Genomic DNA, 72,089 nt, shown 5'->3' on the forward strand with positions numbered 1-72,089 from the left:
AAAAGGAAGTGTAGGCAAAGAAATTCGCATTTAAATTTTAATTTCACAAAGTAAAATATAATGCTAATATGAAGCTGCATTTTAGGAAAAGATTAAACATAGCTTTCTCAGCTAAGAACTACGTTATTTATAGTTTAACAGCACATGTAAAGCATGTGTCAGAGCTTGAAAAAATACTTTTTCTTCAAGAAAATAGATCAATAAAATCGCATTATATTTCAAAATTTAAAAGAATAATATAAATGCTTTAAATTACAAAATTGCTTATTTGAGAAATTTTTTCACATCTATGAACTTTCATGTTTAAATATTAATAATTAAATAAGGACATCGCATTTAATTTTCAGTTTGAAAAAGTATAAATAAATGCAAATATAAAGCTGGAAACATTGAAATGAACGCACTTTTGGGAAAGATTAAACATAGCTTTCTCATCTAAGAACTACGTTGTTTATAGTTTAACAGCACATGTTAAACGTTTGTCAGAGGTTGTAAATGTACTTTTCTTCAAGAAAACAAATTGTAGATCAGTAAATTCACATTAACATTTCAATATTTAAAAGATAATATAAATGCTTAAAATGAAATTACAAACATAAAATAAAATGCTTTTTTGAGAAATGTTTAAGCATTTCTTCACATCTATGAACTTTCATGTTTAATATTCATAGCCTTTGTTAAACGTTTAAAGCAGTTTAAAAATATACTATGCAACCAGAAAAGGAAGTGTAGGCAAAGAAATTCGCATTTAAATTACAATTTCAAAATGTAAAATATAATGCTAATATGAAGCTGCATTTTAGGAAAAGATTAAACAATCTTTCTCTGCTAAGAACTACGTTGTTTATAGTTTAACAGCACGTGTGAAACGTTTGTTAGAGGTTTAAAATATACTTTTCTTCAAGAAACCCAATTGTGGATGAGTAAATTTACATTTACACATCAACATTTAAAAGAAGAATATAAATGCTTATAATGAAATTACAAACATAGAATAAAAAGCTTTTTAGTGAAATCTTTAAATATTTTTTCACATCCATGAACTTTCATGTTTCATATTAATAACCTAAGTAAAACGTTTAAAGAATTTTAAAAATACACTATACAACCAGAAAACAAAATGCAGATTAATTCGCATTTAAATTTCGATCAAAACGTAATAAATGCTAATATGAAGCTGCAACCATTGAAATGAATTCATTTTTTGAAAAAATTAAACATAGCTTTCTCATCTATGAATTACGTTGTTTATAGTTTAACAGCACATGTTAAACGTTTGTCAGAGGTTGTAAATGTACTTTTCTTCAAGAAAACAAATTGTAGATCAGTAAATTCACATTAACATTTCAATATTTAAAAGATAATATAAATGATTAAAATGAAATTACAAACATAAAATAAAATGCTTTTTTGAGAAATGTTTAAGCATTTCTTTACATCTATGAACTTCATGTTTAAATATTCATAGCCTTTGTAAAAAGTTTAAAGCAGTTTAAAAATATACTATAGATCCAGAAAACAAAATGTAGATAAGGAGATTCGCATTTAATTTTCAGGTTGAAAATGTATAAATAAAAGCTAAATGAAGCTGCATTTTATCAAAAGATTAAACAATCTTTCTCTGCTAAGAACTACGTCGTTTATAGTTTAACAGCACGTGTAAAACGTTTTTTAGAGGTTTAAAACATACTTTTCTTCAAGAAACCCAATTGTGGATGAGTAAATTTACATTTACACATCAATATTTAAAAGAATAATACAAATGGTTATAATAAAATTACAAACATAGAATAAAATGCTTTTTTGAGAAATCTTTAAATATTTTTTCACATCTATGAACTTTCATATTTAAATATTAATAGCCTTTGTAAAACGTTTAGTTTTAAAATATACTATCGAACCAGAAAACGAAATGTAGGCAAAGAAATTCGCATTTAACTTTCAATTTCAAAATGTAAAATATAATGCTAATATGAAGCTGCATTTTAGGAAAAGTTTAAACAATCTTTCTCTGCTAAGAACTACGTTGTTTATAGTTTAACAGCACGTGTAAAACGTTTGTTAGAGGTTTAAAACCCAATTGTGGATGAGTAAATTTACATTTACACGTTAATATTTAAATGAATAATATAAATGCTTATAATGAAATTACAAACATAGAATAAAATGCTTTTTTGAGAAATGTTTAAGCATTTCTTCACATCTATGAACTTTCATGTTTAATATTCATAGCCTTTGTTAAACGTTTAAAGCAGTTTAAAAATATACTATGCAACCAGAAAAGGAAGTGTAGGCAAAGAAATTCGCATTTAAATTTTAATTTCACAAAGTAAAATATAATGCTAATATGAAGCTGCATTTTAGGAAAAGATTAAACATAGCTTTCTCAGCTAAGAACTACGTTATTTATAGTTTAACAGCACATGTAAAACATGTGTCAGAGCTTGAAAAAATACTTTTTCTTCAAGAAAATAGATCAATAAAATCGCATTATATTTCAAAATTTAAAAGAATAATATAAATGCTTTAAATTACAAAATTGCTTATTTGAGAAATTTTTTCACATCTATGAACTTTCATGTTTAAATATTAATAATTAAATAAGGAAATCGCATTTAATTTTCAGTTTGAAAAAGTATAAATAAATGCAAATATAAAGCTGGAAACATTGAATTGAATGCATTTTATGAAAGATTAAACATTGCTCTCTCATCTATGAACTACGTTGTTTAAAGTTGAACAGAACATGTAAAATTTTGTCAGAGGTTGTAAAAGTACTTTTCTTTAAGAAACCAAAGGTAGAACAGTAAATTCACATTAACATTTCAATATTTAAAAGATAATATAAATGCTTAAAATGAAATTACAAACATAAAATAAAATGCTTTTTTGAGAAATGTTTAAGCATTTCTTCACATCTATGAACTTTCATGTTTAATATTCATAGCCTTTGTAAAACGTTTAAAGCAGTTTAAAAATATACTATGCAACCAGAAAACGAAGTGTAGGCAAAGAAATTCGCATTTAAATTTCAATTTCAAAATGTAAAATATAATGCTAATATGAAGCTGCATTTTAGGAAAAGATTAAACAATCTTTCTCTGCTAAGAACTACCTTGTTTATAGTTTAACAGCACATGTTAAACGTTTGTCAGAGGTTGTAAATGTACTTTTCTTCAAGAAAACAAATTGTAGATCAGTATATTCACGTTAACATTTCAATATTTAAAAGATAACATAAATGCTTAAAATGAAATTACAAACATAAAATAAAATGCTTTTTTGAGAAGTGTTTAAGCATTTCTTCACATCTATGAATTCTCATGTTTAAATATTTATAGCCTTTGTAAAGCGTTTAAAGCAGTTTAAAAATATACTATGCAACCAGAAAAGGAAGTGTAGGCAAAGAAATTCGCATTTAAATTTCAATTTCAAAAAGTATAAATAAATGCTAACATGAAGGTGCGAACATTGAATTGAATGCATTTTATGAAAGATTAAACATTGCTCTCTCATCTATGAACTCTGTTTGTTTCCCCTCTGTCCTGCAGTGTCCTCCACGGTTCCCCACTTTTTTGAATCCTTTCCCCCTGCTCCCTTTGGTTCCCCACTGTTCCTCAGTGTTTCCCAATTCTCCACTTTTTTCCTATCCTTTCGCTCTGCTCCCTTTGGTTCCCCTCTGTCCTGCAGTGTTCCCCATGTTTCCCCACTTTTTACAATCCGTTCCCCCAGCTCGCTTTGCTTTCCCACTGTTCTGCAGTGTTCCCCATGTTTCCCCACTGTTTTCCAATCTGTTCGCCCTGGTCCCTTTGGTTCCCCTCTGTCCTGCAGTGTCCTCCACTGTTCCCAACTTTTTGCAATCCATTCCCCCTGCTCTATTTGTTTCCCCTCTGTCCTGCAGTGTCCTCCACGGTTCCCAACTTTTTGCAATCCATTCCCCCTGCTCTGTTTGTTTCCCCTCTGTCCTGCAGTGTCCTCCACGGTTCCCAACTTTTTGCAATCCATTCCCCCTGCTCTATTTGTTTCCCCTCTGTCCTGAACTACGTTGTTTATAGTTGAACAGAACATGTAAAATTTTGTCAGAAGTTGTAAAAGTACTTTTCTTCAAGAAACCAAATGTAGATCAGTAAATTCACATTTACATTTCAATATTTAAAAGATAATATAAATGCTTAAAATGAAATTACAAACATAAAATAAAATGCTTTTTTGAGAAGTGTTTAAGCATTTCTTCACATCTATGAACTCTCATGTTTAAATATTCATAGCCTTTGTAAAGCGTTTAAAGCAGTTTAAAAATATACTATGCAACCAGAAAAGGAAGTGTAGGCAAAGAAATTCGCATTTAAATTTTAATTTCACAAAGTAAAATATAATGCTAATATGAAGCTGCATTTTAGGAAAAGATTAAACATAGCTTTCTCAGCTAAGAACTACGTTATTTATAGTTTAACAGCACATGTAAAACATGTGTCAGAGCTTGAAAAAATACTTTTTCTTCAAGAAAATAGATCAATAAAATCGCATTATATTTCAAAATTTAAAAGAATAATATAAATGCTTTAAATTACAAAATTGCTTATTTGAGAAATTTTTTCACATCTATGAACTTTCATGTTTAAATATTAATAATTAAATAAGGACATCGCATTTAATTTTCAGTTTGAAAAAGTATAAATAAATGCAAATATAAAGCTGGAAACATTGAAATGAACGCACTTTTGGGAAAGATTAAACATAGCTTTCTCATCTAAGAACTACGTTGTTTATAGTTTAACAGCACATGTTAAACGTTTGTCAGAGGTTGTAAATGTACTTTTCTTCAAGAAAACAAATTGTAGATCAGTAAATTCACATTAACATTTCAATATTTAAAAGATAATATAAATGCTTAAAATGAAATTACAAACATAAAATAAAATGCTTTTTTGAGAAATGTTTAAGCATTTCTTCACATCTATGAACTTTCATGTTTAATATTCATAGCCTTTGTTAAACGTTTAAAGCAGTTTAAAAATATACTATGCAACCAGAAAACGAAGTGTAGGCAAAGAAATTCGCATTTAAATTACAATTTCAAAATGTAAAATATAATGCTAATATGAAGCTGCATTTTAGGAAAAGATTAAACAATCTTTCTCTGCTAAGAACTACGTTGTTTATAGTTTAACAGCACGTGTAAAACGTTTGTTAGAGGTTTAAAATATACTTTTCTTCAAGAAACCCAATTGTGGATGAGTAAATTTACATTTACACATCAACATTTAAAAGAAGAATATAAATGCTTATAATGAAATTACAAACATAGAATAAAAAGCTTTTTAGTGAAATCTTTAAATATTTTTTCACATCCATGAACTTTCATGTTTCATATTAATAACCTATGTAAAACGTTTAAAGAAGTTTAAAAATACACTATACAACCAGAAAACAAAATGCAGATTAATTCGCATTTAAATTTCGATCAAAACGTAATAAATGCGAATATGAAGCTGCAACCATTGAAATGAATTCATTTTTTGAAAAAATTAAACATAGCTTTCTCATCTATGAATTACGTTGTTTATAGTTTAACAGCACATGTTAAACGTTTGTCAGAGGTTGTAAATGTACTTTTCTTCAAGAAAAAAAATTGTAGATCAGTAAATTCACATTAACATTTCAATATTTAAAAGATAATATAAATGATTAAAATGAAATTACAAACATAAAATAAAATGCTTTTTTGAGAAATGTTTAAGCATTTCTTTACATCTATGAACTTCATGTTTAAATATTCATAGCCTTTGTAAAAAGTTTAAAGCAGTTTAAAAATATACTATAGATCCAGAAAACAAAATGTAGATAAGGAGATTCGCATTTAATTTTCAGGTTGAAAATGTATAAATAAAAGCTAAATGAAGCTGCATTTTATCAAAAGATTAAACAATCTTTCTCTGCTAAGAACTACGTCGTTTATAGTTTAACAGCACGTGTAAAACGTTTGTTAGAGGTTTAAAACATACTTTTCTTCAAGAAACCCAATTGTGGATGAGTAAATTTACATTTACACATCAATATTTAAAAGAATAATACAAATGGTTATAATAAAATTACAAACATAGAATAAAATGCTTTTTTGAGAAATCTTTAAATATTTTTTCACATCTATGAACTTTCATATTTAAATATTAATAGCCTTTGTAAAACGTTTAGTTTTAAAATATACTATCGAACCAGAAAACGAAAAGTAGGCAAAGAAATTCGCATTTAACTTTCAATTTCAAAATGTAAAATATAATGCTAATATGAAGCTGCATTTTAGGAAAAGATTAAACAATCTTTCTCTGCTAAGAACTACGTTGTTTATAGTTTAACAGCACGTGTAAAACGTTTGTTAGAGGTTTAAAACCCAATTGTGGATGAGTAAATTTACATTTACACGTTAATATTTAAATGAATAATATAAATGCTTATAATGAAATTACAAACATAGAATAAAATGCTTTTTTGAGAAATGTTTAAGCATTTCTTCACATCTATGAACTTTCATGTTTAATATTCATAGCCTTTGTTAAACGTTTAAAGCAGTTTAAAAATATACTATGCAACCAGAAAAGGAAGTGTAGGCAAAGAAATTCGCATTTAAATTTTAATTTCACAAAGTAAAATATAATGCTAATATGAAGCTGCATTTTAGGAAAAGATTAAACATAGCTTTCTCAGCTAAGAACTACGTTATTTATAGTTTAACAGCACATGTAAAACATGTGTCAGAGCTTGAAAAAATACTTTTTCTTCAAGAAAATAGATCAATAAAATCGCATTATATTTCAAAATTTAAAAGAATAATATAAATGCTTTAAATTACAAAATTGCTTATTTGAGAAATTTTTTCACATCTATGAACTTTCATGTTTAAATATTAATAATTAAATAAGGAAATCGCATTTAATTTTCAGTTTGAAAAAGTATAAATAAATGCAAATATAAAGCTGGAAACATTGAAATTAACGCACTTTTGGGAAAGATTAAACATAGCTTTCTCATCTAAGAACTACGTTGTTTATAGTTTAACAGCACATGTTAAACGTTTGTCAGAGGTTGTAAATGTACTTTTCTTCAAGAAAACAAATTGTAGATCAGTAAATTCACATTAACATTTCAATATTTAAAAGATAATATAAATGCTTAAAATGAAATTACAAACATAAAATAAAATGCTTTTTTGAGAAATGTTTAAGCATTTCTTCACATCTATGAACTTTCATGTTTAATATTCATAGCCTTTGTTAAACGTTTAAAGCAGTTTAAAAATATACTATGCAACCAGAAAACGAAGTGTAGGCAAAGAAATTCGCATTTAAATTACAATTACAAAATGTAAAATATAATGCTAATATGAAGCTGCATTTTAGGAAAAGATTAAACAATCTTTCTCTGCTAAGAACTACGTTGTTTATAGTTTAACAGCACGTGTAAAACGTTTGTTAGAGGTTTAAAATATACTTTTCTTCAAGAAACCCAATTGTGGATGAGTAAATTTACATTTACACATCAACATTTAAAAGAAGAATATAAATGCTTATAATGAAATTACAAACATAGAATAAAAAGCTTTTTAGTGAAATCTTTAAATATTTTTTCACATCCATGAACTTTCATGTTTCATATTAATAACCTATGTAAAACGTTTAAAGAAGTTTAAAAATACACTATACAACCAGAAAACAAAATGCAGATAAATTCGCATTTAAATTTCGATCAGATCGTAATAAATGCTAATATGAAGCTGCAACCATTGAAATGAATTCATTTTTTGAAAAAATTAAACATAGCTTTCTCATCTATGAATTACGTTGTTTATAGTTTAACAGCACATGTTAAACGTTTGTCAGAGGTTGTAAATGTACTTTTCTTCAAGAAAAAAAATTGTAGATCAGTAAATTCACATTAACATTTCAATATTTAAAAGATAATATAAATGATTAAAATGAAATTACAAACATAAAATAAAATGCTTTTTTGAGAAATGTTTAAGCATTTCTTTACATCTATGAACTTCATGTTTAAATATTCATAGCCTTTGTAAAAAGTTTAAAGCAGTTTAAAAATATACTATAGATCCAGAAAACAAAATGTAGATAAGGAGATTCGCATTTAATTTTCAGGTTGAAAATGTATAAATAAATGCTAAATGAAGCTGCATTTTAGGAAAAGATTAAACAATCTTTCTCTGCTAAGAACTACGTCGTTTATAGTTTAACAGCACGTGTAAAACGTTTGTTAGAGGTTTAAAACATACTTTTCTTCAAGAAACCCAATTGTGGATGAGTAAATTTACATTTACACATCAATATTTAAAATTAATAATACAAATGGTTATAATAAAATTACAAACATAGAATAAAATGCTTTTTTGAGAAATCTTTAAATATTTTTTTCACATCTATGAACTTTCATATTAAAATATTAATAGCCTTTGTAAAACGTTTAGTTTTAAAATATACTATCGAACCAGAAAACGAAATGTAGGCAAAGAAATTCGCATTTAACTTTCAATTTCAAAATGTAAAATATAATGCTAATATGAAGCTGCATTTTAGGAAAAGATTAAACAATCTTTCTCTGCTAAGAACTACGTTGTTTATAGTTTAACAGCACGTGTAAAACGTTTGTTAGAGGTTTAAAACCCAATTGTGGATGATTAAATTTACATTTACACGTTAATATTTAAATGAATAATATAAATGCTTATAATGAAATTACAAACATAGAATAAAATGCTTTTTTGAGAAATGTTTAAATATTTTTTCACATCTATGAACTTTCATGTTTAATATTCATAACCTTTGTTAAACGTTTAAAGCAGTTTAAAAATATACTATGCAACCAGAAAAGGAAGTGTAGGCAAAGAAATTCGCATTTAAATTTTAATTTCACAAAGTAAAATATAATGCTAATATGAAGCTGCATTTTAGGAAAAGATTAAACAATCTTTCTCTGCTAAGAACTACGTTGTTTATAGTTTAACAGCACATGTAAAACATGTGTCAGAGCTTGAAAAAATACACATCTATGAACTTTCATGTTTAAATATTAATAATTAAATAAGGACATCGCATTTAATTTTCAGTTTGAAAAAGTATAAATAAATGCAAATATAAAGCTGGAAACATTGAAATGAACGCACTTTTGGGAAAGATTAAACATAGCTTTCTCATCTAAGAACTACGTTGTTTATAGTTTAACAGCACATGTTAAACGTTTGTCAGAGGTTGTAAATGTACTTTTCTTCAAGAAAACAAATTGTAGATCAGTAAATTCACATTAACATTTCAATATTTAAAAGATAATATAAATGCTTAAAATGAAATTACAAACATAAAATAAAATGCTTTTTTGAGAAGTGTTTAAGCATTTCTTCACATCCATGAACTCTCATGTTTAAATATTCATAGCCTTTGTAAAGCGTTTAAAGCAGTTTAAAAATATACTATGCAACCAGAAAAGGAAGTGTAGGCAAAGAAATTCGCATTTAAATTTCAATTTCAAAAAGTATAAATAAATGCTAATATGAAGGTGCGAACATTGAATTGAATGCATTTTATGAAAGATTAAACATTGCTCTCTCATCTATGAACTACGTTGTTTAAAGTTGAACAGAACATGTAAAATTTTGTCAGAGGTTGTAAAAGTACTTTTCTTCAAGAAACCAAAGGTAGATCAGTAAATTCACATTAACATTTCAATATTTAAAAGATAATATAAATGCTTAAAATGAAATTACAAACATAAAATAAAATGCTTTTTTGAGAAATGTTTAAGCATTTCTTCACATCTATGAACTTTCATGTTTAATATTCATAGCCTTTGTAAAACGTTTAAAGCAGTTTAAAAATATACTATGCAACCAGAAAACGAAGTGTTGGCAAAGAAATTCGCATTTAAATTTCAATTTCAAAATGTAAAATATAATGCTAATATGAAGCTGCATTTTAGGAAAAGATTAAACAATCTTTCTCTGCTAAGAACTACGTTGTTTATAGTTTAACAGCACATGTTAAACGTTTGTCAGAGGTTGTAAATGTACTTTTCTTCAAGAAAACAAATTGTAGATCAGTAAATTCACATTAACATTTCAATATTTAAAAGATAATATAAATGCTTAAAATGAAATTACAAACATAAAATAAAATGCTTTTTTGAGAAGTGTTTAAGCATTTCTTTACATCTATGAACTCTCATGTTTAAATATTTATAGCCTTTGTAAAGCGTTTAAAGCAGTTTAAAAATATACTATGCAACCAGAAAAGGAAGTGTAGGCAAAGAAATTCGCATTTAAATTTCAATTTCAAAAAGTATAAATAAATGCTAATATGAAGGTGCGAACATTGAATTGAATGCATTTTATGAAAGATTAAACATTGCTCTCTCATCTATGAACTACGTTGTTTATAGTTGAACAGAACATGTAAAATTTTGTCAGAAGTTGTAAAAGTACTTTTCTTCAAGAAACCAAATGTAGATCAGTAAATTCACATTTACATTTCAATATTTAAAAGATAATATGAATGCTTAAAATGAAATTACAAACATAAAATAAAATTCTTTTTTGAGAAGTGTTTAAGCATTTCTTCACATCTATGAACTCTCATGTTTAAATATTCATAGCCTTTGTAAAGCGTTTAAAGCAGTTTAAAAATATACTATGCAACCAGAAAAGGAAGTGTAGGCAAAGAAATTCGCATTTAAATTTTAATTTCACAAAGTAAAATATAATGCTAATATGAAGCTGCATTTTAGGAAAAGATTAAACATAGCTTTCTCAGCTAAGAACTACGTTATTTATAGTTTAACAGCACATGTAAAACATGTGTCAGAGCTTGAAAAAATACTTTTTCTTCAAGAAAATAGATCAATAAAATCGCATTATATTTCAAAATTTAAAAGAATAATATAAATGCTTTAAATTACAAAATTGCTTATTTGAGAAATTTTTTCACATCTATGAACTTTCATGTTTAAATATTAATAATTAAATAAGGACATCGCATTTAATTTTCAGTTTGAAAAAGTTTAAATAAATGCAAATATAAAGCTGGAAACATTGAAATGAACGCACTTTTGGGAAAGATTAAACATAGCTTTCTCATCTAAGAACTACGTTGTTTATAGTTTAACAGCACATGTTAAACGTTTGTCAGAGGTTGTAAATGTACTTTTCTTCAAGAAAACAAATTGTAGATCAGTAAATTCACATTAACATTTCAATATTTAAAAGATAATATAAATGCTTAAAATGAAATTACAAACATAAAATAAAATGCTTTTTTGAGAAATGTTTAAGCATTTCTTCACATCTATGAACTTTCATGTTTAATATTCATAGCCTTTGTTAAACGTTTAAAGCAGTTTAAAAATATACTATGCAACCAGAAAACGAAGTGTAGGCAAAGAAATTCGCATTTAAATTACAATTTCAAAATGTAAAATATAATGCTAATATGAAGCTGCATTTTAGGAAAAGATTAAACAATCTTTCTCTGCTAAGAACTACGTTGTTTATAGTTTAACAGCACGTGTAAAACGTTTGTTAGAGGTTTAAAATATACTTTTCTTCAAGAAACCCAATTGTGGATGAGTAAATTTACATTTACACATCAACATTTAAAAGAAGAATATAAATGCTTATAATGAAATTACAAACATAGAATAAAAAGCTTTTTAGTGAAATCTTTAAATATTTTTTCACATCCATGAACTTTCATGTTTCATATTAATAACCTATGTAAAACGTTTAAAGAAGTTTAAAAATACACTATACAACCAGAAAACAAAATGCAGATAAATTCGCATTTAAATTTCGATCAAAACGTAATAAATGCTAATATGAAGCTGCAACCATTGAAATGAATTCATTTTTTGAAAAAATTAAACATAGCTTTCTCATCTATGAATTACGTTGTTTATAGTTTAACAGCACATGTTAAACGTTTGTCAGAGGTTGTAAATGTACTTTTCTTCAAGAAAAAAAATTGTAGATCAGTAAATTCACATTAACATTTCAATATTTAAAAGATAATATAAATGATTAAAATGAAATTACAAACATAAAATAAAATGCTTTTTTGAGAAATGTTTAAGCATTTCTTTACATCTATGAACTTCATGTTTAAATATTCATAGCCTTTGTAAAAAGTTTAAAGCAGTTTAAAAATATACTATAGATCCAGAAAACAAAATGTAGATAAGGAGATTCGCATTTAATTTTCAGGTTGAAAATGTATAAATAAATGCTAAATGAAGCTGCATTTTAGGAAAAGATTAAACAATCTTTCTCTGCTAAGAACTACGTCGTTTATAGTTTAACAGCACGTGTAAAACGTTTGTTAGAGGTTTAAAACATACTTTTCTTCAAGAAACCCAATTGTGGATGAGTAAATTTACATTTACACATCAATATTTAAAAGAATAATACAAATGGTTATAATAAAATTACAAACATAGAATAAAATGCTTTTTTGAGAAATCTTTAAATATTTTTTCACATCTATGAACTTTCATATTTAAATATTAATAGCCTTTGTAAAACGTTTAGTTTTAAAATATACTATCGAACCAGAAAACGAAATGTAGGCAAAGAAATTCGCATTTAAATTTCAATTTCAAAAAGTATAAATAAATGCTAATATGAAGGTACGAACATTGAATTGAATGCATTTTATTAAAGATTAAACATTGCTTTCTCATCTATGAACTACGTTGTTTATAGTTGAAGAGAACATGTAAAAGTTTGTCAGAGGTTGTAGAAGTACTTTTCTTCAAGAAACCAAATGTAGATCAGTAAATTCACATTTAAAATTCACAATTTTAAAAAGAATGATCAGAATGCTCAATATGAAATGACAAACAAAAAAAAATGCTTTTTTGAGAAATGTTTAAGCATTTTTTTCACATCTATGAACTCTCATGTTTAAATATTCATAGCCTTTGTAAAGCGTATAAAGCAGTTTAAAAATATACTATGCAACCAGAAAAGGAAGTGTAGGCAAAGAAATTCGCATTTAAATTTTAATTTCACAAAGTAAAATATAATGCTAATATGAAGCTGCATTTTAGGAAAAGATTAAACATAGCTTTCTCAGCTAAGAACTACGTTATTTATAGTTTAACAGCACATGTAAAACATGTGTCAGAGCTTGAAAAAATACTTTTTCAAACTGAAAATTAAATGCGATTTCCTTATTTAATTATTAATATTTAAACGAAAGTTCATAGATGTGAAAAAATTTCTCAAATAAACAATTTTGTAATTTAAAGCATTTATATAATTCTTTTAAATTTTGAAATATAATGCGATTTTATGGATCTATTTTCTTGAAGAAAAAGTATAAATAAATGCAAATATAAAGCTGGAAACATTGAAATGAGCGCACATTTGGGAAAGATTAAACATAGCTTTCTCATCTAAGAACTACGTTGTTTATAGTTTAACAGCACATGTTAAACGTTTGTCAGAGGTTGTAAATGTACTTTTCTTCAAGAAAACAAATTGACATTTCAATATTTAAAAGATAATATAAATGCTTAAAATGAAATTACAAACATAAAATAAAATTCTTTTTTGAGAAATGTTTAAGCATTTCTTCACATCTATGAACTTTCATGTCTAATATTCATAGCCTTTGTTAAACGTTTAAAGCAGTTTAAAAATATACTATGCAACCAGAAAACGAAGTGTAGGCAAAGAAATTCGCATTTAAATTACAATTTCAAAATGTAAAATATAATGCTAATATGAAGCTGCATTTTAGGAAAAGATTAAACAATCTTTCTCTGCTAAGAACTACGTTGTTTATAGTTTAACAGCACGTGTAAAACGTTTGTTAGAGGTTTAAAATATACTTTTCTTCAAGAAACCCAATTGTGGATGAGTAAATTTACATTTACACATCAACATTTAAAAGAAGAATATAAATGCTTAAAATGAAATTACAAACATAGAATAAAAAGCTTTTTAGTGAAACCTTTAAATATTTTTTCACATCCATGAACTTTCATGTTTCATATTAATAACCTATGTAAAACGTTTAAAGAAGTTTAAAAATACACTATACAACCAGAAAACAAAATGCAGATAAATTCGCATTTAAATTTCGATCAAAACGTAATAAATGCTCATATGAAGCTGCATTGAAATGAATTCATTTTTGGAAAAGATTAAACATAGCTTTCTCATCTATGAATTACGTTGTTTATAGTTTAACAGCACATGTTAAACGTTTGTCAGAGGTAGTAAATGTACTTTTCTTCAAGAAAACAAATTGTAGATCAGTAAATTCACATTAACATTTCAATATTTAAAAGATAATATAAATGCTTAAAATGAAATTACAAACATAAAATAAAATGCTTTTTTGAGAAATGTTTAAGCATTTCTTCACATCTATGAACTTTCATGTTTAATATTCATAGCCTTTGTAAAACGTTTAAAGCAGTTTAAAAATATACTATGCAACCAGAAAACGAAGTGTAGGCAAAGAAATTCGCATTTAAATTTCAATTTCAAAATGTAAAATATAATGCTAATATGAAGCTGCATTTTAGGAAAAGATTAAACAATCTTTCTCTGCTAAGAACTACGTTGTTTATAGTTTAACAGCACGTGTTAAACGTTTGTCAGAGGTTGTAAATGTACTTTTCTTCAAGAAAACAAATTGTAGATCAGTAAATTCACATTAACATTTCAATATTTAAAAGATAATATAAATGCTTAAAATGAAATTACAAACATAAAATAAAATGCTTTTTTGAGAAGTGTTTAAGCATTTCTTCACATCTATGAACTCTCATGTTTAAATATTCATAGCCTTTGTAAAGCGTTTAAAGCAGTTTAAAAATATACTATGCAACCAGTAAAGGAAGTGTAGGCAAAGAAATTCGCATTTAAATTTCAATTTCAAAAAGTATAAATAAATGCTAATATGAAGGTGCGAACATTGAATTGAATGCATTTTATGAAAGATTAAACATTGCTCTCTCATCTATGAACTACGTTGTTTATAGTTGAACAGAACATGTAAAAGTTTGTCAGAAGTTGTAAAAGTACTTTTCTTCAAGAAACCAAATGTAGATCAGTAAATTCACATTTACATTTCAATATTTAAAAGTTAATATAAATGCTTAAAATGAAATTACAAACAAAATAAAATGCTTTTTTGAGAAGTGTTTAAGCATTTCTTCACATCTATGAACTCACATGTTTAAATATTCATCGCCTTTGTAAAGTGTTTAAAGCAGTTTAAAAATTAACTATGCAACCAGAAAAGGAAGTGTAGGCAAAGAAATTCGCATTTAAATTTTAATTTCACAAAGTAAAATATAATGCTAATATGAAGCTGCATTTTAGGAAAAGATTAAACATAGCTTTCTCAGCTAAGAACTACGTTATTTATAGTTTAACAGCACATGTAAAACATGTGTCAGAGCTTGAAAAAATACTTTTTCAAACTGAAAATTAAATGCGATTTCCTTATTTAATTATTAATATTTAAACATGAAAGTTCATAGATGTGAAAAAATTTCTCAAATAAACAATTTTGTAATTTAAAGCATTTATATTATTCTTTTAAATTTTGAAATATAATGCGATTTTATTGATCTATTTTCTTGAAGTAAAAGTATAAATAAATGCAAATATAAAGCTGGAAACATTGAAATGAGCGCACATTTGGGAAAGATTAAACATAGCTTTCTCATCTAAGAACTACGTTGTTTATAGTTTAACAGCACATGTTAAACGTTTGTCAGAGGTTGTAAATGTACTTTTCTTCAAGAAAACAAATTGTAGATCAGTAAATTCACATTAACATTTCAATATTTAAAAGATAATATAAATGCTTAAAATGAAATTACAAACATAAAATAAAATGCTTTTTTGAGAAATGTTTAAGCATTTCTTTACATCTATGAACTTCATGTTTAAATATTCATAGCCTTTGTAAAAAGTTTAAAGCAGTTTAAAAATATACTATAGATTCAGAAAACAAAATGTAGATAAGGAGATTCGCATTTAATTTTCAGGTTGAAAATGTATAAATAAATGCTAAATGAAGCTGCATTTTAGGAAAAGATTAAACAATCTTTCTCTGCTAAGAACTACGTCGTTTATAGTTTAACAGCACGTGTAAAACGTTTGTTAGAGGTTTAAAACATACTTTTCTTCAAGAAACCCAATTGTGGATGAGTAAATTTACATTTACACATCAATATTTAAAAGAATAATACAAATGGTTATAATAAAATTACAAACATAGAATAAAATGCTTTTTTGAGAAATCTTTAAATATTTTTTCACATCTATGAACTTTCATATTTAAATATTAATAGCCTTTGTAAAACGTTTAGTTTTAAAATATACTATCGAACCAGAAAACGAAATGTGGGCAAAGAAATTCGCATTTAAATTTCAATTTCAAAATGTAAAATATAATGCTAATATGAAGCTGCATTTTAGGAAAAGATTAAACAATCTTTCTCTGCTAAGAACTACGTTGTTTATAGTTTAACAGCACGTGTAAAACGTTTGTTAGAGGTTTAAAATATACTTTTCTTCAAGAAACCCAATTGTGGATGAGTAAATTTACATTTACACATCAACATTTAAAAGAAGAATATAAATGCTTATAATGAAATTACAAACATAGAATAAAAAGCTTTTTAGTGAAATCTTTAAATATTTTTTCACATCCATGAACTTTCATGTTTCATATTAATAACCTATGTAAAACGTTTAAAGAAGTTTAAAAATACACTATACAACCAGAAAACAAAATGCAGATAAATTCGCATTTAAATTTCGATCAGATCGTAATAAATGCTAATATGAAGCTGCAACCATTGAAATGAATTCATTTTTTGAAAAAATTAAACATAGCTTTCTCATCTATGAATTACGTTGTTTATAGTTTAACAGCACATGTTAAACGTTTGTCAGAGGTTGTAAATGTACTTCTCTTCAAGAAAAAAAATTGTAGATCAGTAAATTCACATTAACATTTCAATATTTAAAAGATAATATAAATGATTAAAATGAAATTACAAACATAAAATAAAATGCTTTTTTGAGAAATGTTTAAGCATTTCTTTACATCTATGAACTTCATGTTTAAATATTCATAGCCTTTGTAAAAAGTTTAAAGCAGTTTAAAAATATAATATAGATCCAGAAAACAAAATGTAGATAAGGAGATTCGCATTTAATTTTCAGGTTGAAAATGTATAAATAAATGCTAAATGAAGCTGCATTTTAGGAAAAGATTAAACAATCTTTCTCTGCTAAGAACTACGTCGTTTATAGTTTAACAGCACGTGTAAAACGTTTGTTAGAGGTTTAAAACATACTTTTCTTCAAGAAACCCAATTGTGGATGAGTAAATTTACATTTACACATCAATATTTAAAAGAATAATACAAATGGTTATAATAAAATTACAAACATAGAATAAAATGCTTTTTTGAGAAATCTTTAAATATTTTTTCACATCTATGAAATTTCATATTTAAATATTAATAGCCTTTGTAAAACGTTTAGTTTTAAAATATACTATCGAACCAGAAAACGAAATGTAGGCAAAGAAATTCGCATTTAAATTTCAATTTCAAAATGTAAAATATAATGCTAATATGAAGCTGCATTTTAGGAAAAGATTAAACAATCTTTCTCTGCTAAGAACTACGTTGTTTATAGTTTAACAGCACGTGTAAAACGTTTGTTAGAGGTTTAAAACCCAATTGTGGATGAGTAAATTTACATTTACACGTTAATATTTAAATGAATAATATAAATGCTTATAATGAAATTACAAACATAGAATAAAATGCTTTTTTGAGAAATGTTTAAGCATTTCTTCACATCTATGAACTTTCATGTTTAATATTCATAGCCTTTGTTAAACGTTTAAAGCAGTTTAAAAATATACTATGCAACCAGAAAAGGAAGTGTAGGCAAAGAAATTCGCATTTAAATTTTAATTTCACAAAGTAAAATATAATGCTAATATGAAGCTGCATTTTAGGAAAAGATTAAACATAGCTTTCTCAGCTAAGAACTACGTTATTTATAGTTTAACAGCACATGTAAAACATGTGTCAGAGCTTGAAAAAATACTTTTTCTTCAAGAAAATAGATCAATAAAATCGCATTATATTTCAAAATTTAAAAGAATAATATAAATGCTTTAAATTACAAAATTGCTTATTTGAGAAATTTTTTCACATCTATGAACTTTCATGTTTAAATATTAATAATTAAATAAGGACATCGCATTTAATTTTCAGTTTGAAAAAGTATAAATAAATGCAAATATAAAGCTGGAAACATTGAAATGAACGCACTTTTGGGAAAGATTAAACATAGCTTTCTCATCTAAGAACTACGTTGTTTATAGTTTAACAGCACATGTTAAACGTTTGTCAGAGGTTGTAAATGTACTTTTCTTCAAGAAAACAAATTGTAGATCAGTAAATTCACATTAACATTTCAATATTTAAAAGATAATATAAATGCTTAAAATGAAATTACAAACATAAAATAAAATGCTTTTTTGAGAAATCTTTAAATATTTTTTCACATCTATGAACTTTCATGTTTAATATTCATAACCTTTGTTAAACGTTTAAAGCAGTTTAAAAATATACTATGCAACCAGAAAAGGAAGTGTAGGCAAAGAAATTCGCATTTAAATTTCAATTTCAAAAAGTATAAATAAATGCTAATATGAAGGTGCGAACATTGAATTGAATGCATTTTATGAAAGATTAAACATTGCTCTCTCATCTATGAACTACGTTGTTTAAAGTTGAACAGAACATGTAAAATTTTGTCAGAGGTTGTAAAAGTACTTTTCTTCAAGAAACCAAAGGTAGATCAGTAAATTCACATTAACATTTCAATATTTAAAAGATAATATAAATGCTTAAAATGAAATTACAAACATAAAATAAAATGCTTTTTTGAGAAATGTTTAAGCATTTCTTCACATCTATGAACTTTCATGTTTAATATTCATAGCCTTTGTAAAACGTTTAAAGAAGTTTAAAAATATACTATGCAACCAGAAAACGAAGTGTAGGCAAAGAAATTCGCATTTAAATTTCAATTTCAAAATGTAAAATATAATGCTAATATGAAGCTGCATTTTAGGAAAAGATTAAACAATCTTTCTCTGCTAAGAACTACGTTGTTTATAGTTTAACAGCACATGTTAAACGTTTGTCAGAGGTTGTAAATGTACTTTTCTTCAAGAAAACAAATTGTAGATCAGTAAATTCACATTAACATTTCAATATTTAAAAGATAATATAAATGCTTAAAATGAAATTACAAACATAAAATAAAATGCTTTTTTGAGAAGTGTTTAAGCATTTCTTCACATCTATGAACTCTCATGTTTAAATATTTATAGCCTTTGTAAAGCGTTTAAAGCAGTTTAAAAATATACTATGCAACCAGAAAAGGAAGTGTAGGCAAAGAAATTCGCATTTAAATTTCAATTTCAAAAAGTATAAATAAATGCTAATATGAAGGTGCGAACATTGAATTGAATGCATTTTATGAAAGATTAAACATTGCTCTCTCATCTATGAACTACGTTGTTTATAGTTGAACAGAACATGTAAACATGTAGTGAATGTCCTCCAGCACTGACTGTGATTGGATCAGTGGTAGTGACCTAAAGTCGTGACCGTGATTGAGACAGTGGGGGTAATCTAGAGCAGTGACAGTGAGTGGGTATATTAGCAATGGCCTGCAACAGTGTCCATGATTGGGACAGTGAGAGTGACCAGCAGCAGTGACTGTGATTGGGTCAGTGGGAGTGACCGAGAGCAGTGACAGTGAATGGGTCAGTAGGAGTGACCGTCAGCAGTGACAGTTATTGGGTCAGTGGGAGAAACCTAGAGCAGTGACCGTGATTGTGTCAGTGGGAGTGCTCTACAGCAGTCACTGTGATTGTGTCAGAGGGAAAGACATACAGCAGTGACCGTGATTGGGTCAGTGGGAATGACCTACAGCATTGACCATGATTGGGTCAGTGCAAATGAACTACAGCATTGACCGTGATTGGGTCAGTGGGAATGACATACAGCAGTGACCTTGCTTGGGTCAGTTGGAGTGACCTACAGCAGTGACAGTGAGTGGTTCAGTTGGAGTGACCGACAGCAGTGACAGTGAGTGGGTCACTGCAGTGACCTACAGCAGTTACTGCAATTGTGTCAGAGGGAATGACCTACATCAGGGACTGTGATTGGCTCAGCGGGAGTGACCTACAGCATTGACCGTGATTGTGTCAGTGGGAGTGCTCTACAGCAGTGACAGTGAGTGGGTCAGTGGGAGTGACCGACAGCATTGACAGTGAGTGGGTCAGTGCGAGTAACCTACAGCGGTAACAGTGATTGTGTCAGTGGGAAAGACCAAAGCAGTGACTGAAATTGGTTCAGAGTGAATGACCGCCAGCAGTGACCGTGATTAGGTCAGAGGGAATGACCTACAGCAGTGACCGTGATTGGGTCAGTGGGAATGATATACAGCAGAGACCGTGATTGGGCAGTGGGAGTGACCAACAGCAATGACCGTGATTGGGTCAGTGGGAGTGACCTAAAGCAGTGACCGTGATTGTGTCAGTGGGAGTGCTCTACAGCAGTGACAGTGAGTGGATCTGAGGGAATGACCTGCAACAGTGACCATGATTGGTTCAGTGAGAGTGACCTGCATCAGTTACTGTAATTGGATCAGTGGGAGTGACCTACAGCAGTGACAGTGAATGGGTCACTGGGAGTGACCGACAGCATTGACAGTGAGTGGGTCAGTGGGAGTAACCTACAGAAGTAACCGTGAATGTGTCAGTGGGAAAGACCTAAAGCAGTGACCGTAATTGCGTCAGTTGGAGTGACCATCAACAGTGACTGTGAGTTGGTCAGTGGGAGGGAACTACAGTAGTGACTGTGATTTGGTCAGTGGGAGTGACCTACAGCAGTGACTGTGATTGGGCCAGAAGGAGTGACCTACAGCAGTTACTGTGATTGGGTCAGTGGGAATGAGCTACAGCAATGACTGTGTTTGGGTCAGTGGAAGTGACCTCAAGCCGTGACAGTGATTGAGTCAGTGGGGGTGACCTAGAGCAGTGACAGTGAGTGGGTCTATTGGGAATGGCCTGCAACATTGTCCATGATTGGAACAGTGAGAGTGACCTACAGCAGTTAATGTGATTGTGTCAGAGGGAGTCACCTACAGCAGTGACTGTGATTGGCTCAGCGGGAGTGACCTACAGCAGTGCCTGTGATTGGGTCAGTGGGAATGACCTACAGCAGTGAGATTGAGTGGGTGAGTGCGAATGACCTACAGCAGTGACCGTAATTGAGTCAGAGGGAAGGAACTACAGAAGTTACTGTGTTTGTGTCAGAGGGAGTCACATACAGCAGTGACTGTGATTGGCTCGGCGGGAGTGACCTACAGCAGTGGCTGTGATTGGGTCAGTGGGAGTGACCTAAAACAGTGACAGTGAGTGGGTCAGTGGGAGTGACTTACAGCAGTAACCGTGATTGGGTCAGTGCGATAGACCTACAGCACTTATTGAGATTGGGTCTGTAGGAATAACCAAAAGCAGTGACCGTGATTGGGTCAGTGGGAATGACCTACAGCAGTGACTGAGATTGGTTCAGTGGGAATGATATTCAGCAGTGACCGTGATTGGGGCAGTGGGAGTGAACTACATCAGTGACAGTGATTGGGTCAGTGGGAGTGGCCTACAGCAGTGAGAGTGAGTGGGTCAGTGGGAATTACCTACAGCAGAGAATGTGATTGGCTCAGCGGGAGTGACGTACAGCTGTGTCTGTGATTGGGTCAGTGGGAGTGACCTAAAGCACTGACCGTGATTGTGTCAGTGGGAGTGATCTACAACAGTGACAATGAGTGGGTCTGTGGGAATGACCTGCAACAGTGACAATGATTGGGACAGTGAGAGTGTCATGCAGCAGTGACTGTGATTGGGTCAGTGGGAGTGACCGTGAGCAGTGACAGTTATTGTGTCAGTGGGAGTAACCTAAAGCAGTGACCGTGATTGTGTCAGTGGGAGTGCTCTACAGCAGTTACAGCAATTGTGTCAGTGGGAGTGACCTACAGCAGTCACTGTGATTGTGTCAGAGTGAAAGACATACAGCAGTGACCGTGATTGGGTCAGTGGGAATGACCTACAGCATTGACCATGATTGGGTCAGTGCAAATGACCTACAGCAGTGACTGAGATTGGTTCAGTGGGAATGATATACAGCAGTGACCGTGATTGGGGCAGTGGGAGTGAACTACATCAGTGACTGTGATTAGGTCAGTGGGAGTGGCCTACAGCAGTGAGAGTGAGTGTATGAGTACGAATGACCTACAGCAGTGACCGTAATTCAGTCAGTGGGAATGACCAACAGAAGTGACTGTGAGTGGGACAGTGGGAATGACTTGTAGCAGTCACCGTAATTGGGTCAGTGGGAGTGTCCACCAACAGTGACTGTGATTGGGTCAGTGGGAGTGACCGACAGCAGTGAGAGAGAGAGTGGGTGAGTGCGAATGACCTACAGCAGTGATCGTAATCGGGTCAGTGCGAATGACCTACAGAAGTGACTGTGAGTGGGACAGTGGGAATGACCTACAGCAGTGACAGTATTTGCCTCAGTTGCAGTGACCAACAACAGTGACTGTGAGTTGGTTAGTGGGAGTGAACTACCACTGATTTGTTCACTGTGAGTGACCTACACCAGTGACTGTGATTGGGTCAGAGGGAGTGACCTACAGCAGTGACTGTGATTGGGTCAGTGGGAATGTCCTACAGCACTGACTGTGATTGGATCAGTGGTAGTGACCTAAAGTCGTGACCGTGATTGAGACAGTGGGGGTAATCTAGAGCAGTGACAGTGAGTGGGTATATTAGCAATGGCCTGCAACAGTGTCCATGATTGGGACAGTGAGAGTGACCAGCAGCAGTGACTGTGATTGGGTCAGTGGGAGTGACCGAGAGCAGTGAGAGTGAATGGGTCAGTAGGAGTGACCGTCAGCAGTGACAGTTATTGGGTCAGTGGGAGAAACCCAGAGCAGTGACCGTGATTGTGTCAGTGGGAGTGCTCTACAGCAGTCACTGTGATTGTGTCAGAGGGAAAGACATACAGCAGTGACCGTGATTGGGTCAGTGGGAATGACCTACAGCATTGACCATGATTGGGTCAGTGCAAATGAACTACAGCATTGACCGTGATTGGGTCAGTGGGAATGACATACAGCAGTGACCTTGCTTGGGGCAGTGGGAGTGAACTACATCAGTGACAGTGATTGGGTCAGTGGGAGTGGCCGACAGCAGTGAGAGTGAGTGTATGAGAGCGAATGACCTACAGCAGTAACCGTAATTGAGTCAGTGGGAATGACCAACAGAAGTGACTGTGAGTGGGACAGTGGGAATGACTTGCAGCAGTGACCGTAATTGGGTCAGTGGGAGTGTCCAACAACAGTGACTGTGATTGGGTCAGTGGTAGTGACCTCAAGCCGTGACCTTGATTGAGTCCGTTGGAGTGATCTACAGCAGTGACAGTGAATGGGTCACTGGGAGTGACCGACAGCATTGACAGTGAGTGGGTCAGTGGGAGTAACCTACAGCAGTAACCGTGACTGTGTCAGTGGGAAAGACCTAAAGCAGTGACCGTAATTGCGTCAGTTGGAGTGACCATCAACAGTGACTGTGAGTTGGTCAGTGGGAGGGAACTACAGTAGTGACTGTGATTTGGTCAGTGGGAGTGACCTACAGCAGTGACTGTGATTGGGCCAGAAGGAGTGACCTACAGCAGTGCCTGTGATTGGGTCATTGGGAATGACCTACAGCAGTGAGAGTGAGTGGGTGAGTGCGAATGACCTACAGCAGTGACCGTAATTGAGTCAGTGGGAAGGAACTACAGAAGTTACTGTGTTTGTGTCAGAGGGAGTCACATACAGCAGTGACTGTGATTGGCTCGGCGGGAGTGACCTAAAGCAGTGGCTGTGATTGGGTCAGTAGGAGTGACCTAAATCAGTGACAGTGAGTGGGTCAGTGGGAGTGACTTACAGCAGTAACCGTGATTGGGTCAGTGCGATAGACCAACAGCACTTATTGAGATTGGGTCTGTAGGAATAACCAAAAGCAGTGACCGTGATTGGGTCAGTGGGAATGACCTACAGCAGTGACTGAGATTGGTTCAGAGGGAATGATATTCAGCAGTGACCGTGATTGTGTCAGTGGGAGTGACCTAAAGCAGTGACCGTGATTGTGTCAGTGGGAGTGATCTACAACAGTGACAATGAGTGGGTCTGTGGGAATGACCTGCAACAGTGACAATGATTGGGACAGTGAGAGTGTCCAGCAGCAGTGACTGTGATTGGGTCAGTGGGAGTGACCGTGAGCAGTGACAGTTATTGTGTCAGTGGGAGTAACCTAAAGCAGTGACCGTGATTGTGTCAGTGGGAGTGCTCTACAGCAGTTACAGTAATTGTGTCAGTGGGAGTGACCTACAGCAGTCACTGTGATTGTGTCAGAGGGAAAGACATACAGCAGTGACCGTGATTGGGTCAGTGGGAATGACCTACAGCATTGACCATGATTGGGTCAGTGCAAATGACCTACAGCAGTGACTGAGATTGGTTCAGTGGGAATGATATACAGCAGTGACCATGATTGGGGCAGTGGGAGTGAACTACATCAGTGACTGTGATTAGGTCAGTGGGAGTGGCCTACAGCAGTGAGAGTGAGTGTATGAGTACGAATGACCTACAGCAGTGACCGTAATTCAGTCAGTGGGAATGACCATCAGAAGTGACTGTGAGTGGGACAGTGGGAATGACTTGCAGCTGTGACCGTAATTGGGTCAGTGGGAGTGTCCACCAACAGTGACTGTGATTGGGTCAGTGGTAGTAACCGACAGCAGTGAGAGAGAGAGTGGGACAGTGGGAATGACCTACAGCAGTGACAGTATTTGCCTCAGTTGCAGTGACCAACAACAGTGACTGTGAGTTGGTCAGTGGGAGTGAACTACCATTGATTTGTTCACTGGGAGTGACCTACACCAGTGACTGTGATTGGGTCAGAGGGAGTGACCTACAGCAGTGACTGTGATTGGGTCAGTGGGAATGTCCTACAGCACTGACTGTGATTGGATCAGTGGTAGTGACCTAAAGTCGTGACCGTGATTGAGACAGTGGGGGTAATCTAGAGCAGTGACAGTGAGTGGGTATATTAGTAATGGCCTGCAACAGTGTCCATGATTGGGACAGTGAGAGTGACCAGCAGCAGTGACTGTGATTGGGTCAGTGGGAGTGACCGAGAGCAGTGACAGTGAATGGGTCAGTAGGAGTGACCGTCAGCAGTGACAGTTATTGGGTCAGTGGGAGAAACCTAGAGCAGTGACCGTGATTGTGTCAGTGGGAGTGCTCTACAGCAGTCACTGTGATTGTGTCAGAGGGAAAGACATACAGCAGTGACCGTGATTGGGTCAGTGGGAATGACCTACAGCATTGACCATGATTGGGTCAGTGCAAATGAACTACAGCATTGACCGTGATTGGCTCAGCGGGAGTGACCTACAGCATTGACCGTGATTGTGTCAGTGGGAGTGACCGACAGCATTGACAGTGAGTGGGTGAGTGCGAGTAACCTACAGCGGTAACAGTGATTGTGTCAGTGGGAAAGACCAAAGCAGTGACTGAAATTGGTTCAGAGGGAATGACCGCCAGCAGTGACCGTGATTAGGTCAGAGGGAATGACCTACAGCAGTGACCGTGATTGGGTCAGTGGGAATGATATACAGCAGAGACCGTGATTGGGGCAGTGGGAGTGACCAACAGCAATGACCGTGATTGGGTCAGTGGGAGTGACCTAAAGCAGTGACCGTGATTGTGTCAGTGGGAATGCTCTACAGCAGTGACAGTGAGTGGATCTGAGGGAATGACCTGCAACAGTGACCATGATTGGTTCAGTGAGAGTGACCTGCATCAGTTACTGTAATTGGGTCAGTGGGAGTGACCTACAGCAGTGACAGTGAATGGGTCACTGGGAGTGACCGACAGCATTGACAGTGAGTGGGTCAGTGGGAGTAACCTACAGCAGTAACCGTGAATGTGTCAGTGGGAAAGACCTAAAGCAGTGACCGTAATTGCGTCAGTTGGAGTGACCATCAACAGTGACTGTGAGTTGGTCAGTGGGAGGGAACTACAGTAGTGACTGTGATTTGGTCAGTGGGAGTGACCTACAGCAGTGACTGTGATTGGGCCAGAAGGAGTGACCTACAGCAGTTACTGTGATTGGGTCAGTGGGAATGAGCTACAGCAATGACTGTGTTTGGGTCAGTGGAAGTGACCTCAAGCCGTGACAGTGATTGAGTCAGTGGGGGTGACCTAGAGCAGTGACAGTGAGTGGGTCTATTGGGAATGGCCTGCAACATTGTCCATGATTGGAACAGTGAGAGTGACCTACAGCAGTTAATGTGATTGTGTTAGAGGGAGTCACCTACAGCAGTGACTGTGATTGGCTCAGCGGGAGTGACCTACAGCAGTGCCTGTGATTGGGTCAGTGGGAATGACCTACAGCAGTGAGAGTGAGTGGGTGAGTGCGAATGACCTACAGCAGTGACAGTGAATGGGTCACTGGGAGTGACCGACAGCATTGACAGTGAGTGGGTCAGTGGGAGTAACCTACAGCAGTAACCGTGAATGTGTCAGTGGGAAAGACCGAAAGCAGTGACCGTAATTGCGTCAGTTGGAGTGACCATCAACAGTGACTGTGAGTTGGTCAGTGGGAGGGAACTACAGTAGTGACTGTGATTTGGTCAGTGGGAGTGACCTACAGCAGTGACTGTGATTGGGCCAGAAGGAGTGACCTACAGCAGTTACTGTGATTGGGTCAGTGGGAATGAGCCACAGCAATGACTGTGTTTGGGTCAGTGGAAGTGACCTCAAGCCGTGACAGTGATTGAGTCAGTGGGGGTGACCTAGAGCAGTGACAGTGAGTGGGTCTATTGGGAATGGCCTGCAACATTGTCCATGATTGGAACAGTGAGAGTGACCTACAGCAGTTAATGTGATTGTGTCAGAGGGAGTCACCTCCAGCAGTGACTGTGATTGGCTCAGCGGGAGTGACCTACAGCAGTGCCTGTGATTGGGTCAGTGGGAATGACCTACAGCAGTGAGAGTGAGTGGGTGAGTGCGAATGACCTACAGCAGTGACCGTAATTGAGTCAGTGGGAAGGAACTACAGAAGTTACTGTGTTTGTGTCAGAGGGAGTCACATACAGCAGTGACTGTGATTGGCTCGGCGAGAGTGACCTACAGCAGTGGCTGTGATTGGGTCAGTGGGAGTGACCTAAAGCAGTGACAGTGAGTGGGTCAGTGGGAGTGACTTACAGCAGTAACCGTGATTGGGTCAGTGCGATAGACCTACAGCACTTATTTAGATTGGTTCTGTAGGAATAACCAAAAGAAGTGACCGTGATTGGGTCAGTGGGAATGACCTACAGCAGTGACTGAGATTGGTTCAGTGGGAATGATATTCAGCAGTGACCGTGATTGGGGCAGTGGGAGTGAACTACATCAGTGACAGTGATTGGGTCAGTGGGAGTGGCCTACAGCAGTGAGAGTGAGTGGGTCAGTGGGAATTACCTACAGCAGAGACTGTGATTGGCTCAGCGGGAGTGACGTACAGCAGTGTCTGTGATTGGGTCAGTGGGAGTGACCTTAAGCAGTGACCGTGATTGTGTCAGTGGGAGTGATCTACAACAGTGACAATGAGTGGGTCTGTGGGAATGACCTGCAACAGTGACAATGATTGGGACAGTGAGAGTGTCCAGCAGCAGTGACTGTGATTGGGTCAGTGGGAGTGACCGTGAGCAGTGACAGTTATTGTGTCAGTGGGAGTAACCTAAAGCAGTGACCGTGATTGTGTCAGTGGGAGTGCTCTACAGCAGTTACAGTAATTGTGTCAGTGGGAGTGACCTACAGCAGTCACTGTGATTGTGTCAGAGGGAAAGACATACAGCAGTGACCGTGATTGGGTCAGTGGGAATGACCTACAGCATTGACCATGATTGGGTCAGTGCAAATGACCTACAGCAGTGACTGAGATTGGTTCAGTGGGAATGATATACAGCAGTGACCGTGATTGGGGCAGTGGGAGTGAACTACATCAGTGACTGTGATTAGGTCAGTGGGAGTGACCGACAGCAGTGAGAGAGAGAGTGGGTGAGTGCGAATGACCTACAGCAGTGATCGTAATCGGGTCAGTGCGAATGACCTACAGAAGTGACTGTGAGTGGGACAGTGGGAATGACCTACAGCAGTGACAGTATTTGCCTCAGTTGCAGTGACCAACAACAGTGACTGTGAGTTGGTCAGTGGGAGTGAACTACCACTGATTTGTTCACTGGGAGTGACCTACAGCAGTGACTGTGATTGGGTCAGAGGGAGTGACCTACAGCAGTGACTGTGATTGGGTCAGTGGGAATGTCCTACAGCACTGACTGTGATTGGATCAGTGGTAGTGACCTAAAGTCGTGACCGTGATTGAGACAGTCGGGGTAATCTAGAGCAGTGGCAGTGAGTGGGTATATTAGCAATGGCCTGCAACAGTGTCCATGATTGGGACAGTGAGAGTGACCAGCAGCAGTGACTGTGATTGGGTCAGTGGGAGTGACCGAGAGCAGTGACAGTGAATGGGTCAGTAGGAGTGACCGTCAGCAGTGACAGTTATTGGGTCAGTGGGAGAAACCTAGAGCAGTGACCGTGATTGTGTCAGTGGGAGTGCTCTACAGCAGTCACTGTGATTGTGTCAGAGGGAAGGACATACAGCAGTGACCGTGATTGGGTCAGTGGGAATGACCTACAGCATTGACCATGATTGGGTCAGTGCAAATGAACTACAGCATTGACCGTGATTGGGTCAGTGGGAATGACATACAGCAGTGACCTTGCTTGGGTCAGTTGGAGTGACCTACAGCAGTGACAGTGAGTGGTTCAGTTGGAGTGACCGACAGCAGTGACAGTGAGTGGGTCACTGCAGTGACCTACAGCAGTTACTGCAATTGTGTCAGAGGGAATGACCTACATCAGGGACTGTGATTGGCTCAGCGGGAGTGACCTACAGCATTGACCGTGATTGTGTCAGTGGGAGTGCTCTACAGCAGTGACAGTGAGTGGGTCAGTGGGAGTGACCGACAGCATTGACAGTGAGTGGGTCAGTGCGAGTAACCTACAGCGGTAACAGTGATTGTGTCAGTGGGAAAGACCAAAGCAGTGACTGAAATTGGTTCAGAGGGAATGACCGCCAGCAGTGACCGTGATTAGGTCAGAGGGTATGACCTACAGCAGTGACCGTGATTGGGTCAGTGGGAATGATATACAGCAGAGACCGTGATTGGGGCAGTGGGAGTGACCAACAGCAATGACCGTGATTGGGTCAGTGGGAGTGACCTAAAGCAGTGACCGTGATTGTGTCAGTGGGAGTGCTCTACAGCAGTGACAGTGAGTGGATCTGAGGGAATGACCTGAAACAGTGATCATGATTGGTTCAGTGAGAGTGACCTGCATCAGTTACTGTAATTGGGTCAGTGGGGGTGACCTACAGCAGTGACAGTGAATGGGTCACTGGGAGTGACCGACAGCATTGACAGTGAGTGGGTCAGTGGGAGTAACCTACAGCAGTAACCGTGAATGTGTCAGTGGGAAAGACCTAAAGCAGTGACCGTAATTGCGTCAGTTGGAGTGACCATCAACAGTGACTGTGAGTTGGTCAGTGGGAGGGAACTACAGTAGTGACTGTGATTTGGTCAGTGGGAGTGACCTACAGCAGTGACTGTGATTGGGCCAGAAGGAGTGACCTACAGCAGTTACTGTGATTGGGTCAGTGGGAATGAGCTACAGCAATGACTGTGTTTGGGTCAGTGGAAGTGACCTCAAGCCGTGACAGTGATTGAGTCAGTGGGGGTGACCTAGAGCAGTGACAGTGAGTGGGTCTATTGGGAATGGCCTGCAACATTGTCCATGATTGGAACAGTGAGAGTGACCTACAGCAGTTAATGTGATTGTGTTAGAGGGAGTCACCTACAGCAGTGACTGTGATTGGCTCAGCGGGAGTGACCTACAGCAGTGCCTGTGATTGGGTCAGTGGGAATGACCTACAGCAGTGAGAGTGAGTGGGTGAGTGCGAATGACCTACAGCAGTGACAGTGAATGGGTCACTGGGAGTGACCGACAGCATTGACAGTGAGTGGGTCAGTGGGAGTAACCTACAGCAGTAACCGTGAATGTGTCAGTGGGAAAGACCGAAAGCAGTGACCGTAATTGCGTCAGTTGGAGTGACCATCAACAGTGACTGTGAGTTGGTCAGTGGGAGGGAACTACAGTAGTGACTGTGATTTGGTCAGTGGGAGTGACCTACAGCAGTGACTGTGATTGGGCCAGAAGGAGTGACCTACAGCAGTTACTGTGATTGGGTCAGTGGGAATGAGCCACAGCAATGACTGTGTTTGGGTCAGTGGAAGTGACCTCAAGCCGTGACAGTGATTGAGTCAGTGGGGGTGACCTAGAGCAGTGACAGTGAGTGGGTCTATTGGGAATGGCCTGCAACATTGTCCATGATTGGAACAGTGAGAGTGACCTACAGCAGTTAATGTGATTGTGTCAGAGGGAGTCACCTCCAGCAGTGACTGTGATTGGCTCAGCGGGAGTGACCTACAGCAGTGCCTGTGATTGGGTCAGTGGGAATGACCTACAGCAGTGAGAGTGAGTGGGTGAGTGCGAATGACCTACAGCAGTGACCGTAATTGAGTCAGTGGGAAGGAACTACAGAAGTTACTGTGTTTGTGTCAGAGGGAGTCACATACAGCAGTGACTGTGATTGGCTCGGCGAGAGTGACCTACAGCAGTGGCTGTGATTGGGTCAGTGGGAGTGACCTAAAGCAGTGACAGTGAGTGGGTCAGTGGGAGTGACTTACAGCAGTAACCGTGATTGGGTCAGTGCGATAGACCTACAGCACTTATTTAGATTGGTTCTGTAGGAATAACCAAAAGAAGTGACCGTGATTGGGTCAGTGGGAATGACCTACAGCAGTGACTGAGATTGGTTCAGTGGGAATGATATTCAGCAGTGACCGTGATTGGGGCAGTGGGAGTGAACTACATCAGTGACAGTGATTGGGTCAGTGGGAGTGGCCTACAGCAGTGAGAGTGAGTGGGTCAGTGGGAATTACCTACAGCAGAGACTGTGATTGGCTCAGCGGGAGTGACGTACAGCAGTGTCTGTGATTGGGTCAGTGGGAGTGACCTTAAGCAGTGACCGTGATTGTGTCAGTGGGAGTGATCTACAACAGTGACAATGAGTGGGTCTGTGGGAATGACCTGCAACAGTGACAATGATTGGGACAGTGAGAGTGTCCAGCAGCAGTGACTGTGATTGGGTCAGTGGGAGTGACCGTGAGCAGTGACAGTTATTGTGTCAGTGGGAGTAACCTAAAGCAGTGACCGTGATTGTGTCAGTGGGAGTGCTCTACAGCAGTTACAGTAATTGTGTCAGTGGGAGTGACCTACAGCAGTCACTGTGATTGTTTCAGAGGGAAAGACATACAGCAGTGACCGTGATTGGGTCAGTGGGAATGACCTACAGCATTGACCATGATTGGGTCAGTGCAAATGACCTACAGCAGTGACTGAGATTGGTTCAGTGGGAATGATATACAGCAGTGACCGTGATTGGGGCAGTGGGAGTGAACTACATCAGTGACTGTGATTAGGTCAGTGGGAGTGACCGACAGCAGTGAGAGAGAGAGTGGGTGAGTGCGAATGACCTACAGCAGTGATCGTAATCGGGTCAGTGCGAATGACCTACAGAAGTGACTGTGAGTGGGACAGTGGGAATGACCTACAGCAGTGACAGTATTTGCCTCAGTTGCAGTGACCAACAACAGTGACTGTGAGTTGGTCAGTGGGAGTGAACTACCACTGATTTGTTCACTGGGAGTGACCTACAGCAGTGACTGTGATTGGGTCAGAGGGAGTGACCTACAGCAGTGACTGTGATTGGGTCAGTGGGAATGTCCTACAGCACTGACTGTGATTGGATCAGTGGTAGTGACCTAAAGTCGTGACCGTGATTGAGACAGTCGGGGTAATCTAGAGCAGTGACAGTGAGTGGGTATATTAGCAATGGCCTGCAACAGTGTCCATGATTGGGACAGTGAGAGTGACCAGCAGCAGTGACTGTGATTGGGTCAGTGGGAGTGACCGAGAGCAGTGACAGTGAATGGGTCAGTAGGAGTGACCGTCAGCAGTGACAGTTATTGGGTCAGTGGGAGAAACCTAGAGCAGTGACCGTGATTGTGTCAGTGGGAGTGCTCTACAGCAGTCACTGTGATTGTGTCAGAGGGAAGGACATACAGCAGTGACCGTGATTGGGTCAGTGGGAATGACCTACAGCATTGACCATGATTGGGTCAGTGCAAATGAACTACAGCATTGACCGTGATTGGGTCAGTGGGAATGACATACAGCAGTGACCTTGCTTGGGTCAGTTGGAGTGACCTACAGCAGTGACAGTGAGTGGTTCAGTTGGAGTGACCGACAGCAGTGACAGTGAGTGGGTCACTGCAGTGACCTACAGCAGTTACTGCAATTGTGTCAGAGGGAATGACCTACATCAGGGACTGTGATTGGCTCAGCGGGAGTGACCTACAGCATTGACCGTGATTGTGTCAGTGGGAGTGCTCTACAGCAGTGACAGTGAGTGGGTCAGTGGGAGTGACCGACAGCATTGACAGTGAGTGGGTCAGTGCGAGTAACCTACAGCGGTAACAGTGATTGTGTCAGTGGGAAAGACCAAAGCAGTGACTGAAATTGGTTCAGAGGGAATGACCGCCAGCAGTGACCGTGATTAGGTCAGAGGGTATGACCTACAGCAGTGACCGTGATTGGGTCAGTGGGAATGATATACAGCAGAGACCGTGATTGGGGCAGTGGGAGTGACCAACAGCAATGACCGTGATTGGGTCAGTGGGAGTGACCTAAAGCAGTGACCGTGATTGTGTCAGTGGGAGTGCTCTACAGCAGTGACAGTGAGTGGATCTGAGGGAATGACCTGAAACAGTGATCATGATTGGTTCAGTGAGAGTGACCTGCATCAGTTACTGTAATTGGGTCAGTGGGGGTGACCTACAGCAGTGACAGTGAATGGGTCACTGGGAGTGACCGACAGCATTGACAGTGAGTGGGTCAGTGGGAGTAACCTACAGCAGTAACCGTGAATGTGTCAGTGGGAAAGACCTAAAGCAGTGACCGTAATTGCGTCAGTTGGAGTGACCATCAACAGTGACTGTGAGTTGGTCAGTGGGAGGGAACTACAGTAGTGACTGTGATTTGGTCAGTGGGAGTGACCTACAGCAGTGACTGTGATTGGGCCAGAAGGAGTGACCTACAGCAGTTACTGTGATTGGGTCAGTGGGAATGAGCTACAGCAATGACTGTGTTTGGGTCAGTGGAAGTGACCTCAAGCCGTGACAGTGATTGAGTCAGTGGGGGTGACCTAGAGCAGTGACAGTGAGTGGGTCTATTGGGAATGGCCTGCAACATTGTCCATGATTGGAACAGTGAGAGTGACCTACAGCAGTTAATGTGATTGTGTTAGAGGGAGTCACCTACAGCAGTGACTGTGATTGGCTCAGCGGGAGTGACCTACAGCAGTGCCTGTGATTGGGTCAGTGGGAATGACCTACAGCAGTGAGAGTGAGTGGGTGAGTGCGAATGACCTACAGCAGTGACAGTGAATGGGTCACTGGGAGTGACCGACAGCATTGACAGTGAGTGGGTCAGTGGGAGTAACCTACAGCAGTAACCGTGAATGTGTCAGTGGGAAAGACCGAAAGCAGTGACCGTAATTGCGTCAGTTGGAGTGACCATCAACAGTGACTGTGAGTTGGTCAGTGGGAGGGATCTACAGTAGTGACTGTGATTTGGTCAGTGGGAGTGACCTACAGCAGTGACTGTGATTGGGCCAGAAGGAGTGACCTACAGCAGTTACTGTGATTGGGTCAGTGGGAATGAGCCACAGCAATGACTGTGTTTGGGTCAGTGGAAGTGACCTCAAGCCGTGACAGTGATTGAGTCAGTGGGGGTGACCTAGAGCAGTGACAGTGAGTGGGTCTATTGGGAATGGCCTGCAACATTGTCCATGATTGGAACAGTGAGAGTGACCTACAGCAGTTAATGTGATTGTGTCAGAGGGAGTCACCTCCAGCAGTGACTGTGATTGGCTCAGCGGGAGTGACCTACAGCAGTGCCTGTGATTGGGTCAGTGGGAATGACCTACAGCAGTGAGAGTGAGTGGGTGAGTGCGAATGACCTACAGCAGTGACCGTAATTGAGTCAGTGGGAAGGAACTACAGAACTTACTGTGTTTGTGTCAGAGGGAGTCACATACAGCAGTGACTGTGATTGGCTCGGCGAGAGTGACCTACAGCAGTGGCTGTGATTGGGTCAGTGGGAGTGACCTAAAGCAGTGACAGTGAGTGGGTCAGTGGGAGTGACTTACAGCAGTAACCGTGATTGGGTCAGTGCGATAGACCTACAGCACTTATTTAGATTGGTTCTGTAGGAATAACCAAAAGAAGTGACCGTGATTGGGTCAGTGGGAATGACCTACAGCAGTGACTGAGATTGGTTCAGTGGGAATGATATTCAGCAGTGACCGTGATGGGGGCAGTGGGAGTGAACTACATCAGTGACAGTGATTGGGTCAGTGGGAGTGGCCTACATCAGTGAGAGTGAGTGGGTCAGTGGGAATTACCTACAGCAGAGACTGTGATTGGCTCAGCGGGAGTGACGTACAGCAGTGTCTGTGATTGGGTCAGTGGGAGTGACCTTAAGCAGTGACCGTGATTGTGTCAGTGGGAGTGATCTACAACAGTGACAATGAGTGGGTCTGTGGGAATGACCTGCAACAGTGACAATGATTGGGACAGTGAGAGTGTCCAGCAGCAGTGACTGTGATTGGGTCAGTGGGAGTGACCGTGAGCAGTGACAGTTATTGTGTCAGTGGGAGTAACCTAAAGCAGTGACCGTGATTGTGTCAGTGGGAGTGCTCCACAGCAGTTACAGTAATTGTGTCAGTGGGAGTGACCTACAGCAGTCACTGTGATTGTGTCAGAGGGAAAGACATACAGCAGTGACCGTGATTGGGTCAGTGGGAATGACCTACAGCATTGACCATGATTGGGTCAGTGCAAATGACCTACAGCAGTGACTGAGATTGGTTCAGTGGGAATGATATACAGCAGTGACCGTGATTGGGGCAGTGGGAGTGAACTACATCAGTGACTGTGATTAGGTCAGTGGGAGTGACCGACAGCAGTGAGAGAGAGAGTGGGTGAGTGCGAATGACCTACAGCAGTGATCGTAATCGGGTCAGTGCGAATGACCTACAGAAGTGACTGTGAGTGGGACAGTGGGAATGACCTACAGCAGTGACAGTATTTGCCTCAGTTGCAGTGACCAACAACAGTGACTGTGAGTTGGTCAGTGGGAGTGAACTACCACTGATTTGTTCACTGGGAGTGACCTACAGCAGTGACTGTGATTGGGTCAGAGGGAGTGACCTACAGCAGTGACTGTGATTGGGTCAGTGGGAATGTCCTACAGCACTGACTGTGATTGGATCAGTGGTAGTGACCTAAAGTCGTGACCGTGATTGAGACAGTCGGGGTAATCTAGAGCAGTGACAGTGAGTGGGTATATTAGCAATGGCCTGCAACAGTGTCCATGATTGGGACAGTGAGAGTGACCAGCAGCAGTGACTGTGATTGGGTCAGTGGGAGTGACCGAGAGCAGTGACAGTGAATGGGTCAGTAGGAGTGACCGTCAGCAGTGACAGTTATTGGGTCAGTGGGAGAAACCTAGAGCAGTGACCGTGATTGTGTCAGTGGGAGTGCTCTACAGCAGTCACTGTGATTGTGTCAGAGGGAAAGACATACAGCAGTGACCGTGATTGGGTCAGTGGGAATGACCTACAGCATTGACCATGATTGGGTCAGTGCAAATGAACTACAGCATTGACCGTGATTGGGTCAGTGGGAATGACATACAGCAGTGACCTTGCTTGGGTCAGTTGGAGTGACCTACAGCAGTGACAGTGAGTGGTTCAGTTGGAGTGACCGACAGCAGTGACAGTGAGTGGGTCACTGCAGTGACCTACAGCAGTTACTGCAATTGTGTCAGAGGGAATGACCTACATCAGGGACTGTGATTGGCTCAGCGGGAGTGACCTACAGCATTGACCGTGATTGTGTCAGTGGGAGTGCTCTACAGCAGTGACAGTGAGTGGGTCAGTGGGAGTGACCGACAGCATTGACAGTGAGTGGGTCAGTGCGAGTAACCTACAGCGGTAACAGTGATTGTGTCAGTGGGAAAGACCAAAGCAGTGACTGAAATTGGTTCAGAGGGAATGACCGCCAGCAGTGACCGTGATTAGGTCAGAGGGTATGACCTACAGCAGTGACCGTGATTGGGTCAGTGGGAATGATATACAGCAGAGACCGTGATTGGGGCAGTGGGAGTGACCAACAGCAATGACCGTGATTGGGTCAGTGGGAGTGACCTAAAGCAGTGACCGTGATTGTGTCAGTGGGAGTGCTCTACAGCAGTGACAGTGAGTGGATCTGAGGGAATGACCTGAAACAGTGATCATGATTGGTTCAGTGAGAGTGACCTGCATCAGTTACTGTAATTGGGTCAGTGGGGGTGACCTACAGCAGTGACAGTGAATGGGTCACTGGGAGTGACCGACAGCATTGACAGTGAGTGGGTCAGTGGGAGTAACCTACAGCAGTAACCGTGAATGTGTCAGTGGGAAAGACCTAAAGCAGTGACCGTAATTGCGTCAGTTGGAGTGACCATCAACAGTGACTGTGAGTTGGTCAGTGGGAGGGAACTACAGTAGTGACTGTGATTTGGTCAGTGGGAGTGAACTACATCAGTGACTGTGATTAGGTCAGTGGGAGTGGCCTACAGCAGTGAGAGTGAGTGTATGAGTACGAATGACCTACAGCAGTGACCGTAATTCAGTCAGTGGGAATGACCATCAGAAGTGACTGTGAGTGGGACAGTGGGAAGGACTTGCAGCTGTGACCGTAATTGGGTCAGTGGGAGTGTCCACCAACAGTGACTGAGATTTGGTCAGTGGGAGTGACCGACAGCAGTGAGAGAGAGAGTGGGTGAGTGCGAATGACCTACAGCAGTGATCGTAATCGGGTCAGTGCGAATGACCTACAGATGTGACTGTGAGTGGGACAGTGGGAATGACCTACAGCAGTGACAGTATTTGCCTCAGTTGCAGTGACCAACAACAGTGACTGTGAGTTGGTCAGTGGGAGTGAACTACCATTGATTTGTTCACTGGGAGTGACCTACACCAGTGACTGTGATTGGGTCAGAGGGAGTGACCTACAGCAGTGACTGTGATTGGGTCAGTGGGAATGTCCTACAGCACTGACTGTGATTGGATCAGTGGTAGTGACCTAAAGTCGTGACCGTGATTGAGACAGTGGGGGTAATCTAGAGCAGTGACAGTGAGTGGGTATATTAGTAATGGCCTGCAACAGTGTCCATGATTGGGACAGTGAGAGTGACCAGCAGCAGTGACTGTGATTGGGTCAGTGGGAGTGACCGAGAGCAGTGACAGTGAATGGGTCAGTAGGAGTGACCGTCAGCAGTGACAGTTATTGGGTCAGTGGGAGAAACCTAGAGCAGTGACCGTGATTGTGTCAGTGGGAGTGCTCTACAGCAGTCACTGTGATTGTGTCAGAGGGAAAGACATACAGCAGTGACCGTGATTGGGTCAGTGGGAATGACCTACAGCATTGACCATGATTGGGTCAGTGCAAATGAACTACAGCATTGACCGTGATTGGCTCAGCGGGAGTGACCTACAGCATTGACCGTGATTGTGTCAGTGGGAGTGACCGACAGCATTGACAGTGAGTGGGTGAGTGCGAGTAACCTACAGCGGTAACAGTGATTGTGTCAGTGGGAAAGACCAAAGCAGTGACTGAAATTGGTTCAGAGGGAATGACCGCCAGCAGTGACCGTGATTAGGTCAGAGGGAATGACCTACAGCAGTGACCGTGATTGGGTCAGTGGGAATGATATACAGCAGAGACCGTGATTGGGGCAGTGGGAGTGACCAACAGCAATGACCGTGATTGGGTCAGTGGGAGTGACCTAAAGCAGTGACCGTGATTGTGTCAGTGGGAATGCTCTACAGCAGTGACAGTGAGTGGATCTGAGGGAATGACCTGCAACAGTGACCATGATTGGTTCAGTGAGAGTGACCTGCATCAGTTACTGTAATTGGGTCAGTGGGAGTGACCTACAGCAGTGACAGTGAATGGGTCACTGGGAGTGACCGACAGCATTGACAGTGAGTGGGTCAGTGGGAGTAACCTACAGCAGTAACCGTGAATGTGTCAGTGGGAAAGACCTAAAGCAGTGACCGTAATTGCGTCAGTTGGAGTGACCATCAACAGTGACTGTGAGTTGGTCAGTGGGAGGGAACTACAGTAGTGACTGTGATTTGGTCAGTGGGAGTGACCTACAGCAGTGACTGTGATTGGGCCAGAAGGAGTGACCTACAGCAGTTACTGTGATTGGGTCAGTGGGAATGAGCTACAGCAATGACTGTGTTTGGGTCAGTGGAAGTGACCTCAAGCCGTGACAGTGGTTGAGTCAGTGGGGGTGACCTAGAGCAGTGACAGTGAGTGGGTCTATTGGGAATGGCCTGCAACATTGTCCATGATTGGAACAGTGAGAGTGACCTACAGCAGTTAATGTGATTGTGTTAGAGGGAGTCACCTACAGCAGTGACTGTGATTGGCTCAGCGGGAGTGACCTACAGCAGTGCCTGTGATTGGGTCAGTGGGAATGACCTACAGCAGTGAGAGTGAGTGGGTGAGTGCGAATGACCTACAGCAGTGACCGTAATTGAGTCAGTGGGAAGGAACTACAGAAGTTACTGTGTTTGTGTCAGAGGGAGTCACATACAGCAGTGACTGTGATTGGCTCGGCGAGAGTGACCTACAGCAGTGGCTGTGATTGGGTCAGTGGGAGTGACCTAAAGCAGTGACAGTGAGTGGGTCAGTGGGAGTGACTTACAGCAGTAACCGTGATTGGGTCAGTGCGATAGACCTACAGCACTTATTTAGATTGGTTCTGTAGGAATAACCAAAAGAAGTGACCGTGATTGGGTCAGTGGGAATGACCTACAGCAGTGACTGAGATTGGTTCAGTGGGAATGATATTCAGCAGTGACCGTGATTGGGGCAGTGGGAGTGAACTACATCAGTGACAGTGATTGGGTCAGTGGGAGTGGCCTACAGCAGTGAGAGTGAGTGGGTCAGTGGGAATTACCTACAGCAGAGACTGTGATTGGCTCAGCGGGAGTGACGTACAGCAGTGTCTGTGATTGGGTCAGTGGGAGTGACCTTAAGCAGTGACCGTGATTGTGTCAGTGGGAGTGATCTACAACAGTGACAATGAGTGGGTCTGTGGGAATGACCTGCAACAGTGACAATGATTGGGACAGTGAGAGTGTCCAGCAGCAGTGACTGTGATTGGGTCAGTGGGAGTGACCTACAGCAGTCACTGTGATTGTGTCAGAGGGAAAGACATACAGCAGTGACCGTGATTGGGTCAGTGGGAATGACCTACAGCATTGACCATGATTGGGTCAGTGCAAATGACCTACAGCAGTGACTGAGATTGGTTCAGTGGGAATGATATACAGCAGTGACCGTGATTGGGGCAGTGGGAGTGAACTACATCAGTGACTGTGATTATGTCAGTGGGAGTGACCGACAGCAGTGAGAGAGAGAGTGGGTGAGTGCGAATGACCTACAGCAGTGATCGTAATCGGGTCAGTGCGAATGACCTACAGAAGTGACTGTGAGTGGGACAGTGGGAATGACCTACAGCAGTGACAGTATTTGCCTCAGTTGCAGTGACCAACAACAGTGACTGTGAGTTGGTCAGTGGGAGTGAACTACCACTGATTTGTTCACTGGGAGTGACCTACAGCAGTGACTGTGATTGGGTCAGAGGGAGTGACCTACAGCAGTGACTGTGATTGGGTCAGTGGGAATGTCCTACAGCACTGACTGTGATTGGATCAGTGGTAGTGACCTAAAGTCGTGACCGTGATTGAGACAGTCGGGGTAATCTCGAGCAGTGACAGTGAGTGGGTATATTAGCAATGGCCTGCAACAGTGTCCATGATTGGGACACTGAGAGTGACCAGCAGCAGTGACTGTGATTGGGTCAGTGGGAGTGACCGAGAGCAGTGACAGTGAATGGGTCAGTAGGAGTGACCGTCAGCAGTGACAGTTATTGGGTCAGTGGGAGAAACCTAGAGCAGTGACCGTGATTGTGTCAGTGGGAGTGCTCTACAGCAGTCACTGTGATTGTGTCAGAGGGAAGGACATACAGCAGTGACCGTGATTGGGTCAGTGGGAATGACCTACAGCATTGACCATGATTGGGTCAGTGCAAATGAACTACAGCATTGACCGTGATTGGGTCAGTGGGAATGACATACAGCAGTGACCTTGCTTGGGTCAGTTGGAGTGACCTACAGCAGTGACAGTGAGTGGTTCAGTTGGAGTGACCGACAGCAGTGACAGTGAGTGGGTCACTGCAGTGACCTACAGCAGTTACTGCAATTGTGTCAGAGGGAATGACCTACATCAGGGACTGTGATTGGCTCAGCGGGAGTGACCTACAGCATTGACCGTGATTGTGTCAGTGGGAGTGCTCTACAGCAGTGACAGTGAGTGGGTCAGTGGGAGTGACCGACAGCATTGACAGTGAGTGGGTCAGTGCGAGTAACCTACAGCGGTAACAGTGATTGTGTCAGTGGGAAAGACCAAAGCAGTGACTGAAATTGGTTCAGAGGGAATGACCGCCAGCAGTGACCGTGATTAGGTCAGAGGGTATGACCTACAGCAGTGACCGTGATTGGGTCAGTGGGAATGATATACAGCAGAGACCGTGATTGGGGCAGTGGGAGTGACCAACAGCAATGACCGTGATTGGGTCAGTGGGAGTGACCTAAAGCAGTGACCGTGATTGTGTCAGTGGGAGTGCTCTACAGCAGTGACAGTGAGTGGATCTGAGGGAATGACCTGAAACAGTGATCATGATTGGTTCAGTGAGAGTGACCTGCATCAGTTACTGTAATTGGGTCAGTGGGGGTGACCTACAGCAGTGACAGTGAATGGGTCACTGGGAGTGACCGACAGCATTGACAGTGAGTGGGTCAGTGGGAGTAACCTACAGCAGTAACCGTGAATGTGTCAGTGGGAAAGACCTAAAGCAGTGACCGTAATTGCGTCAGTTGGAGTGACCATCAACAGTGACTGTGAGTTGGTCAGTGGGAGGGAACTACAGTAGTGACTGTGATTTGGTCAGTGGGAGTGACCTACAGCAGTGACTGTGATTGGGCCAGAAGGAGTGACCTACAGCAGTTACTGTGATTGGGTCAGTGGGAATGAGCTACAGCAATGACTGTGTTTGGGTCAGTGGAAGTGACCTCAAGCCGTGACAGTGATTGAGTCAGTGGGGGTGACCTAGAGCAGTGACAGTGAGTGGGTCTATTGGGAATGGCCTGCAACATTGTCCATGATTGGAACAGTGAGAGTGACCTACAGCAGTTAATGTGATTGTGTTAGAGGGAGTCACCTACAGCAGTGACTGTGATTGGCTCAGCGGGAGTGACCTACAGCAGTGCCTGTGATTGGGTCAGTGGGAATGACCTACAGCAGTGAGAGTGAGTGGGTGAGTGCGAATGACCTACAGCAGTGACAGTGAATGGGTCACTGGGAGTGACCGACAGCATTGACAGTGAGTGGGTCAGTGGGAGTAACCTACAGCAGTAACCGTGAATGTGTCAGTGGAAGTGACCTCAAGCCGTGACAGTGATTGAGTCAGTGGGGGTGACCTAGAGCAGTGACAGTGAGTGGGTCTATTGGGAATGGCCTGCAACATTGTCCATGATTGGAACAGTGAGAGTGACCTACAGCAGTTAATGTGATTGTGTCAGAGGGAGTCACCTCCAGCAGTGACTGTGATTGGCTCAGCGGGAGTGACCTACAGCAGTGCCTGTGATTGGGTCAGTGGGAATGACCTACAGCAGTGAGAGTGAGTGGGTGAGTGCGAATGACCTACAGCAGTGACCGTAATTGAGTCAGTGGGAAGGAACTACAGAAATTACTGTGTTTGTGTCAGAGGGAGTCACATACAGCAGTGACTGTGATTGGCTCGGCGAGAGTGACCTACAGCAGTGGCTGTGATTGGGTCAGTGGGAGTGACCTAAAGCAGTGACAGTGAGTGGGTCAGTGGGAGTGACTTACAGCAGTAACCGTGATTGGGTCAGTGCGATAGACCTACAGCACTTATTTAGATTGGTTCTGTAGGAATAACCAAAAGAAGTGACCGTGATTGGGTCAGTGGGAATGACCTACAGCAGTGACTGAGATTGGTTCAGTGGGAATGATATTCAGCAGTGACCGTGATTGGGGCAGTGGGAGTGAACTACATCAGTGACAGTGATTGGGTCAGTGGGAGTGGCCTACAGCAGTGAGAGTGAGTGGGTCAGTGGGAATTACCTACAGCAGAGACTGTGATTGGCTCAGCGGGAGTGACGTACAGCAGTGTCTGTGATTGGGTCAGTGGGAGTGACCTTAAGCAGTGACCGTGATTGTGTCAGTGGGAGTGATCTACAACAGTGACAATGAGTGGGTCTGTGGGAATGACCTGCAACAGTGACAATGATTGGGACAGTGAGAGTGTCCAGCAGCAGTGACTGTGATTGGGTCAGTGGGAGTGACCGTGAGCAGTGACAGTTATTGTGTCAGTGGGAGTAACCTAAAGCAGTGACCGTGATTGTGTCAGTGGGAGTGCTCTACAGCAGTTACAGTAATTGTGTCAGTGGGAGTGACCTACAGCAGTCACTGTGATTGTGTCAGAGGGAAAGACATACAGCAGTGACCGTGATTGGGTCAGTGGGAATGACCTACAGCATTGACCATGATTGGGTCAGTGCAAATGACCTACAGCAGTGACTGAGATTGGTTCAGTGGGAATGATATACAGCAGTGACCGTGATTGGGGCAGTGGGAGTGAACTACATCAGTGACTGTGATTAGGTCAGTGGGAGTGACCGACAGCAGTGAGAGAGAGAGTGGGTGAGTGCGAATGACCTACATCAGTGATCGTAATCGGGTCAGTGCGAATGACCTACAGAAGTGACTGTGAGTGGGACAGTGGGAATGACCTACAGCAGTGACAGTATTTGCCTCAGTTGCAGTGACCAACAACAGTGACTGTGAGTTGGTCAGTGGGAGTGAACTACCACTGATTTGTTCACTGGGAGTGACCTACAGCAGTGACTGTGATTGGGTCAGAGGGAGTGACCTACAGCAGTGACTGTGATTGGGTCAGTGGGAATGTCCTACAGCACTGACTGTGATTGGATCAGTGGTAGTGACCTAAAGTCGTGACCGTGATTGAGACAGTCGGGGTAATCTAGAGCAGTGACAGTGAGTGGGTATATTAGCAATGGCCTGCAACAGTGTCCATGATTGGGACAGTGAGAGTGACCAGCAGCAGTGACTGTGATTGGGTCAGTGGGAGTGACCGAGAGCAGTGACAGTGAATGGGTCAGTAGGAGTGACCGTCAGCAGTGACAGTTATTGGGTCAGTGGGAGAAACCTAGAGCAGTGACCGTGATTGTGTCAGTGGGAGTGCTCTACAGCAGTCACTGTGATTGTGTCAGAGGGAAAGACATACAGCAGTGACCGTGATTGGGTCAGTGGGAATGACCTACAGCATTGACCATGATTGGGTCAGTGCAAATGAACTACAGCATTGACCGTGATTGGGTCAGTGGGAATGACATACAGCAGTGACCTTGCTTGGGTCAGTTGGAGTGACCTACAGCAGTGACAGTGAGTGGTTCAGCTGGAGTGACCGACAGCAGTGACAGTGAGTGGGTCACTGCAGTGACCTACAGCAGTTACTGCAATTGTGTCAGAGGGAATGACCTACATCAGGGACTGTGATTGGCTCAGCGGGAGTGACCTACAGCATTGACCGTGATTGTGTCAGTGGGAGTGCTCTACAGCAGTGACAGTGAGTGGGTCAGTGGGAGTGACCGACAGCATTGACAGTGAGTGGGTCAGTGCGAGTAACCTACAGCGGTAACAGTGATTGTGTCAGTGGGAAAGACCAAAGCAGTGACTGAAATTGGTTCAGAGGGAATGACCGCCAGCAGTGACCGTGATTAGGTCAGAGGGTATGACCTACAGCAGTGACCGTGATTGGGTCAGTGGGAATGATATACAGCAGAGACCGTGATTGGGGCAGTGGGAGTGACCAACAGCAATGACCGTGATTGGGTCAGTGGGAGTGACCTAAAGCAGTGACCGTGATTGTGTCAGTGGGAGTGCTCTACAGCAGTGACAGTGAGTGGATCTGAGGGAATGACCTGAAACAGTGATCATGATTGGTTCAGTGAGAGTGACCTGCATCAGTTACTGTAATTGGGTCAGTGGGGGTGACCTACAGCAGTGACAGTGAATGGGTCACTGGGAGTGACCGACAGCATTGACAGTGAGTGGGTCAGTGGGAGTAACCTACAGCAGTAACCGTGAATGTGTCAGTGGGAAAGACCTAAAGCAGTGACCGTAATTGCGTCAGTTGGAGTGACCATCAACAGTGACTGTGAGTTGGTCAGTGAGAGGGAACTACAGTAGTGACTGTGATTTGGTCAGTGGGAGTGACCTACAGCAGTGACTGTGATTGGGCCAGAAGGAGTGACCTACAGCAGTTACTGTGATTGGGTCAGTGGGAATGAGCTACAGCAATGACTGTGTTTGGGTCAGTGGAAGTGACCTCAAGCCGTGACAGTGATTGAGTCAGTGGGGGTGACCTAGAGCAGTAACAGTGAGTGGGTCTATTGGGAATGGCCTGCAACATTGTCCATGATTGGAACAATGAGAGTGACCTACAGCAGTTAATGTGATTGTGTCAGAGGGAGTCACCTACAGCAGTGACTGTGATTGGCTCAGCGGGAGTGACCTTCAGCAGTGCCTGTGATTGGGTCAGTGGGAATGACCTACAGCAGTGAGAGTGAGTGGGTGAGTGCGAATGACCTACAGCAGTGACCGTAATTGAGTCAGTGGGAAGGAACTACAGAAGTTACTGTGTTTGTGTCAGAGGGAGTCACATACAGCAGTGACTGTGATTGGCTCGGCGGGAGTGACCTACAGCAGTGGCTGTGATTGGGTCAGTGGGAGTGACCTAAAGCAGTGACAGTGAGTGGGTCAGTGGGAGTGACTTACAGCAGTAACCGTGATTGGGTCAGTGCGATAGACCTACAGCAGTTATTGAGATTGGGTCTGTTGGAATAACCAAAAGCAGTGACCGTGATTGGGTCAGTGGGAATGACCTACAGCAGTGACTGAGATTGGTTCAGTGGGAATGATATTCAGCAGTGTCCGTGATTGGGGCAGTGGGAGTGAACTACATCAGTGACAGTGATTGGGTCAGTGGGAGTGGCCTACAGCAGTGAGAGTGAGTGTATGAGAGCGAATGACCTACAGCAGTAACCGTAATTGAGTCAGTGGGAATGACCAACAGAAGTGACTGTGAGTGGGACAGTGGGAATGACTTGCAGCAGTGACCGTAATTGGGTCAGTGGGAGTGTCCAACAACAGTGACTGTGATTGGGTCAGTGGTAGTGACCTCAAGCCGTGACCTTGATTGAGTCCGTTGGAGTGATCTACAGCAGTGACAGTGAGTGGGTCTATGGAATGACATGCAACAGTGACCATGAATGGGACAGTGACCTACAGCAGTGAGAGTGAGTGGGTCAGTGGGAGTGACCGACAGCAGTGACAGTGAGTGGGTCACTGGCAGTGACCTACAGCAGTTACTGTGATTGTGTCAGAGGGAGTCACCTACAGCGGTGACTGTGATTGGCTCAGCGGGAATGACCGACAGCAGTGGCTGTGATTGGGTCAGTGGGAGTAAACTAAAGCTGTGACCGTGATTGTGTCAGTGGGAGTGCTCTACAGCAGTGACAGTGAGTGGTTCTGAGGGAATGACCTGCAACAGTGACCATGATTGGGACAGTGAGAGTGACCTGCAGCAGTGACTGTGATTGGGTTAGTGGGAGTGACCTACAGCAGTGACAGTGAATGGGTCAGTGGGTGTGACCGACAGCATTGACAGTGAGTGGGTCAGTGGGAGTAACCGACAGCAGTAACCATGATTGTGTCAGTGGGAAAGACCTACAGCAGTGACTGAAATTGGTTCAGAGGGAATGACCTACAGCAGTGAGCGTGATTAGGTCAGTGGGAATGATATACAGCAGTAACCGTGATTGGGTCAGTGGGAGTGATCTGCAGCAGTGAGAGAGAGTGGGTGAGTGAGAATGACCTACAGCAGTGTTCGTAATCGGGTCAGTGCGAATGACCTACAGATGTGACTCTGAGTGGGACAGTGGGAATGACCTACAGCAGTGACCGTATTTGCATCAGTTGGATTAAACAACAACAGTGACTGTGAGTTGGTCAGTGGGAGTGAACTACAGTAGTGACTGTGATTTGGTCAGTGGGAGTGACCTACAGCAGTCACTGTGATTGTGTCAGAGGGAAAGACATACAGCAGTGACCGTGATTGGGTCAGTGGGAATGACCTACAGCATTGACCATGATTGGGTCAGTGCAAATGACCTACAGCAGTGACTGAGATTGGTTCAGTGGGAATGATATACAGCAGTGACCGTGATTGGGGCAGTGGGAGTGAACTACATCAGTGACTGTGATTAGGTCAGTGGGAGTGGCCTACAGCAGTGAGAGTGAGTGTATGAGTACGAATGACCTACAGCAGTGACCGTAATTCAGTCAGTGGGAATGACCAACAGAAGTGACTATGAGTGGGACAGTGGGAATGACTTGCAGCAGTGACCGTAATTGGGTCAGTGGGAGTGTCCACCAACAGTGACTGTGATTGGGTCAGTGGGAGTGACTGACAGCAGTGAGAGAGAGAGTGGGTGAGTGCGAATGACCTACAGCAGTGATCGTAATCGGGTCAGTGCGAATGACCTACAGAAGTGACTGTGAGTGGGACAGTGGGAATGACCTACAACATTGAATGTGATTGGGTCAGGGGGAATGACCTACAGCTTTGACCATGATTGGGTTACCTCGAATGACCTACAGCATTATCCTTGCTTGGGTCAGTTGGAGTGACCTACACCAGTGACTGTGATTGGGTCAGTGGGAGTGACCTACAGTAGTGACTGACATTGGGTGAGTGGCAGTGACCTACAGCAGTAACTGTGATTGTGTCAGAGGGAGTGACCTACAGCATTGACTGTGAATGGGTCAGTGGGACTGACCTACAGCACTGGGTGTGATTGGGTCTGTGGGAGTGACATACAGCAGTGAGAGTGAGTGGGTCAGTGGGAATTACCTACAGCAGAGACTGTGATTGGCTCAGCGGGAGTGACGTACAGCAGTGTCTGTGATTGGGTCAGTGGGAGTGACCTAAAGCAGTGACCGTGATTGTGTCAGTGGGAGTGATCTACAACAGTGACTGTGATTGACTCAGCGGGAGTGACCTACAGCAGTGACCGTGATTGTGTCAGTGGGAGTGCTCTACAGCAGTGACTGTGAGTGGTTCTAAGGGAATGACCTGCAACAAGCACCATGATTAGGACAGTGAGAGTGACCTGCAGCAGTGACTGTCATTGGGTCAGTGGGAGTGACCTAAAGTAGTGACAGTGAGTGGGTCAGTGGGAGTGACCGACAGTAGTGACAGTGAATGGGTCAGTGCGAGTAACCTTCAGCAGGAACCGTGATTGTGTCAGTGGGAAAGACCTACAGCAGTGACTGAAATTGGTTCAGAGGGAATGACCGCCAGCAGTGACCGTGATTAGGTCAGTGCGAATGACCTACAGCAGTGACCGTGATTGGGCCAGTGGGAATGATATACAGCAGTGACCGGGTTTGGGGCAGTGGGAGTGACCAACAGCAGTGACCATGATTGGGTCAGTGGGAGTGACCTAAAGCAGTGACCGTGATTGTGTCAGTGGGAGTGCTCTGCAGCAGTGACAGTGAGTGGTTCTGAGGGAATGACCTGCAACAGTGACCATGATTGGGACAGTGAGAGTGACCTGCAGCAGTGACTGTGATTGGGTCAGTGGGAGTGACCTACAGCAGTGAAAGTGAATGGGTCAGTGGGAGTGACCGACAGCATTGACAGTGAGTGGGTCAGTGGGAGTAACCTACAGCAGCAACCGTGATTGTGTCAGTGGGAAAGACCTACAGCAGTGACTGAAATTGGTTCAGAGGGAATGACTTCCAGCAGTGACCGTGATTAAGTCAGTGCGAATGACCTACAGCAGTGATCGTAATCGGGACAGTGCGAATGACCTACAGCAGTGACGGTATTTGCGTCAGTTGGAGTGACCAACAACAGTGACTCTGAGTTGGTCAGTGGGAGTGAACTTCAGTAGTGACTGTGATTTGGTCAGTGGGAGTGACCTACAGCAGTTACTGTGATTGGGCCAGAGGGAGTGACCTACAGCAGTGAATGTGATTGGGTCAGTGGGAATGAGCAACAGCAGTGACTGTGATTGGGTCAGTGGAAGTGGCCTAAAGCCGTGACCGTGATTGAGTGATCTAGAGCAGTGACAGTCAGTGGGTCTATTGTGAATGGCCAGCAATAGTGTCCATGATTGGGACAGTGAGAGTGACCTACAGCAGTGATTGTGATTGGGTCAGTGTGAGTGACCTACAGGTGTGACAGTGAGTGGGTCAGTGGGAGTGACTTACAGCAGTAACCGTGATTGGGTCTGTGCGATTGACCTACAGCAGTGACTTAGATTGGATATGTATGAATGACCTCCAGCAGTGTCCGTGATTGGGTCAGTGGGATTGACGTACAGCAGTGACCGAGATTGGTTCAGTGGGAATGATATACAGCAGTAACCGTGATTGGGTCAGTGCGATAGACCTTCAGCAGTGACTGAGATTGGGTATGTAGGAATGACCTACAGCAGTGACAGTGAGTGGATCAGTGGTAATGACCTACAACAGTGAATGTGATTGGGTCAGCGGGAATGACCTACAGCTTTGACCATGATTGGGTTACTGCGAATGACCTACAGCATTATCCTTGCTTGGGTCAGTTGGAGTGACCTACAGCAGTAAGAGTGAATGGGTCAGTGGGAGTGACCTACAGTAGTGACTGACATTGGGTGAGTGGCAGTGACCTACAGCAGTAACTGTGATTGTGTCAGAGGGAGTGACCTACAGCATTGACTGTGAATGGGTCAGTGGGACTGACCTACAGCACTGGGTGTGATTGGGTCTGTGGGAGTGACATACAGCAGTGAGAGTGAGTGGGTCAGTGGGAATTACCTACAGCAGAGACTGTGATTGGCTCAGCGGGAGTGACGTACAGCAGTGTCTGTGATTGGGTCAGTGGGAGTGACCTAAAGCAGTGACCGTGATTGTGTCAGTGGGAGTGACCTACAACAGTGACAATGAGTGGGTCTGTGGGAATGACCTGCAACAGTGACAATGATTGGGACAGTGAGAGTGTCCAGCAGCAGTGACTGTGATTGGGTCAGTGGAAGTGACCGTCAGCAGTGACAGTTATTGTGTCAGTGGGAGTAACCTAAAGCAGTGACCGTGATTGTGTCAGTGGGAGTGCTCTACAGCAGTTACAGTAATTGTGTCAGTGGGAGTGACCTACAGCAGTCACTGTGATTGTGTCAGAGGGAAAGACATACAGCAGTGACCGTGATTGGGTCAGTGGGAGTGACCTAAAGCAGTGATCGTGATTGTGTCAGTGGGAGTGATCTACAACAGTGACAATGAGTGGGTCTGTGGGAATGACCTGCAACAGTGACAATGATTGGGACAGTGAGAGTGTCCAGCAGCAGTGACTGTGATTGGGTCAGTGGAAGTGACCGTCAGCAGTGACAGTTATTGTGTCAGTGGGAGTAACCTAAAGCAGTGACCGTGATTGTGTCAGTGGGAGTGCTCTACAGCAGTTACAGTAATTGTGTCAGTGGGAGTGACCTACAGCAGTCACTGTGATTGTGTCAGAGGGAAAGACATACAGCAGTGACCGTGATTGGGTCAGTGGGAATGACCTACAGCATTGACCATGATTGGGTCAGTGCAAATGACCTACAGCAGTGACTGAGATTGGTTCAGTGGGAATGATATACAGCATTGACCGTGATTGGGGCAGTGGGAGTGAACTACATCAGTGACTGTGATTAGGTCAGTGGGAGTGGCCTACAGCAGTGAGAGTGAGTGTATGACTACGAATGACCTACAGCAGTGACCGTAATTCAGTCAGTGGGAATGACCAACAGAAGTGACTGTGAGTGGGACAGTGGGAATGACTTGCAGCAGTGACCGTAATTGTGTCAGTGGGAGTGTCCACCAACAGTGACTGTGATTGGGTCAGTGGGAGTGACCGACAGCAGTGAGAGAGAGAGTGGGTGAGTGCGAATGACCTACAACAGTGATCGTAATCGGGTCAGTGCGAATGACCTACAGAAGTGACTGTGAGTGGGACAGTGGGAATGACCTACAACAGTGAATGTGATTGGGTCAGGGGGAATGACCTACAGCTTTGACCATGATTGGGTTACTGCGAATGACCTACAGCATTATCCTTGCTTGGGTCAGTTGGAGTGACCTACAGCAGTAAGAGTGAATGGGTCAGTGGGAGTGACCTACAGTAGTGACTGACATTGGGTGAGTGGCAGTGACCTACAGCAGTAACTGTGATTGTGTCAGAGGGAGTGACCTACAGCATTGACTGTGAATGGGTCAGTGGGACTGACCTTCAGCACTAGGTGTGATTGGGTCTGTGGGAGTGACATACAGCAGTGAGAGTGAGTGGGTCAGTGGGAATTACCTACAGCAGAGACTGTGATTGGCTCAGCGGGAGTGACGTACAGCAGTGTCTGTGATTGGGTCAGTGGGAGTGACCTAAAGCAGTGACCGTGATTGTGTCAGTGGGAGTGATCTACAACAGTGACAATGAGTGGGTCTGTGGGAATGACCTGCAACAGTGACAATGATTGGGACAGTGAGAGTGTCCAGCAGCAGTGACTGTGATTGGGTCAGTGGAAGTGACCGTCAGCAGTGACAGTTATTGTGTCAGTGGGAGTAACCTAAAGCAGTGACCGTGATTGTGTCAGTGGGAGTGCTCTACAGCAGTTACAGTAATTGTGTCAGTTGGAGTGACCTACAGCAGTCACTGTGATTGTGTCAGAGGGAAAGACATACTGCAGTGACCGTGATTGGGTCAGTGGGAATGACCTACAGCATTGACCATGATTGGGTCAGTGCAAATGACCTACAGCAGTGACTGAGATTGGTTCAGTGGGAATGATATACAGCAGTGACCGTGATTGGGGCAGTGGGAGTGAACTACATCAGTGACTGTGATTAGGTCAGTGGGAGTGGCCTACAGCAGTGAGAGTGAGTGTATGAGTACGAATGACCTACAGCAGTGACCGTAATTCAGTCAGTGGGAATGACCAACAGAAGTGACTGTGAGTGGGACAGTGGGAATGACTTGCAGCAGTGACCGTAATTGGGTCAGTGGGAGTGTCCACCAACAGTGACTGTGATTGGGTCAGTGGGAGTGACCGACAGCAGTGAGAGAGAGAGTGGGTGAGTGCGAATGACCTACAGCAGTGATCGTAATCGGGTCAGTGCGAATGACCTACAGAAGTGACTGTGAGTGGGACAGTGGGAATGACCTACAGCAGTGACAGTATTTGCCTCAGTTGCAGTGACCAACAACAGTGACTGTTAGTTGGTCAGTGGGAGTGAACTACCACTGATTTGTTCACTGGGAGTGACCTACTCCAGTGACTGTGATTGGGTCAGAGGGAGTGACCTACAGCAGTGACTGTGATTGGGTCAGTGGGAATGTCCTAGAGCACTGACTGTGATTGGATCAGTGGTAGTGACCTAAAGTCGTGACCGTGATTGAGACAGTGGGGGTAATCTAGAGCAGTGACAGTGAGTGGGTATATTAGCAATGGCCTGCAACAGTGTCCATGATTGGGACAGTGAGAGTGACCAGCAGCAGTGACTGTGATTGGGTCAGTGGGAGTGACCGAGAGCAGTGACAGTGAATGTGTCAGTAGGAGTGACCGTCAGCAGTGACAGTTATTGGGTCAGTGGAAGAAACCTAGAGCAGTGACCGTGATTGTGTCAGTGGGAGTGCTCTACAGCAGTCACTGTGATTGTGTCAGAGGGAAAGACATACAGCAGTGACCGTGATTGGGTCAGTGGGAATGACCTACAGCATTGACCATGATTGGGTCAGTGCAAATGAAATACAGCATTGACCGTGATTGGGTCAGTGGGAATGACATACAGCAGTGACCTTGCTTAGGTCAGTTGGAGTGACCTACAGCAGTGACAGTGAGTGGTTCAGTTGGAGTGACCGACAGCAGTGACAGTGAGTGGGTCACTGCAGTGACTTACAGCAGTTACTGCAATTTTGTCAGAGGGAATGACCTACATCAGGGACTGTGATTGGCTCAGCGGGAGTGACCTACAGCATTGACCGTGATTGTGTCAGTGGGAGTGCTCTACAGCAGTGACAGTGAGTGGGTCAGTGGGAGTGACCGACAGCATTGACAGTGAGTGGGTCAGTGCGAGTAACCTACAGCGGTAACAGTGATTGTGTCAGTGGGAAAGACCAAAGCAGTGACTGAAATTGGTTCAGAGGGAATGACCGCCAGCAGTGACCGTGATTAGGTCAGAGGGAATGACCTACAGCAGTGACCGTGATTGGGTCAGTGGGAATGATATACAGCAGAGACCGTGATTGGGGCAGTGGGAGTGACCAACAGCAATGACCGTGATTGGGTCAGTGGGAGTGACCTAAAGCAGTGACCGTGATTGTGTCAGTGGGAGTGCTCTACAGCAGTGACAGTGAGTGGTTCTAAGTGAATGACCTGCAACAGTGACATTGATTGGGACAGTGAGAGTGACCTGCAGCAGTGACTGTCATTGGGTCAGTGGGAGTGACCTACAGCAGTGACAGTGAGCGGGTCAGTGGGAGTGACCGACAGCATTGACAGTGAATTGGTCAGTACGAGTAACCTACAGCAGGAACCGTGATTGTGTCAGTGGGAATGACCTCCAGCAGTGACAGTGAATGGGTCAGTGGGAATAACCGACAGCATTGACAGTGAGTGGGTCAGTGGGAGTAAACTACAGCAGTAACAGTGATTGTGTCAGTGGGAGTGACCTACAGCAGTGACAGTGATTGTGTCAGTGGGAAAGACCTACAGCAGTCACTGAAATTGGTTCAGTGGGAATGACCTACAGCAGTTACCGTGATTGGGTCAGTCGGAATGACCTACAGCAGTGACTGTAATTGGGTCAGTGGGAGTGACCTACAGCATTGACAGTGAATGGGTCAGAGGGAATGACCGCCAGCAGTGACCGTGATTAAGTCAGTGCGAATGACCTACAGCAGTGATCGTAATCGGGTCAGTGCGAATGACCTACAGAAGTGACTGTGAGTGGGACAGTGGGAATGACCTACAGCAGTGACCGTATTTGCGTCAGTTGGAGTGACCAACAACAGTGACTGTGAGTTGGTCAGTGGGAGTGAACTACAGTAGTGACTGTGATTTGGTCAGTGGGAGTGACCGTAAGCAGCGACAGTGAGTGGGTCAGTGGGAGTGACCTAGAGCAGTAACCGTGATTGTGTCAGTGGGAAAGACCTACAGCAGTCACTGAAATTGGTTCAGTGGGAATGACCTACAGCAGTTACCGTGATTGGGTCAGTCGGAATGACCTACAGCAGTGACTGTAATTGGGTCAGTGGGAGTGACCTACAGCATTGACAGTGAATGGGTCAGAGGGAATGACCGCCAGCAGTGACCGTGATTAAGTCAGTGCGAATGACCTACAGCAGTGATCGTAATCGGGTCAGTGCGAATGACCTACAGAAGTGACTGTGAGTGGGACAGTGGGAATGACCTACAGCAGTGACCGTATTTGCGTCAGTTGGAGTGACCAACAACAGTGACTGTGAGTTGGTCAGTGGGAGTGAACTACAGTAGTGACTGTGATTTGGTCAGTGGGAGTGACCTACAGCAGTTACTGTGATTTGGCCAGAGGGAGTGACCTACAGTAGTGACTGTGATTGGGTCAGTGGGAATGAGCAACAGCAGTGACTGTTATTGGGTCAGTGGAAGTGAACTAAAGCCGTGACCGTGATTGAGTGATCTAGAGCAGTGACAGTGAGTCGGTCAATTGTGAATGGCCTTCAATAGAGTCCATGATTGGGACAGTGAGAGTGACCTACAGCAGTGATTGTGATTGGGTCTGTGTGAGTGACCTACAGCTGTGAGAGTGAGTGGGTCAGTGTGAGTGACTTACAGCATTAACCGTGATTGGGTCTGTGCGATTGACCTACAGCAGTGACTTAGATTGGGTATGTAGGAATGACCTCCAGCAGTGTCCGTGATTGGGTCAGTGGGAATGACGTACAGCAGTGACCGAGATTGGTTCAGTGGGAATGATATACAGCAGTAACCGTGATTGGGTCAGTGCGATAGACCTACAGCAGTGACTGAGATTGGGTATGCAGGAATGACCTACACCAGTGACTGTGATTGGGGCAGTGGAAGTGACCTACAGCAGTGACCGTGATTTGGTCAGTGGGAATAATATTCAGCTGTGACCGTGATTGGGGCAGTGGGAGTGACTTACAGCAGTAACCGTGATTGGGTCAGTGGTAGTTACCTACAGCAGTGACAGTTAGTGAGTGAGTGGGAGTGACATGCAGCAGTGACTGTGAGTGGGACACTGGGAATGACATACAGCAGTGACCGTTATTGGGTCAGTGGAGTGACGTATAGCAGTAACCCTGATTGGGTGAGTGGCAGTGACCTCCATCAGTTACCATGATTGGGTTAGTGGGAATGACCTACAGCAGTGACAGTGAGTGGGTCAGTGGGGGTGACCGACAGCAGTGAAAGTGAGTGGATCAGTGGGAATGACCTACAACAGTGAATGTGATTGGGTCAGTGGGAATGACCTACAGCTTTGACCATGATTGGGTTACTGCGAATGACCTACAGCATTGTCCTTGCTTGGGTCAGTTGGAGTGACCTACAGCAGTAAGAGTGAATGGGTCAGTGGGAGTGACCTACAGTAGTGACTGACATTGGGTGAGTGGCAGCAGTGACTGTGATTGTGTCAGAGGGAGTGACCTACAGCAGTGACTGTGATTGTGTCAGAGGGAGTGACCTACAGCATTGACTGTGAATGGGTCAGTGGGAATGACCTACAGCACTGGGTGTGATTGGGTCTGTGGGAGTGACATACAGCAGTGAGAGTGAGTGGGTCAGTGGGAATTACCTACAGCAGAGACTGTGATTGGCTCAGCGGGAGTGACGTACAGCAGTGTCTGTGATTGGGTCAGTGGGAGTGACCTAAAGCAGTGACCGTGATTGTGTCAGTGGGAGTGCTCTACAACAGTGACAATGAGTGGGTCTGTGGGAATGACCTGCAACAGTGACAATGATTGGGACAGTGAGAGTGACCAGCAGCAGTGACTGTTATTGGGTCAGTGGGAGTGACCGACAGCAGTGACAGTGAGTGGGTCAGTGGGAGTGACCGTCAGCAGTGACAGTTATTGTGTCAGTGGGAGTAACCTAAAGCAGTGACCGTGATTGTGTCAGTGGGAGTGCTCTACAGCAGTTACAGTATTGTGTCAGTGGGAGTGACCTACAGCAGTCACTGTGATTGTGTCAGAGGGAAAGACATACAGCAGTGAGCGTGATTTGGTCAGTGGGAATGACCTACAGCATTGACCATGACTGGGTCAGTGCAAATGACCTACAGCAGTGACTGAGATTGGTTCAGTGGGAATGATATACAGCAGTGACCGTGATTGGGGCAGTGGGAGTGAACTACATCAGTGACTGTGATTAGGTCAGTGGGAGTGGCCTACAGCAGTGAGAGTGAGTGTATGAGTGCGAATGACCTACAGCAGTGACCGTAATTGAGTCAGTGGGAATGACCAACAGAAGTGACTGTGAGTGGGACAGTGGGAATGACTTGCAGCAGTGACCGTAATTGGGTCAGTGGGAGTGTCCAACGACAGTGACTGTGATTGGGTCAGTGGGAGTGAGCTCAAGCCGTTACGTTGATTGAGTCAGTGGTAGTGATCTACAGCAGTGACAGTGAGTGGGTCTGTGGGAATGACCTGCAACAGTGACCATGATTGGGACAGTGACAGTGACCTACAGCAGTGACAGTGAGTGGGTCACTGGCAGTGACCTACAGCAGTTACTGTGATTGTGTCAGAGGGAGTCACCTACAGCAGTGACTGTGATTGGCTCAGCGGGAGTGACCTACAGTAGTGGCTGTGATTGGGTCAGTGGGAGTGACCTAAAGCAGTGGCCGTGATTGTGTCAGTGGGAGGTCTCTACAGCAGTCACTGAAATTGGTTTAGAGGGAATGACCGCCAGCAGTGTCCGTGATTAGGTCAGTGTGAATGACCTACAGCAGTGACCGTGATTGGGTCAGAGTGAATGGCATACAGCAGTGACCGTAATCGGGTCAGTGCGAATGAACTAGAGAAGTGACTGTGAGTGGGACAGTGGGAATGACCTACAGCAGTGACAGTATTTGCCCCAGTTGCAGTGACCAACAACAGTGACTGTGAGTTGGTCAGTGGGAGTGAACTACAGTAGTGACTGTGATTTGTTCACTGGGAGTGACCTACAGCAGTGACTGTGATTGGGTCAGAGGGAGTGACCTACAGCAGTGACTGTGATTGGGTCAGTGAGAATGTCCTACAGCACTGACTGTGATTGGATCAGTGGTAGTGACCTAAAGCCGTGACCGTGATTGAGTCAGTGGGGGTGATCTAGAGCAGTGACAGTGAGTGGGTATATTGGCAATGGCCTGCAACAGTGTCCATGATTGGGACAGTGAGAGTGACCAGCAGCAGTGACTGTGATTGGGTCAGTGGGAGTGACCGAGAGCAGTGACAGTGAATGGGTCAGTGGGAGTGACCGTCAGCAGTGACAGTTATTGGGTCAGTGGGAGTAACCTAGAGCAGTGACCGTGATTGTGTCAGTGGGAGTGCTCTACAGCAGTTACAGTGATTGTGTCAGTGGGAGTGACCTACAGCAGTCACTGTGATTGTGTCAGAGGGAAAGACATACAGCAGTGACCGTAATTGCGTCAGTTGGAGTGACCATCAACAGTGACTGTGAGTTGGTCAGTGGGAGGGATCTACAGTAGTGACTGTGATTTGGTCAGTGGGAGTGACCTACAGCAGTGACAGTGATTGGGCCAGAGGGAGTGACCTACAGCAGTTACTGTGATTGGGTCAGTGGGAATGAGCTACAGCAATGACTGTGATTGGGTCAGTGGAAGTGACCTCTAGCCGTGACAGTGATTGAGTCAGTGGGGGTGACCTAGAGCAGTGACAGTGAGTGGGTCTATTGGGAATGGCCTGCAACATTGTCCATGATTGGAACAGTGAGAGTGACCTACAGCAGTTACTGTGATTGTGTCAGAGGGAGTCACCTACAGCAGTGACTGTGATTGGCTCAGCGGGCGTGACCTACAGCAGTGCTTGTGATTGGGTCAGTGGGAATGACCTACAGCAGTGAGAGTGAGTGGGTGAGTGCTAATGACCTACAGCAGTGACCGTAATTGAGTCAGTGGGAAGGAACTACAGAAGTTACTGTGTTTGTGTCAGAGGGAGACACCTACAGCAGTGACTGTGATTGGCTCGGCGGGAGTGACCTACAGCAGTGGCTGTGATTGGGTCAGTGGGAGTGACCTAAAGCAGTGACAGTGAGTGGGTCAGTGGGAGTGACTTACTGCAGTAACCGTGATTGGGTCAGTGCGATAGACCTATAGCAGTTATTGAGATTGGGTCTGTAGGAATAACCAAAAGCAGTGTCCGTGATTGGGTCAGTGGGAATGGCCTACAGCAGTGACTGAGATTGGTTCAGTGGGAATGATATACAGCAGTGACCGTGATTGGGGCAGTGGGAGTGAACTACATCACTGACTGTGATTGGGTCAGTGGGAGTGACCTAGAGCCGTGACTGTAATTGGGTTAGTGTGAGTGACCTACAGCAGTGACTGAGATTGGGGCAGTGGGAGTGACCTACAGCAGTGACTGTATTTGTGTCAGAGGGAATGACCTACAGCGGTGACTGTCATTGGGTCAGTGGGAGTGACCTAAAGCCGTGACCGTGATTGAGTCAGTGTGGGTGACATATAGCAGTAACCATGATTAGGTGAGTGGGAGTGACCTACAGCAGTAACCATAATTGGGTCAGTGGGAATGAAATACAGCAGTGACCTTGCTTGGGTCAGTTCGAGTGACCTACAGCAGTGAGAGTGAGTGGGTCAGTGGGAGTGACCTACAGTAGTGACTGATAGTGTGTGAGTGGCAGTGACCTACAGCAGTGTCTGTGATTGGCTCAGTGGGAGTGACCTAAAGCAGTGACCGTGATTGTGTCAGTGGGAGTGCTCTACAACAGTGACAATGAGTGGGTCTGTGGGAATGACCTGCAACAGTGACAATGATTGAGACAGTGAGAGTGACCTACAGCAGTGACAATGAGTGGGTCAGTGGGAGTGACCGTCAGCAGTGACAGTGAGTGGGTCAGTGGGAGTGACCGACAGCAGTAACCGTGATTGTGTCAGTGGGAAAGACCTACAGCAGTCACTGAAATTGGTTCAGTGCGAATGACCTACAGCAGTGACCGTGATTGGGTCAGTGGGAGTGACCTACAACAGTGACAGTGAATAGGTCAGTGGGAATAACCGACAGCATTGACAGTGAGTGGGTCAGTGGGAGTAAACTACAGCAGTAACAGTGATTGTGTCAGTGGGAGTGACCTACAGCAGTGACAGTGAATGGGTCAGTGGGAGTAACCGTCAGCAGTGACAGTGAGTGGGTCAGTGGGAGTGACCTACAGCAGTAACCGTGATTGTGTCAGTGGGAAAGACCTACAGCAGTCACTGAAATTGGTTCAGTGGGAATGACCTACAGCAGTGACCGTGATTGGATCAGTCGGAATGACCTACAGCAGTGACTGTAATTGGGTCAGTGGGAGTGACCTACAGCATTGACAGTGAATGGGTCAGTGGGAGTGACCGACAGCATTGACAGTGAGTGGGTCAGTGGGAGTAAACTACAGCAGTAACCGTGATTGTGTCAGTGGGAAAGACCTACAGCAGTGACTGAAATTGGTTCAGAGGGAATGACCGCCAGCAGTGACCGTGATTAAGTCAGTGCGAATGACCTGCAGCAGTGATCGTAATCGGGTCAGTGCGAATGACCTACAGAAGTGACTGTGAGTGGGACAGTGGGAATGACCTACAGCAGTGATCGTATTTGCGTCAGTTGGAGTGACCAACAACAGTGACTGTGAGTTGGTCAGTGGGAGTGAACTACAGTAGTGACTGTGATTTGGTCAGTGGGAGTGACCTACAGCAGTTACTGTGATTTGACCAGAGGGATTGACCTACAGTAGTGACTGTGATTGGGTCAGTGGGAATGAGCAACAGCAGTGAATGTTATTGGGTCAGTGGAAGTGAACTAAAGCTGTGACCGTGATTGAGTGATCTAGAGCAGTGACAGTGAGTGGGTCTATTGTGAATGGCCTGCAATAGAGTCCATGATTGGGACAGTGAGAGTGACCTACAGCAGTGATTGTGATTGGGTCTGTGTGAGTGACCTACAGCTGTGAGAGTGAGTGGGTCAGTGTGAGTGACTTACAGCATTAACCGTGATTGGGTCTGTGCGATTGACCTACAGCAGTGACTTAGATTGGGTATGTAGGAATGACCTCCAGCAGTGTCCGTGATTGGGTCAGTGGGAATGACGTACAGCAGTGACCGAGATTGGTTCAGTGGGAATGATATACAGCAGTAACCGTGATTGGGTCAGTGCGATAGACCTACAGCAGTGACTGATATTGGGTATGCAGGAATGACCTACACCAGTGACTGTGATTGGGGCAGTGGAAGTGACCTACAGCAGTGACCGTGATTTGGTCAGTGGGAATAATATTCAGCTGTGACCGTGATTGTGGCAGTGGGAGTGACTTACAGCAGTAACCGTGATTGGGTCAGTGGTAGTTACCTACAGCAGTGACAGTTAGTGAGTGAGTGGGAGTGACATGCAGCAGTGACTGTGAGTGGGACACTGGGAATGACATACAGCAGTGACCGTTATTGGGTCAGTGGAGTGACGTATAGCAGTAACCCTGATTGGGTGAGTGGCAGTGACCTCCATCAGTTACCATGATTGGGTTAGTGGGAATGACCTACAGCAGTGACAGTGAGTGGGTCAGTGGGGGTGACCGACAGCAGTGAAAGTGAGTGGATCAGTGGGAATGACCTACAACAGTGAATGTGATTGGGTCAGTGGGAATGACCTACAGCTTTGACCATGATTGGGTTACTGCGAATGACCTACAGCATTGTCCTTGCTTGGGTCAGTTGGAGTGACCTACAGCAGTAAGAGTGAATGGGTCAGTGGGAGTGACCTACAGTAGTGACTGACATTGGGTGAGTGGCAGTGACCTACAGCAGTGACTGTGATTGTGTCAGAGGGAGTGACCTACAGCATTGACTGTGAATGGGACTGTGGGACTGACCTACAGCACTGGGTGTGATTGGGTCTGTGGGAGTGACATACAGCAGTGAGAGTGAGTGGGTCAGTGGGAATTACCTACAGCAGAGACTGTGATTGGCTCAGCGGGAGTGACGTACAGCAGTGTCTGTGATTGGGTCAGTGGGAGTGACCTAAAGCAGTGACCGTGATTGTGTCAGTGGGAGTGCTCTACAACAGTAACAATGAGTGGGTCTGTGGGAATGACCTGCAACAGTGACAATGATTGGGACAGTGAGAGTGACCAGCAGCAGTGACTGTGATTGGGTCAGTGGGAGTGACCGACAGCAGTGACTGTGATTGGGTATGCAGGAATGACCTACACCAGTGACTGTGATTGGGGCAGTGGAAGTGACCTACAGCAGTGACCGTGATTTGGTCAGTGGGAGTGACCTACAGCATTGACTGTGAATGGGTCAGTGGGACTGACCTACATTGAGTGTGATTGGGTCTGTGGGAGTGACATACAGCAGTGAGAGTGAGTGTGTCAGTGGGAATGACCTACAGCAGAGACTGTGATTGGGTCAGCGGGAGTGACCTACAGCAGTGTCTGTGATTGGGTCAGTGGGAGTGACCTGAAGCAGTGACCGTGATTGTGTCAGTGGGAGTGCACTACAATAGTGACAATGAGTGTGTCTGTGGGAATGACCTGCAACAGTGACAATGATTGGGACAGTGAGAGTTACCAGCAGCAGTGACTGTGATTGGGTCAGTGGGAGTGACCGACAGCAGTGACTGTGATTTGGTATGCAGGAATGACCTACACCAGTGACTGTGATTGGGGCAGTGGAAGTGACCTACAGCAGTGACCGTGATTGTGTCAGTGGGAGTGACCTACAGCATTGACTGTGAATGGGTCAGTGGGAAAGACATACAGCAGTGACCCTGATTGGGTCAGTGGGAATGACCTACAGCATTGACCATGATTGGGTCAGTGCAAATGACCTAAAGCCGTGACCGTGATTGAGTGATCTAGAGCAGTGACAGTGAGTGGGTCTCTTGTGAATGGCCTGCAATAGTGTCCATGATTGGGACAGTGAGAGTGACCTTCAGCAGTGATTGTGATTGGGTCAGTGTGAGTGACCTACAGCTGTGACAGTGAGTGGGTCAGTGGGAGTGACTTACAGCATTAACCGTGATTGGGTCTGTGCGATTGACCTACAGCAGTGACTTAGATTGGGTATGTAGGAATGACCTCCAGCAGTGTCCGTGATTGGGTCAGTGGGAATGACGTACAGCAGTGACCGTGATTTGGTCAGTGGGAATAATATTCAGCTGTGACCGTGATTGGGGCAGTGGAAGTGACCTACAGCAGTAACCGTGATTGGGTCAGTGGTAGTTACCTACAGCAGTGACAGTGAGTGAGTGAGTGGGAGTGACATGCAGCAGTGACTGTGAGTGGGACACTGGGAATGACATACAGCAGTGACCGTTATTGGGTCAGTGGAGTGACGTATAGCAGTAACCTTGATTGGGTGAGTGGCAGTGACGTCCATCAGTTACCATGATTGGGTTAGTGGGAATGACCTACAGCAGAGACTGTGAGTGGGTCAGTGGGGGTGACCGACAACAGTGAAGTGAGTGGATCAGTGGGAATGACCTACAACAGTGACTGTGATTGGGTCAGTGGGAATGACCTACAGCTTTGACCATGATTGTCTTACAGCGAATGACCTACAGCATTGACATTGCTTGGGTCAGTTGGAGTGACCTACAGCAGTGAGAGTGAAGGGGTCAGTGGGAGTGACCTACAGTAGTGACTGACATTGGCTCAGCGGGAGTGACCTACAGCAGTGTCTGTGATTGGGTCAGTGGGAGTGACCTAAAGCAGTGACCGTGATTGTGTCAGTGGGAGTGACCTACAGCATTGACTGTGAATGGGTCAGTGGGACTGACCTACACTGAGTGTGATTGGGTCTGTGGGAGTGACATACAGCAGTGAGAGTGAGTGGGTCAGTGGGAATGACCTACAGCAGAGACTGTGATTGGCTCAGCGGGAGTGACCTACAGCAGTGTCTGTGATTGGGTCAGTGGGAGTGACCTAAAGCAGTGACCGTGATTGTGTCAGTGGGAGTGCTCTACAACAGTGACAATGAGTGGGTCTGTGGGAATGACCTGCAACAGTGACAATGATTGGGACAGTGAGAGTGACCAGCAGCAGTGACTGTGATTGGGTCAGTGGGAGTGACCGACAGCAGTGACAGTGAGTGTGTCAGTGGGAGTGACCGACAGCATTGACAGTGAATGGGTCAGTGCGAGTAACCTACAGCAGGAACCGTGATTGTGTCAGTGGGAATGACCTACAGCAGTGACTGAAATTGGTTCAGTGGGAATGATATACAGCAGTGACCGTCATTAGGGCAGTGGGAGTGACCAACAGCAGTGACCGTGATTGGGTCAGTGGGAGTGACCTGAAGCAGTGACCGTCATTGTGTCAGTTGGAGTGCTCTGCAGCAGTGACAGTGAGTTGTTCTTAGGGAATGACCTGCAACAGTGACCATGATTGGGACAGTGAGAGTGACCTGCAGCAGTGACTGTGATTTGGTCAGTGGGAGTGACCTACAACAGTGACAGTGAATGGGTCAGTGGGAATAACCGACAGCATTGACAGTGAGTGGGTCAGTGGGAGTAAACTACAGCAGTAACAGTGATTGTGTCAGTGGGAGTGACCTACAGCAGTGACAGTGAATGGGTCAGTGGGAGTAACCGTCAGCAGTGACAGTGAGTGGGTCAGTGGGAGTGACCTACAGCAGTAACCGTGATTGTGTCAGTGGGAAAGACCTACAGCAGTCACTGAAATTGGTTCAGTGGGAATGACCTCCAGCAGTGACCGTGATTGGATCAGTCGAAATGACCTACAGCAGTGACTGTAATTGGGTCAGTGGGAGTGACCTACAGCATTGACAGTGAATGGGTCAGTGGGAGTGACCGACAGCATTGACAGTGAGTGGGTCAGTGGGAGTAAACTACAGCAGTAACCGTGATTGTGTCAGTGGGAAAGACCTACAGCAGTGACTGAAATTGGTTCAGAGGGAATGACCGCCAGCAGTGACCGTGATTAAGTCAGTGCGAATGACCTGCAGCAGTGATCGTAATCGGGTCAGTGCGAATGACCTACAGAAGTGACTGTGAGTGGGACAGTGGGAATGACCTACAGCAGTGATCGTATTTGCGTCAGTTGGAGTGACCAACAACAGTGACTGTGAGTTGGTCAGTGGGAGTGAACTACAGTAGTGACTGTGATTTGGTCAGTGGGAGTGACCTACAGCAGTTACTGTGATTTGACCAGAGGGATTGACCTACAGTAGTGACTGTGATTGGGTCAGTGGGAATGAGCAACAGCAGTGACTGTTATTGGGTCAGTGGAAGTGAACTAAAGCCGTGACCGTGATTGAGTGATCTAGAGCAGTGACAGTGAGTCGGTCAATTGTGAATGGCCTTCAATAGAGTCCATGATTGGGACAGTGAGAGTGACCTACAGCAGTGATTGTGATTGGGTCTGTGTGAGTGACCTACAGCTGTGAGAGTGAGTGGGTCAGTGTGAGTGACTTACAGCATTAACCGTGATTGGGTCTGTGCGATTGACCTACAGCAGTGACTTAGATTGGGTATGTAGGAATGACCTCCAGCAGTGTCCGTGATTGGGTCAGTGGGAATGACGTACAGCAGTGACCGAGATTGGTTCAGTGGGAATGATATACAGCAGTAACCGTGATTGGGTCAGTGCGATAGACCTACAGCAGTGACTGAGATTGGGTATGCAGGAATGACCTACACCAGTGACTGTGATTGGGGCAGTGGAAGTGACCTACAGCAGTGACCGTGATTTGGTCAGTGGGAATAATATTCAGCTGTGACCGTGATTGGGGCAGTGGGAGTGACTTACAGCAGTAACCGTGATTGGGTCAGTGGTAGTTACCTACAGCAGTGACAGTTAGTGAGTGAGTGGGAGTGACATGCAGCAGTGACTGTGAGTGGGACACTGGGAATGACATACAGCAGTGACCGTTATTGGGTCAGTGGAGTGACGTATAGCAGTAACCCTGATTGGGTGAGTGGCAGTGACCTCCATCAGTTACCATGATTGGGTTAGTGGGAATGACCTACAGCAGTGACAGTGAGTGGGTCAGTGGGGGTGACCGACAGCAGTGAAAGTGAGTGGATCAGTGGGAATGACCTACAACAGTGAATGTGATTGGGTCAGTGGGAATGACCTACAGCTTTGACCATGATTGGGTTACTGCGAATGACCTACAGCATTGTCCTTGCTTGGGTCAGTTGGAGTGACCTACAGCAGTAAGAGTGAATGGGTCAGTGGGAGTGACCTACAGTAGTGACTGACATTGGGTGAGTGGCAGCAGTGACTGTGATTGTGTCAGAGGGAGTGACCTACAGCAGTGACTGTGATTGTGTCAGAGGGAGTGACCTACAGCATTGACTGTGAATGGGTCAGTGGGAATGACCTACAGCACTGGGTGTGATTGGGTCTGTGGGAGTGACATACAGCAGTGAGAGTGAGTGGGTCAGTGGGAATTACCTACAGCAGAGACTGTGATTGGCTCAGCGGGAGTGACGTACAGCAGTGTCTGTGATTGGGTCAGTGGGAGTGACCTAAAGCAGTGACCGTGATTGTGTCAGTGGGAGTGCTCTACAACAGTGACAATGAGTGGGTCTGTGGGAATGACCTGCAACAGTGACAATGATTGGGACAGTGAGAGTGACCAGCAGCAGTGACTGTTATTGGGTCAGTGGGAGTGACCGACAGCAGTGACAGTGAGTGGGTCAGTGGGAGTGACCGTCAGCAGTGACAGTTATTGTGTCAGTGGGAGTAACCTAAAGCAGTGACCGTGATTGTGTCAGTGGGAGTGCTCTACAGCAGTTACAGTATTGTGTCAGTGGGAGTGACCTACAGCAGTCACTGTGATTGTGTCAGAGGGAAAGACATACAGCAGTGAGCGTGATTTGGTCAGTGGGAATGACCTACAGCATTGACCATGACTGGGTCAGTGCAAATGACCTACAGCAGTGACTGAGATTGGTTCAGTGGGAATGATATACAGCAGTGACCGTGATTGGGGCAGTGGGAGTGAACTACATCAGTGACTGTGATTAGGTCAGTGGGAGTGGCCTACAGCAGTGAGAGTGAGTGTATGAGTGCGAATGACCTACAGCAGTGACCGTAATTGAGTCAGTGGGAATGACCAACAGAAGTGACTGTGAGTGGGACAGTGGGAATGACTTGCAGCAGTGACCGTAATTGGGTCAGTGGGAGTGTCCAACGACAGTGACTGTGATTGGGTCAGTGGGAGTGAGCTCAAGCCGTTACGTTGATTGAGTCAGTGGTAGTGATCTACAGCAGTGACAGTGAGTGGGTCTGTGGGAATGACCTGCAACAGTGACCATGATTGGGACAGTGACAGTGACCTACAGCAGTGACAGTGAGTGGGTCACTGGCAGTGACCTACAGCAGTTACTGTGATTGTGTCAGAGGGAGTCACCTACAGCAGTGACTGTGATTGGCTCAGCGGGAGTGACCTACAGTAGTGGCTGTGATTGGGTCAGTGGGAGTGACCTAAAGCAGTGGCCGTGATTGTGTCAGTGGGAGGTCTCTACAGCAGTCACTGAAATTGGTTTAGAGGGAATGACCGCCAGCAGTGTCCGTGATTAGGTCAGTGTGAATGACCTACAGCAGTGACCGTGATTGGGTCAGAGTGAATGGCATACAGCAGTGACCGTAATCGGGTCAGTGCGAATGAACTAGAGAAGTGACTGTGAGTGGGACAGTGGGAATGACCTACAGCAGTGACAGTATTTGCCCCAGTTGCAGTGACCAACAACAGTGACTGTGAGTTGGTCAGTGGGAGTGAACTACAGTAGTGACTGTGATTTGTTCACTGGGAGTGACCTACAGCAGTGACTGTGATTGGGTCAGAGGGAGTGACCTACAGCAGTGACTGTGATTGGGTCAGTGAGAATGTCCTACAGCACTGACTGTGATTGGATCAGTGGTAGTGACCTAAAGCCGTGACCGTGATTGAGTCAGTGGGGGTGATCTAGAGCAGTGACAGTGAGTGGGTATATTGGCAATGGCCTGCAACAGTGTCCATGATTGGGACAGTGAGAGTGACCAGCAGCAGTGACTGTGATTGGGTCAGTGGGAGTGACCGAGAGCAGTGACAGTGAATGGGTCAGTGGGAGTGACCGTCAGCAGTGACAGTTATTGGGTCAGTGGGAGTAACCTAGAGCAGTGACCGTGATTGTGTCAGTGGGAGTGCTCTACAGCAGTTACAGTGATTGTGTCAGTGGGAATGACCTACAGCAGTGACTGAAATTGGTTCAGTGGGAATGATATACAGCAGTGACCGTCATTAGGGCAGTGGGAGTGACCAACAGCAGTGACCGTGATTGGGTCAGTGGGAGTGACCTGAAGCAGTGACCGTCATTGTGTCAGTTGGAGTGCTCTGCAGCAGTGACAGTGAGTTGTTCTTAGGGAATGACCTGCAACAGTGACCATGATTGGGACAGTGAGAGTGACCTGCAGCAGTGACTGTGATTTGGTCAGTGGGAGTGACCTACAACAGTGACAGTGAATGGGTCAGTGGGAATAACCGACAGCATTGACAGTGAGTGGGTCAGTGGGAGTAAACTACAGCAGTAACAGTGATTGTGTCAGTGGGAGTGACCTACAGCAGTGACAGTGAATGGGTCAGTGGGAGTAACCGTCAGCAGTGACAGTGAGTGGGTCAGTGGGAGTGACCTACAGCAGTAACCGTGATTGTGTCAGTGGGAAAGACCTACAGCAGTCACTGAAATTGGTTCAGTGGGAATGACCTACAGCAGTGACCGTGATTGGATCAGTCGGAATGACCTACAGCAGTGACTGTAATTGGGTCAGTGGGAGTGACCTACAGCATTGACAGTGAATGGGTCAGTGGGAGTGACCGACAGCATTGACAGTGAGTGGGTCAGTGGGAGTAAACTACAGCAGTAACCGTGATTGTGTCAGTGGGAAAGACCTACAGCAGTGACTGAAATTGGTTCAGAGGGAATGACCGCCAGCAGTGACCGTGATTAAGTCAGTGCGAATGACCTGCAGCAGTGATCGTAATCGGGTCAGTGCGAATGACCTACAGAAGTGACTGTGAGTGGGACAGTGGGAATGACCTACAGCAGTGATCGTATTTGCGTCAGTTGGAGTGACCAACAACAGTGACTGTGAGTTGGTCAGTGGGAGTGAACTACAGTAGTGACTGTGATTTGGTCAGTGGGAGTGACCTACAGCAGTTACTGTGATTTGACCAGAGGGATTGACCTACAGTAGTGACTGTGATTGGGTCAGTGGGAATGAGCAACAGCAGTGAATGTTATTGGGTCAGTGGAAGTGAACTAAAGCTGTGACCGTGATTGAGTGATCTAGAGCAGTGACAGTGAGTGGGTCTATTGTGAATGGCCTGCAATAGAGTCCATGATTGGGACAGTGAGAGTGACCTACAGCAGTGATTGTGATTGGGTCTGTGTGAGTGACCTACAGCTGTGAGAGTGAGTGGGTCAGTGTGAGTGACTTACAGCATTAACCGTGATTGGGTCTGTGCGATTGACCTACAGCAGTGACTTAGATTGGGTATGTAGGAATGACCTCCAGCAGTGTCCGTGATTGGGTCAGTGGGAATGACGTACAGCAGTGACCGAGATTGGTTCAGTGGGAATGATATACAGCAGTAACCGTGATTGGGTCAGTGCGATAGACCTACAGCAGTGACTGATATTGGGTATGCAGGAATGACCTACACCAGTGACTGTGATTGGGGCAGTGGAAGTGACCTACAGCAGTGACCGTGATTTGGTCAGTGGGAATAATATTCAGCTGTGACCGTGATTGTGGCAGTGGGAGTGACTTACAGCAGTAACCGTGATTGGGTCAGTGGTAGTTACCTACAGCAGTGACAGTTAGTGAGTGAGTGGGAGTGACATGCAGCAGTGACTGTGAGTGGGACACTGGGAATGACATACAGCAGTGACCGTTATTGGGTCAGTGGAGTGACGTATAGCAGTAACCCTGATTGGGTGAGTGGCAGTGACCTCCATCAGTTACCATGATTGGGTTAGTGGGAATGACCTACAGCAGTGACAGTGAGTGGGTCAGTGGGGGTGACCGACAGCAGTGAAAGTGAGTGGATCAGTGGGAATGACCTACAACAGTGAATGTGATTGGGTCAGTGGGAATGACCTACAGCTTTGACCATGATTGGGTTACTGCGAATGACCTACAGCATTGTCCTTGCTTGGGTCAGTTGGAGTGACCTACAGCAGTAAGAGTGAATGGGTCAGTGGGAGTGACCTACAGTAGTGACTGACATTGGGTGAGTGGCAGTGACCTACAGCAGTGACTGTGATTGTGTCAGAGGGAGTGACCTACAGCATTGACTGTGAATGGGACTGTGGGACTGACCTACAGCACTGGGTGTGATTGGGTCTGTGGGAGTGACATACAGCAGTGAGAGTGAGTGGGTCAGTGGGAATTACCTACAGCAGAGACTGTGATTGGCTCAGCGGGAGTGACGTACAGCAGTGTCTGTGATTGGGTCAGTGGGAGTGACCTAAAGCAGTGACCGTGATTGTGTCAGTGGGAGTGCTCTACAACAGTAACAATGAGTGGGTCTGTGGGAATGACCTGCAACAGTGACAATGATTGGGACAGTGAGAGTGACCAGCAGCAGTGACTGTGATTGGGTCAGTGGGAGTGACCGACAGCAGTGACTGTGATTGGGTATGCAGGAATGACCTACACCAGTGACTGTGATTGGGGCAGTGGAAGTGACCTACAGCAGTGACCGTGATTTGGTCAGTGGGAGTGACCTACAGCATTGACTGTGAATGGGTCAGTGGGACTGACCTACATTGAGTGTGATTGGGTCTGTGGGAGTGACATACAGCAGTGAGAGTGAGTGTGTCAGTGGGAATGACCTACAGCAGAGACTGTGATTGGGTCAGCGGGAGTGACCTACAGCAGTGTCTGTGATTGGGTCAGTGGGAGTGACCTGAAGCAGTGACCGTGATTGTGTCAGTGGGAGTGCACTACAATAGTGACAATGAGTGTGTCTGTGGGAATGACCTGCAACAGTGACAATGATTGGGACAGTGAGAGTTACCAGCAGCAGTGACTGTGATTGGGTCAGTGGGAGTGACCGACAGCAGTGACTGTGATTTGGTATGCAGGAATGACCTACACCAGTGACTGTGATTGGGGCAGTGGAAGTGACCTACAGCAGTGACCGTGATTGTGTCAGTGGGAGTGACCTACAGCATTGACTGTGAATGGGTCAGTGGGAAAGACATACAGCAGTGACCCTGATTGGGTCAGTGGGAATGACCTACAGCATTGACCATGATTGGGTCAGTGCAAATGACCTAAAGCCGTGACCGTGATTGAGTGATCTAGAGCAGTGACAGTGAGTGGGTCTCTTGTGAATGGCCTGCAATAGTGTCCATGATTGGGACAGTGAGAGTGACCTTCAGCAGTGATTGTGATTGGGTCAGTGTGAGTGACCTACAGCTGTGACAGTGAGTGGGTCAGTGGGAGTGACTTACAGCATTAACCGTGATTGGGTCTGTGCGATTGACCTACAGCAGTGACTTAGATTGGGTATGTAGGAATGACCTCCAGCAGTGTCCGTGATTGGGTCAGTGGGAATGACGTACAGCAGTGACCGTGATTTGGTCAGTGGGAATAATATTCAGCTGTGACCGTGATTGGGGCAGTGGAAGTGACCTACAGCAGTAACCGTGATTGGGTCAGTGGTAGTTACCTACAGCAGTGACAGTGAGTGAGTGAGTGGGAGTGACATGCAGCAGTGACTGTGAGTGGGACACTGGGAATGACATACAGCAGTGACCGTTATTGGGTCAGTGGAGTGACGTATAGCAGTAACCTTGATTGGGTGAGTGGCAGTGACGTCCATCAGTTACCATGATTGGGTTAGTGGGAATGACCTACAGCAGAGACTGTGAGTGGGTCAGTGGGGGTGACCGACAACAGTGAAGTGAGTGGATCAGTGGGAATGACCTACAACAGTGACTGTGATTGGGTCAGTGGGAATGACCTACAGCTTTGACCATGATTGTCTTACAGCGAATGACCTACAGCATTGACATTGCTTGGGTCAGTTGGAGTGACCTACAGCAGTGAGAGTGAAGGGGTCAGTGGGAGTGACCTACAGTAGTGACTGACATTGGCTCAGCGGGAGTGACCTACAGCAGTGTCTGTGATTGGGTCAGTGGGAGTGACCTAAAGCAGTGACCGTGATTGTGTCAGTGGGAGTGACCTACAGCATTGACTGTGAATGGGTCAGTGGGACTGACCTACACTGAGTGTGATTGGGTCTGTGGGAGTGACATACAGCAGTGAGAGTGAGTGGGTCAGTGGGAATGACCTACAGCAGAGACTGTGATTGGCTCAGCGGGAGTGACCTACAGCAGTGTCTGTGATTGGGTCAGTGGGAGTGACCTAAAGCAGTGACCGTGATTGTGTCAGTGGGAGTGCTCTACAACAGTGACAATGAGTGGGTCTGTGGGAATGACCTGCAACAGTGACAATGATTGGGACAGTGAGAGTGACCAGCAGCAGTGACTGTGATTGGGTCAGTGGGAGTGACCGACAGCAGTGACAGTGAGTGTGTCAGTGGGAGTGACCGACAGCATTGACAGTGAATGGGTCAGTGCGAGTAACCTACAGCAGGAACCGTGATTGTGTCAGTGGGAATGACCTACAGCAGTGACTGAAATTGGTTCAGTGGGAATGATATACAGCAGTGACCGTCATTAGGGCAGTGGGAGTGACCAACAGCAGTGACCGTGATTGGGTCAGTGGGAGTGACCTGAAGCAGTGACCGTCATTGTGTCAGTTGGAGTGCTCTGCAGCAGTGACAGTGAGTTGTTCTTAGGGAATGACCTGCAACAGTGACCATGATTGGGACAGTGAGAGTGACCTGCAGCAGTGACTGTGATTTGGTCAGTGGGAGTGACCTACAACAGTGACAGTGAATGGGTCAGTGGGAATAACCGACAGCATTGACAGTGAGTGGGTCAGTGGGAGTAAACTACAGCAGTAACAGTGATTGTGTCAGTGGGAGTGACCTACAGCAGTGACAGTGAATGGGTCAGTGGGAGTAACCGTCAGCAGTGACAGTGAGTGGGTCAGTGGGAGTGACCTACAGCAGTAACCGTGATTGTGTCA

The sequence above is a fragment of the Narcine bancroftii genome, chromosome 12 (genome assembly GCF_036971445.1).
Source record: "Narcine bancroftii isolate sNarBan1 chromosome 12, sNarBan1.hap1, whole genome shotgun sequence".
NCBI lineage: Eukaryota > Metazoa > Chordata > Chondrichthyes > Torpediniformes > Narcinidae > Narcine > Narcine bancroftii.